Source organism: Vigna umbellata, chromosome 4, assembly GCF_029865625.1.
Source record: "Vigna umbellata cultivar VRB3 chromosome 4, Vumbellata_1.0, whole genome shotgun sequence".
In the NCBI taxonomy this organism is placed as follows: domain Eukaryota; kingdom Viridiplantae; phylum Streptophyta; class Magnoliopsida; order Fabales; family Fabaceae; genus Vigna; species Vigna umbellata.
In genome coordinates, this window is record NC_142168.1 from 24560929 (window position 1) to 24633017 (window position 72089).

Genomic DNA, 72089 nt, shown 5'->3' on the forward strand with positions numbered 1-72089 from the left:
CTTTAGAAACCACTTTTCTAAAGTCTTCTCTCTAGCGTTCTTCTTTTCAACTCATCTCATTGAAAAATTGAGATTATAAGAGTAATCCTAGCGACGAGTTCTTTAATTCAAACTGATCAGTTTCTCCATCTGAATAAGTTAAGTTTCAACCCTTTTTCTCTGGTCCTTTCTTTCTTCTGTTGCATGTGGGTCTCACTCATTTTTCATGAAATGTTTGAGTCTTCTATAAGACTCTTTGTTGATCAGTGGTGCTAACGGTATATCCTGATCGTGTTTTTGTTGTCTGTAGGTACAAATAGAGCTCCTTGAGCTTTGTTAGAGGAATATGGTTCTTTAGAGCTAGTTGGAGTTTCTAACAGGTAAATGAAACTAGTATTCATTTCTTAAATTTTAATTTACAAGTATGATATGTGATTGTTTGGATGATAGTATGATTTAATTGTAATTGTGACATGCGTTTTAGTACTCATTAAGTGTGGATTATGTTAATTTGGTAGTATGATGTTTAAATATATGGTATGATGTGAATATGATGTTGTAGTTGTTATGAATGGGATGGTGTGATGTTGTATAGATGATTGGATTTAGTTGAAATGGTTAAGGGGTGGTGAGTATCAAAATTATATGGTTTTGTAGTTGAAATAGAGGTTTTAATAGGTAAAATTGTAAGATAATGGTTGGAGTGAGGAATCTGGTATTTCAGGTCTGTTTTAGTGTCAATTAAAACTTGTTGGAGATTAGTGATAGCTAAATTCTGAGTTATAAATAGGTATTAATTAGTATGGAGGTTTTACGAGGTTTTAAGCTCAAATTTTAAGGGTTTTGAATGGTGAGATTCTAATATAGAAGGTTTGTGTTAAAAGGGATGATTTAAGGTTTGTTGTTGAGTCATTTATGACTTGTTCAAGCCTTTAGTTTGTAGAATTTGGTGTTAAAAGGAATAAAATTGAGTTTGGGTAAGTTTAGATTAGTTAAGTTGGGTTTGAGGTAGCTACTTTGAGTTGGAAGTGTGTTTTTAGATGTTTCTTAGTTCCTACAATGTTCTAGGAATTAGTTAAACATGTATAGAAGGTAACAAATGTCATATTAGAAGCATTTCAAAATCTAATGTTGCGTTGAGTGTCCCTGAGCGCTCTTTTTGTGCAAGCTTTGGGCTTGAGCGCCTTGTTTGCGTAAGGTTTAGCATTGAGCGCCCCTTGGGCACCCCTTTTCAGTGGCTTCTGGCGCCTGAACGCCCCTTTTCAGGTTTTTTGTTTTCCAGTTTCTAGGTTATTTTGTGTTTTTGATACTTTGATGAATATGTAATGGCTTCATGTGATTGCTTACTATGTTTATGTGTAATATGTGTATATGATTTTGTGGGATATATGATGATGATGAGTATGTTGTTGATCATGTGCATAGTAGATGGACGTAACTCCATGACTCTCATTGAGAGGTTTCATGGTGGTGCCTGGAGTGTAGGTGTTGGTGTAGGAGCTCAGTATTAGGAGTTATCCTGATGCTTCAATAATCATTCCATCTCAGGTAGAGAAGGGAATTATGTGGTGAGGAGTAGCAAGGAGTCCTAGTCTTAGGGACCTTTCTCCATTTAGCAAAATGACACTTTAACAGACTAACCTTGTGTGTGATAGAGTGAAACTCATTGACAATGACTCTATAGAGCAGTAGAAGTCACCACAAGTGCATGACTTGACATCAATACATGTTTCTGGATAGTCAGTCCATAAATGTATGCTTAGGATTGTTTTGATTCATTTGTGGTGTGTAATATTTACACTTTAATTATATGTATGTTTTTTTTATATATTAGTTTATCCTTGCTTTTGTCTGTATATGTTTTTCTCTTTTGCAATGATCATCTTAACCGGTGTGAACTTAGGAAGTGAACATTTTTCTAGTTGTTTCAGCATGAGGAGAAGGATGAAACAATATCATAGATAAATTCATTTTCAAGAATAAAATCTTCTTCTCTAGAATAAATCAGGATGTTAAAAGATGTAAAACAAGATATTAATTAAAAATATATATTCAATAATATAAGATGTTAAAAATTCGTAATTGAACAATTAAACAATATTAAAAAAACACATTATAACTAAGTCATTTACATAATTACTTAATAAATAAATTACTTAAAATATGTCCATAAACAATAAATAAAACCATGATAACGAAAATGATAAATTTTTTTTATTAAGAATAAGAAACAAAATGTAAAAATTTATTAATTACCCAAAACAAAAAAATAAAACCTGAAATTAAAATTCAATTAAGAACTGCATCAGGATAAAAAGGTTGTATACTGTATTCATAAACTTTTGATCAAATATTTTTAACTTACTATATTAAAAATGTAAGAAGAATAATTTCAAATTACTTAAAGTACGTCACAAATCACGAGTAGTTAACAAAACAAAAGGTCTGTTTCTAGTTTTGATTACTAGTAAACAAAATATAAATTATACAGTATGTATAAAAAAACAAGGGTTAAATATGTTTTTCGTCCCTTAAGTATCACACGATTTCGGGTTTAGTCCCTACTCGAAATTTTCATGGTTTTTAGTCCTCATAGTTTTAAAACTCTTAATATTAGTCCTTAAAATTGGACAGCGTTAACTTTTAGTAGATGTGGCAAACGGTGATGCCACGTCTTATGCCAGCTTGCCTCTTCACTCTCTGTCATGTTGCTTGTGTCGTTCGTCTTCTCCGGCAGAGCAGAGCCTCCATCGGACCAGCCACTCAGTCCAAGGCATTGCCGGCGACACCAATCGCCACCTGGGACCATTGTCGGCCGCGGCGTCGATTTCTCCTTCCTTGCCGTTTCTCCGCGCGCGAGAGAAGCTCTCTCGTTCCTTCGCCAATCGCCGCCTGAGAGAGCCCAGCCTCCGCGAGCCACAAACTTTAATCTTTAATTTGTACTTCCTTTTCTCTGTTTTCTTCCTTTTGTGATTACAATCATCCCCTTCTACCAACCTAAATCACCAGTACTGAACAAGGAAAATTAGTCAACTGCATAGATAATAAGTTTACTAAACAATTATGAAGAACATTGAACTACCTTCTTAACAACATTCTCGATCTCAGTTATAAATGATGGGATCTTCTTAATCACTTATGTGTATGACAGATTTTTGGCAAATGAATCAGCAAGGTCGTTTTGCCCAATATCAATCAAGTAGAGTGCATTGTGGAAGCCTTCGTCACTGATGAAATTTCTCACCTGTGTAAGTTTGCAGTCCAATCAGTTCATTCTTAAATACAAACTCAAATGTATATTGAATATATTTTGCCCCAATAATTAAGTACTACTTCTTTTTAAGAGCGAAAGCCAATTCATTTAAAAAATATGCAGGTAGCCTAACAAAAGTAGTGTTAAAATCTGAACAACGAAAGCATCATAGCATAGGGAAAATCTGAACTCCATTGAATCAGACTTCATTCTTTGAACAAGACTAATTTTGGTACATTAATAGGGGTTAGAACTCAGAAAAGAATCAGAGTACTGAGAAAAAGATAGGGATAGAGAGAGACATATAGGGGTGTAACGGAACTTCCTCCTAGGAGGCTCATCGGTGGCGGCAGCGTCATCGTCGGTGGTTGGGGTCCACCGGCGCAGGAGGAGAAGAGAGGAAGTGTTGGAATTGGCAGGAGCGTGAGCATTGTTGTTGGTGTTGGTGTTACTGGGTGAGGAAGAGGGAGTGACGTGGACCCACTTCTTCTTCCACTTCCTGACGGGGCCGGTGAAGACGGTGGTGGAACCGTAACGAAAGGAGGCACAACTCTCTCAGGCGGCGATTGGCGGAGGAACGAGAGAGCTTCTCTCGTGCGCGGAGAAAAAGGCAAGGAGGGAGAAATCGACGTCGCGGCCGGTAATGGTCCCGGTGGTGATTGGTGTCGCCGGCGATGCCTTGGACTGAGCGGAAGGTCCGACACAGCGGCTGGTCCGATGGAGGCTCTGCTTTGCCGGAGAAGACGAACGGCACAAGCAACGTGGCAGAGACTGAAGAGGCAAGCTGGCATAAGACGTGGCCTCGCCATTTGCCACATCTACTAAAAGTTAACGCCGTCCAATTTTAAGGACTAATATTAAGAGTTTTAAAACTATGAGGACTAAAACCATCAAAGTTTCAAGTAGGGACTAAACCCAAAATCGTGTGATACTTAAGGGACGAAAAATATATTTAACCCAAAAAACAACTCTAAATATATTATTATAATTTGATTATTAGAGTTAATTTTTAAATAATTCGAAAAATACTAGTTAATAAAAATGCCTATTTTAAAAAATATTAATATAATATTTATATAAAAATTAAATTTAATTTCAATTTAAAAAGATAAAAATATTCTATTTTAAAAATTTTGATATTGAATTGAATAAAAATAACAAATATAAAAACTGAATTAGAAAAATAAAAAATAACAAAAAAAACTACAAACTAGTTTGTAACACATAGTATTTATATATAGTTAATGACATTATAAAAGAAAATTTAATAAAATTAACAAAAAAATATGACTTAATTAAAAAGCCAGAATCACAAGGACTAAAACAAAATTAAAGTATTATTTAAGCCTCCCAATAATTATTCATTTTACGTGCATTTTAAGACTTAATATAAAATCACTTGTAAAATCTATCATTGAAAAATTGTGTTGAAAAAGTTGTTGGAGACTTTATTTTAGAAAGCTTAAAATAATAACTTTACCTGTTTGGTCTTAAATCGCCCTGATTATTACTATGAAATATGTTTATGCAGAAATCTAATAATATTTGATGAATTTATCTTATATTCTGTTTATAAACAGTGGCTTAAGACAGAGAAAACGATGGATAGACAAAAGTTAACTATAAAAAAAATATTAAAAATAAATAAAATTTGTGTCGATTTAATGAAACTATTAAATAAAATTACTTTATTTATTTTAATATTTTATTTTTTAAAGTTAATATCAACTTAACATGCTACAAAAACTATTACAAATATATAAGGTTATCGTCGACTTAAATCGATACTAAGTTATATATTTTGAATTCGTGTGTGATTTTCATGTCAATACAAATTGTAAATTATTTTTGATCTAAAGGCTTAGATTTAAATATCATAAATCTTCTCACTCATAATTTTTTTTCTCTCACTTCCTATATATATCTAATTACACTCATTTTTTCCATTCACATTCATAAATCTCCTCACACTCAACTCTTTTATCTACAACCATCTTTTTCACCCACATTCATCTCTTTCGTACACACACATATCTTTCATTTACATTTTCTTCCTTCTATCCTTCATTCATATTCTTCTCCTCACCTTCATCATTTAAACTTCATCTTCTTCATCCCTCTCATTCACATTCATCTTCTTCATCCACTCTTATTTTCTTCATCATTATAAATTTTTTTCATACCTCTTTGCTCATTTTTTGCACTCATATTTGTTATCTCATTTCACTCATTATTTTATATTTTTATCCATATAAGTATGATTATTTTAAAATTTGTTGTCATTAGCATTGGTTTAACCAACACTATTAGCATCTACTTAGTGTCGACTTAGCCAACACTATTAGCATCCACTTAGGGTTGACTTAACCAATGTTATTAGAGCTCGCTTAACCCACGCTATTAGCATCCGCTTAGCCCAAGTTATTAGCATCCATTAATAACAATCGACAATAATATGTTAACTTCCACTCTTTTAGTATTTCTTTTGTTTAGAACGCAAAGTTGACTTTTCAGTGTCGATTTTTTCTCAATTGTATTGGTTTTTGACCGACTCTAATAATTAGTTTTCTTATAGGGAGCCAAAAGACTAAGTGAAAAAATGAGTTATGTTAGATTTATAAATTTGTGCAATTTTTCAATGTTTGTTGAGGGGACCAACATAGAAAGTGCTTTTACGTTAATTAATATTTCATCTACCTAGAATTAAAAAAAGAAACTTGTTACAATTCCATTACAACTCAAAATAAGTTTTTGACGATTAGCTATGTCACTCAAGCAACTAATTAACAACTTAAAGCAAGACTTAAGCAACTATATTTAATGTTGTCACAAGAATCACCACTCAAGCATCTAGTGGTTCACTTAAGTAGTAAATTTCATCACTAAAACTGTATTTAGCTAGTTATTTGAGTAAAAGAGACATGAAGACGATTCTCTCTCCTCTAATAGTTAAGTCATTAAATGATTTAGATTATCACTCAAGTGATAGTGTGTGGACACTCAAATGATAATGAGATGCTAAAATGAGAAAAAGGTTGAACCAAAAATCTTTCATCTTGAATGGATAACTCTCATGCATCACATTGATAATTAAAGCAACATTTCATTGCATGTGAAAGTGTGTTTTGTGTGCGATTGATTGATCTACTATTAAAAGGGTATTGTTTTGGAATGTAGGGTTGAGGTCAACGGTCCAATGTCAAGTGATTCACCTAGGGTCCAAAAGTTGTCCTAAAGTCCAAGCCCTCTCGTAACCGCTCGTCCAAGCTGTTCAGAGGGTACTTGCAGAAGGCACTCCGATACCAAAGTTAGCTCAACGTTTGGTAGTTCGAGTATTAATAATGTAGTAAATATAAATCACCTACTTTCTAAACTTAAACCTATGTTTATAAATTTTGGAGTGAGTTTTTTTATTAACAACAACTTAATGAAGACTTAATTGTGGGTAATCACACTTTACCTTTAAGTTAGTCAGTATTATAGTTAATTGTCTTGACCATTGACCAATTAATTTGATTCTATGACCGTTCAGTCTTGATGGTGACTTGCTCATGGATCTGAATGACAATTAGTCCTTTGGTTTGTGGCTGACCGAACGGTCATACGGTACACAAGGGGGTTTGTAATTGGATGAATAACACTCATCATTTGTGTCATTCAGGGGTGGTTAAGATCTTAGGTTATCCACTTGGGAAGCTTTTATACCGTTTAACTAATCGGTTGAATACATTTTTGAATTATTTGAAAATATGACTATTAAAGGGCGCACACGTGACACTTTGAATCAAGCCTATCAGAATTCAAAGAGTCAACTGTTGTGAGCCGTTGAATCTGACGTTATCTAACAACTAAGGGTGACTGATAGGAGACGCCTTCGTAGCTATAAATAAGGGTGAGTCTTGCCTATCATTTTTACCTTTGCTTTCGTACTTTCTTTTGCAGACTGATCGTTCTTCACATTTTAGGTAATAATGTTTATCCGCTTATTCCCCTTGCACATGATCAAGTTGAACATCGTGGCACTTTTTGTAGACTCAACAAAGCAAGTATGCTTAGCCCACCACCTTAACTAACGTCCCATGCGGAAACAAGTTAGATATTCCTCAACCTTGCGAGACACCTAGTCATAATCTGGAATGACTGGGAGAGATTGAGAAGTCACATCCCCCTTATTGGCAATGTTGATTTGCAACTGAACGTTGGTCTCAACATCATCGACAGGTAAGACCTTATTTGTATCTACATTGACCACCTGTCGACTGAATTTTTGTCTCATCCAGTTGATCCCAAAACAAAATACGCGACAAACAATAACACTGATGACGAAGAAGCGTCATCTGCATACCCTCGACTGCTCCTTCCCTTTCACTCCTCAAACGAAGACAAACAAACTATCATAATGTATATTATGCAAGTTGATTTAGAATGATGAATTGAATTCGGGTGTGAATATAAAAGTAATTATGTGGCTTGATTGAAAAATGAATAGTTAACTTGGATGGTAATAAAAAATTGTTATTATAGTGTTAAGTGTTGGAGCTAGGTGTTTGTAAAATTGAAAAGGGCTATTAAATTAAATTTTATAGGCACTAAGTGCAATGAACTTATATTTTTGTGGATTAATTTGTATTAGTATGAATTAGATGTTAGTCTCCAATTCGTCTATTTCAATACAAGTTTTACGAAAGGTGTCTTGGTCCATTAGATCTTTTGGGGGATTAGAGTTGTGTATGTAATTCATTAGATCTTTGTTTTAGTTTGATTATTATAACTTTGAGAAAATAAAAATATGAATGTAGTTCCTTTATTCTTAACAAGTCAAAAGATAGTTATTTATATATAAAAGAGAATTTTGATAGGAAACTATCTTATAATTTTATATGAGTGGTTTAATTATTTATGAATTTGTGTTCGTGTAATAATTATTACGATTATATTTAAAATGCTAATAAACGAGAACAATAAGCATAATATTCTAAAAAATAACTCAAAGCTGTGAACTTTTAATTTCTTTTTATTTTAAAAAATAATGAAAATATTTATAAATGTGATTTCTTTATATATATATATATATATATATATATATATATATATATATATATATATATATATATATATATATATGTGTGTGTATATATTTATATTGGATTTTAAGAAAAACTTAAACACATTTAAAAGTTTACACAATGTCATACCTGACTAAAACATATCTAACACGAAAAACTAAAATGACAAAAATATAAAGAAACTAAAATCGTAAATCAATCACTAAAAAAATAAATATTATAATTGAACGTAATATATGTAATATATATGTTTAATAAATTGGAGATATTTTCAATAGTAAACTACACTAGGTCATACTACTATTCTATATAAATTTACATTGTTATCTAAATAATTAAACTGAACTCACCTAACCACGGTTATGTGCAGGACAATGATGGTTTTCTGATAAAGGAAATGCCCACCAATTAATTAACGAGAAAATAAATATTTAATTGATTAATATTATGAACTCTAGTCAAATTTAACACTATATAGACATTAATGGGTCTGTAAATAAGTATAGACACAAATATTTTAACATTTGTGTATCAATTCGACAGTGAAACTTTATCATTTTCTTTTAGGTCTTGTTCACTTGAGTGGATTTTTTTGTTGTTTATTTGAGTCAATTTGAAGGTAAGTGAGAACGAATTTGGAAGTAAAGACTGTGACAATTAGTGTAGGATTAAATTGACGTAACAGATTAAAAAAATTTACTTCCAAATCCAATCTCATTTACCTTCAAATTCATTCAAATAATCAATAAAAAAAATTATTTTCAAATCCTCTCAAATCCCCTCAATTACTCTCCCTCAAATCCACTCAAGTGAACAAGGCCTTAAGTAAGATTAATGTTATTATAAGATGTGACAATGACGAGCACTAAAGTCAAATTATAATGATAATGAACACTATGAGTAGGAAAATACTTTTGTCATAAAATAAAGCTCATAATGTCAACTGTAGTTTGTGATGTCGCATTTGAAGATTTATTACAAATTTTAATTATCATTAAAAATTGACACATATTTCAAAATTTTAATGTCTCATTCTCTTATTCTAAAATCCTTGCCTTGGGAACACTAGGCTTTAACACAATCTTCATTAGAAGTTTCTTCAGTCTTGCAATAGAAGCTTTTGGGAGTTGGATGAAGAGAACACATGTGGAGTAGAATTAGGTTTAATACCAAGTTCATTCCTTAATAGTGTGAATTAATGAATGGAGGATCCGATATAAATAAATTATAGGGTAGATATTGTGTTTTCTATTTTAAATTTTAATATTTGTTATAAAACATCTTGGATGTTTTTTCTTCTTTGTTTTGTATACAATTTAAAATTACTCTTTAAGGAAATTAAATAAGAAGTTACAAATTAATCTATATACAATCTAGCTTTAATTAATGAAAGGAAGTATTTATTTTATCTTTCAAAGTGTTATTGGAAAATTTGGTCAACCAGTTCCTTAAAAATATAATGTGAAATGTTAATATATTTTGTTAATAAGTTGAAAAGTTTATCTGATAGCTTTTAGGAGTTACTTATTTTAATTGTTTTTTAATTTATATTGTAATTTTGCGTTTAATTTAATATAACTATATGGTTATATGACTATATAACTTATATAAATAATAGAACTTAAGAATTAAGAAACTAGATATAATCCATACACATAAACATATCAAAAAAGAAAAATATTAAAAAATTAAAATACGTTTTCAATTTTGTTTCATTTTTGTTGTATTCAATATCCTTTATTTTCATATAAAGTTTACCATAACATTTTATACATAAAAAAAATAGTTAAGTATTTTAAGAAAAAATCTACCACTTCTTTGACATTGAACATGTTTTTTAACATCAAAGTAATGTTTTTTATCATTATTTTAGTACTTTTAGTAGACAAAACATATTGAGGGATAGATAAAGCGTCATAGGTCACATGAAAATTCCTCCAGGTATTTATAATATTATATCATTTATTTACTTTTTGTATTTTTCATTTAATTTTTTTAGATAGTATTACTATGGTGTAGTGTAATAAACAAATTGGTGTGTATGAGTGTGATTATTATGTCATGTGATGAATGAAAACTCTTGTGAAAGCCGGTTATGAAAGTGATTAGGATGAATGTGATATATCTCATTACTAAGCATATAAAATAATTTATTTTCATATGTAATAATTTTAACTTCAATATAATTTTGCAAAATTTTGTTGAGAAACATCCAATGGATTAAAAAACTACATTAAGAAAATGTGAACAAAGTACTTTCTTCCTAGATATAAGAATTTAGAGTAGTTAACAATTAGATATAGTTTAATGTTATATATATATGGTTATCAAACTCACGAGTTAACTAATTAATTCGGTCGAGTTTACGAGTTCAAATAGTGTTTTCGAGTTAACTCGTAAGCAAACTCGTTTTTGGTATAGGATCAGTGAAATCGGTGGTAGACTCGCTAAACTCGCAAGTTTGGTTCTGATTTTACGAGTTTGGGAAGAAATTTTGAAAACATAAAACGACTTCGTTTTTAGGGCTTACCAGATTAGATTTTTTGAGCTTTCGTTCAAGAGATTCACTTACTGTTCATCTTCGTTCTTATTGTTCATCTTTGTTCTCACTATTCATCTTCATTCTCACTGTTCATCTTCATTATCATGCTCTCGCCTTCGATCTCGTCATTCGTCGCACCCTCGTTCATCGGGTTCGCCTCCATTGCGCCGTCGATCTCGACATTCGAACTCGACCTCCGTCGCGCCGTCGATCTCGACGTTCAATCTCGCCCTTTGTCGTGCCTTCGTTCTCGTTGTTCGATCTCACTTCTGTTCCTGCCATTCGCGCCGTCTGTCGATCTCGCCGTCGATCTTGTCTTAGAACTTGCGGGTTCTGTAAGTGTAAACCCTCTGCCACCGAAATTTGGGTTTATTACCTTTTATGTTTAGTTTGCTTGTCACTAGTTTTAAGAGCAAAGTATTTTAAAGGTGTTTCAGTGTGGTTGTTTGGGACCGAGATACGAACCTGGTTGGTGATGCTTTATTACTCTTGTATGTTTGGGATCGTTGTCTTTCCTTCAATGAGAGTGGGCGGTACCTGCGAAGATACTCCGATGCTAAAGTCAGATATGAGTAGTGGAACTTTAGTTCTCTCAAACAATGATTTTCTCACAAAGTGAACTATTTTCTCTTAGAGCAAAACGTACATTTTTTCCTTAGGTTCTCCTGTATTTAACTTAAAAAGTAAAATAAACTGATTACCTTAAAATCCGGTTAGTTGGTAAATTCAGTTACCTATCCGTAATCCACATTAGTCTTGATATTCGGTTAGTTGGCTCCGTAATCTGCGTTACGGTTAGATACTTTTGACTATTTCTTCTTTAACTGGATTGTTGATCCAATTACTTAAGTGTTGAGCGTCCGTCAACCCCATTTAACGTAATTGAGCGTGCGCTGATCTTGGCTTGATTTGGTTGATCGAGTGTCATAATGTTGCTTGACTTTTGACGAATGTCACTTGACTTTTGACGAACGCTTTGACTTGCTTATGGAGGTTTGACGAGCGCTTTCAACTATAGGATAGTTGACGAGCGTTTGGCATAGTTGGAAGATGTTGGGTCGTCTTTATAGTGGATAGAGCGATCGGTCGATTGGTTGTGGCGGACAACTACTCGGTTTAGATATCATACTATACAAAAGGTTTTATAACACTGTAACATATATTTTAATGATTTTATGTTTTATAGCATTGCACCATTTTACAACACTGCACCATTCCTTTTATTTTTCAAAAATAAAGTGTTGCACCAGTTTTAAGAGCAAAGTATTTTAATGGGTTTATAACAATGCAACATATATTTTAATGATTTTATGTTGTACAACACTGCACCATTCTTTTTATTTTTCAAAAATAAAGTGTTGCACACTGTACTATTGAAAAAATTGTGTTGCCACAATATTTTAAGCTTTTGGATATTTTATTTTTGTTATGTTTGTAGTGAAAAAGCTTATCTCATTATGTCGGGAAACACATCAAATTCAGGAGAAGTTAATCCAAGTGCATCTTCATCAGTTAAAAGTAGAAGTAAAAATGCTTTGGGAAATCAATCCGATATTGGATGGAAACATGGATTTGATGCTAATGGCGATGGAAGAAAAGTGAAATGCAACTATTGCTCAAAGATTGTAAGTGGAGACATATTTAGATTTAAGCATCATCTTGCTGGAACTAGAACCTTGTGCTTCTGTTTCGGATGAAATAAAAAATTTGATGATAAAAATAGTTGCAAAAGCTAAGAATGCTTCATTAAAGAAAAGAAAGATAAATATCGATGAAGACGAGTAAGAAAGTGAGAGTCTTGAAGGAGGACACAAGGTATTCGGTTTAAAAGGAAAAGAAAAAGTTGCTAGTACTAATAAGGGGAGAGTCCAAGCAACTATAAATCAAATGATGAAAAAAGGATACAAAGAAGAAATTGATGCTCAAGTGGTTGATTTCTTTTACACCAGCGTCATTCCTTTTAATGTAATTAGAAATCCAGCATTTGCAAAGATGTGTGAAATGATTGGTAAGTATGGAGTTGGATACAAACCACCATCTTATCATGATATCAGAGATAAGCTCTTGAATCAAGTTGTGAAGAAAACATATGCAAATCTTGAGGAATATAAGGAGGAGTGGAAGAGAACTGGATGTACAATTATGTGTGATTGTTGGACGGATAGAAAAAAACATTATATTTGCAACTTCTTGGTGAATAGTCCTAAATAGATGATTTTTCTTTATTCACTTGACACTTTAGACATTTCAAAAACTTTATAAATATGTACCATTGAATGTGGATTGAAATTCAAAAAAACTTATTAACTCTTTGACAAGCGTATCAAATTGTGAAGTAATAGCCGGTAAGACCGAATATTGTTTCTTAAGAGACTTGTGCAATACTAAATAATCATACAAATAATAACTAGTTTAAACTAAAAAATATTTCCCTAAATTTGAGTTTGCGCAAGAAAGTAAATTTGTGCATGAATAAGTAAAGGTGAACTTTGGTTGTAAAAAACACTTAGACGATGGAAAGTACACAAAATTATATGAAATGGTATTGTTGGGGTTAAATTTCACTAGCTTCACTCTTATGCATACAAACACAACTCTTATCCATTAATATGCTAATATCAACCCAAATTCCAATGCCTTGGTGAAAAGATCCTAGGTTTTCTTATTATACGTCAATCCCTTGAACCCATAATAAACAAACCCACTTTATGAACTAGGGTTTAAGACAATTGACGAATCAAGCTCCATTCCTAGATACTAGCTTCATCATGTATATGTTTTAGTTATAGGTTTCAAAGGATACATTTCAATTCTTAATGAAACAAGTATCAAGCTATGGATGACCAAAACAAAGCAAGCAAATAAACAAAAAAAAGAAAAACTAACATTAAAAACTAATTTTAATTAATTTTTTATCAACTAACTTAACACTTTTTTCACATCAATACAACATAAATCATTATTTAATACAACAAAATATAATAATAAAAATACAAAGATATTTTTATTTTCTACGGATATTACATATGTGAGATGGGGTGACACAACAACTACCGTATCGAATAAGGATCAAATTATGATTTGAAGGATTTGAGAGAGCACGAAAACTTGACAACTCTCTTAGAGTTTGAGGAAACACAAATATTTAGCAGTGAATGATCTTCTACAACCCTAATCTACAACTCTAATAGAGTTTTGATAGTGCATGAAAATGATTTGAGACAATTGAAGATTAAGGAATGAAAATTTATTTTCATATAGAATTTTAAAAATCAGACATTTTTGTAAGAGCCAATCAGCATTAAAGGACACTTTATGATTAAACGATGCAATAAATTTTTTTATATTAACAATTTATTATATATTCATAAATTTAAATGAATAATTTTTCGTATCTTTGATATCAATATTTCCACTGAATCATTTGTTACCTCTCATATTTAAATTCATTTAATGGGATATAATAAAAAAATGATGAATACTTTGAGAAAATGAAAAATAAAGTTAAAAAGGTTATTTGAAAAATGACCAGAAAAGTTTAGAAAGCTTAAGTATGGAATGATAAAGACAAATAATTTCATAGAAAAGTATTCTTAAAATATCTCACAGTAGTAAAATATAACTTTAAACTAAAACATTATATATAATAAAAAATGAGATAATTTTGGGCGCGCGTGAAATAAAGTTGCGACAAAACTAACCCGGTTTTTACTTCCTGCACCCCTACAAGGTTTTCACGAACTCCCAAATTTTAAAATGACATTTTACTAGAAAATACCTTTTAAAACAAAATTTTCAAACAAAATTTCTGAAATAAATTAAAATTAATTTATTATAATTTAAAATTAAAAATTTAAAGAAATTTTACATTTATTTTATAGAGGAACTAAATATGGACGTTGAATTTATCTCTTCATGCTTATTATAAGGTATAACAATATAAATATTTTATAGTGTGTACAAATTAGCGATTTTTTATGTTTAAAATTTAAAGTTTGTATTCAAATATTTAAAATTATGAATTTGTATGATCATTCAATTCATAATATATTATTAAAATAAAAACTAAATCATTCATAATTTAATATTTTGATGATTAAACTATTTCAAATATGGTTTTGTAAATTTTTTTATTAAAATATATACATTAATGTATTAATATGAATTGTTATCTTTAATATAAGATGTTAATATATTAAAACGAAGTGATTGTTTTCAATCATTAGTGTTTGCATTTTTTTTAGATGATAAATATTTTCGATGATTTTTCTTAAATTTACTTTCCTTTCATGTGGTGTATAAACTGAAAAATAACATTAAAACTAGCTAAAGTAAATATTATTGAAAAGTATAATGAAAAAATGTGTCAAAGTTAATGACTTTTTGCATGAACCAACGCAGGATGAAAATATTCGAAGCACTGATTAAAATAAATATGAATTAGTGAATAATTATTAACAGTGGCCTATTAGCTCAGTTGGTTAGAGCGTGGTGCTAATAACGCCAAGGTCGCAGGTTCGAGACCTGCATGGGCCAAAATTTTTGCACTTTTTGGAATTTGTACATCTCAATTTGTTTTTGGCTTACAATTTGTTACTTTGCTTAAAATGGAATACAAAAATAATGCATAAACTCGCATACAAATATATTAACTATAACTTTACTTTATTGTTATGGAATTCATCTTATTTTGTTCTATATATCTAACTGCCTTAATCTATTTTGTAAAAAGGTTTAATTTGGTTTACTTATTTAATGCCAAAAGTATCGGTTCAGTTGAGATCACCATGGTTCTATTCTACCCACATAATAATTGAAAATGTAAAATTAACTTATTTATCCATTTCTCCTTTCAATTTGAAAAATTTCAACTTTTAATACTATTTTATTTATTAACTCTTAATTTTTTACTTTTCATGAGGGTGCTTATTGAGTTTCCACTGTATTACCACCGTAAATGTAACACTCAATAGAAATATATATATACCCGTATACTTGTTTCTGTATTGCACAAAACACGACCACGTCAGTTCTTCGTGCGAAATTACTGAAACACCCTCACTGTCTATTCGTCGTAACAAAACGAACACCCAACACGCAATCCTCACTGTCATCACCATCTCCATTTTCATCACTCCCGAGGCTCTGACTCTCATACAATACACTGATCGCTCTCGCATACTCACACACACGAAGAGCTTCGAGCTTGGAGAGCTTCGCATCGAAACGCCGCCGTATCTTGCACAGGTCAATGCCGTGCTCTTCATCCACTTCCACCATCACCGGCGATAACAGCAGTAACAAGAATAGAGATGGTTCTTCCTCTCTGCGCGAGTTCAAGCTGAACGAATCCACTTTCCTAGCATCGCTCATGCCTAAGAAGGAGATTGGCGTCGATCGTTTCCTCGACGCTCATCCTGAGTACGACGGTCGCGGCGCTCTCATCGCCATCTTCGGTACTCTTGCGCCGTTGACTTTCGCTCCACTATGCGTTCTTCGTCGATTTTTTTTATTGTTTTAAAATTCGGATGTTGAAATGTTTGGAAGTGAAAAATCGGAAATAATCTCGAGTTGAGGACTGTATTTGAGAGTTCGAGTTAAAGTGTTGTGTGATTAGTATGTGTTATATTATATTGAAGTTTTGAGAGTGGAGCTAATAAAAACTAAGATGTGTTTCGGTTTTTTATTTTCGGATTAATTGTGTGTTTGGTTCGCATTTGTCGAGATTTGTCGTGGACTTGATGAAAATAAATTGAAGAAATGCTGAAATTATTGGAATTTGTTTGTTTTGGAATGGAAATGATTTGATTTAGCTATGTTCATTTCTGTGGTTTGGCTTTTGGTTATTGTTCCTCACGCACCTATATCGCTATGTCCTTAGGAGTTGAGGTGAAGGGAAGGTTAAATACACTTTCTATCCTTCGGATATGTTGTTACCACGTACAATAGTCTCACATGACCCCATGTCGCTCCGGAACAATCATATAATGTTAGGATTCTATGTGTGATTTCGGTAGAATTGAGAATGTTGGACAACTTAGAAGAAAACGCATAAATCCATAGGTTATGGGTTGAAGTTGGTGTCTATCCTTTATATGGGTTTTACTTGATTCTCATTGCTACTGAATCTCAATTCCCTTGAAAGACCCCCAGAGAATCCGTTGAAGACTGCAGACTGACGAGAGAACCTGTTTGGTAACTATGTTGGATTGGTAGGGTTAATGAAGTGTTTTTCAGTGCTTTAAGAATGTTTTGTTCGTAAGGAGTGTTGGTGATTAAGATTGTGTTGGGTCAGCATTTATATGTCGGGGATTTGTTGTCTTTGAATCTTTAGTTGGTTTTTTGCTTGGGTTTAGTGATGAAAATAAACGCTGTGTTCGTGTTTGCATATTTTCTATTTTGATAGTTTGGATCCACTTTTCTTGTTTTTTAATGGAAAGTACGTTACTTCGATGTTCCGTCTAGACTGTAGAGTAATGAAAGTAACCTGCACTTTGTTTTTTTGTTGACTCTCTGCCCATCTAATCCTGAAAGCCTTTTAGAATAATGATTATGTCGCTTGTATTGTTATTCATGCTTTTCCTATACTATGACTGCATTTGTTTACTCTATATATACCAGATTTGTTCAATAATTAGATTTGCATGTTTGCAGATTCTGGTGTAGACCCAGCTGCTGATGGATTACAGACTACCTCAGATGGGAAGCCAAAAGTTCTCGATGTCATTGATTGGTAAACATAAAGTACTTTATGTTAGATTTTAGCTGATAATTCTTTTATTTCTGTACTGGTTTCTCAATACATATTGTGGTACTTTTTTGTTTCCTCAGCACAGGAAGTGGTGATATTGATACCTCAAAGGTGGTGAAGGCTGATGCTGACGGTCATATTGGTGGGGCTTCAGGTTAGTGTTTTTGGATGAAGCTAGACAATTATTACAGTGACTAGGTCATCCTGAAAGCAAATTTATACTCTTGATTACATATACATTAACGAAGTGATTTATAGGTGTTGGAAGTCTCACATCGACTAGAGATAAGGTCATTTCATAGTTTATAAGTGGGTGCAAACCTCACTCTACAAGCCGGTTTTGTGGGGTTGAGTTAGGCTTAAAGTCCACTTCTAACATGGTATCAGAGTCATGATTAGAGCCTATTCTAACGAGTTCTAAGTGGGCATTCTATTCTTCTATTTCCACCCGCAATCGGGCCGTTATCGGACCACCCAATTTCTACTATCACGCACGAGATGTCTATACCTCGGCGTGAAGGGGGTGTGTTGGAAGTCTCACATCGACTAGAGATAAGGCCAAAATATAATATACAAGTGAGGTGCAAACCTCACCTTACAAGCCGGTTTTGTGGGGTTGAGTTAGGCTTAAAGTCCACTTCTAACATGGTATCAGAGCCAGGTTAGGTGGGGTTGAGTTATGCTTAAAGTTCACTTCTAACATGGTATCAGAGCAAGGTTAGAGCCTATCCTAGCGATAATTGTTGTTTGTTGGGCATATTGTTCCACCCGCTATCGGACCAAGGGTTGAGTTAGGCTTAAAGTTCACTTCTAACATGGTATCAGAGCAAGGTTAGAGCCTATCCTAGCGATAATTGTTGTTTGTTGGGCATATTGTTCCACCCGCTATCGGACCACCCATTAAAAATGTTTAATTCCACGCTCGAGATGTATATACCTCAGCGTGAGGGGGGTGTGTTGGAAGTCCCACATCAACTAGAGATAAGGTCATTTCATAGTTTATAAGTGGGTGCAAACCTCACCCTACAAGCCGGTTTTGTGGGTTGAGTTAGACTTAAAGTCCACTTCTAACAATAGGATACCCTAGTTAAGAGACAAAATATAATATATAAGTGAGGTGCAAACCTTACCTTACAAGCCCACGCTCGAGATGTATATACCTCGGCGTGAGGGGGGTGTGTTGGAGTGTTGGAAGTCCCACATCGACTAGAGATTAGGTCATTTCATAGTTTATAAGTGGGTGTAAACCTCACTCTACAAGCCGGTTTTGTGGGGTTGAGTTAAGCTTAAAATCCAGTTCTAACAATAGGATACCCTAGTTAAGAGACAAAGTTCAAATACAATGGCCGGATTGTTTTTGACTTTGTTCTATTGACTTGGATTTTAGTTCTGTAAAATATTATTCTGAAACAGTTTTGAAGAAAATAGTAATCATAAAAATTTGTTTAGATAATTTTTTTCCCAGAGTAGTTATAGAATATCATGTTGTTAATTACAACCCTTCTGTTGATGAGGCAGTGTTCCATTTATTTTTATTATTTACAGGATGATAGTTTTTTGTATGCTTACAGAATAGTGATTTGAATACTATATTTGAACTGTTTTTTTTTCTTGGTTTTAAATTTCCTACCTTGTTATATTGTTTTAAAAAATTAAGATAAGTAAACACTTGTCTGTGATGTTTCATTGATTCTTTATTATTTCAGCCAAAAGACTCTTACTGAAAACAGAAACCAAACTTGCCTTAAAGTTTCCTCCTCCAACAAATCTGATGAAGCATTTTGTTTTTCTTGTTTTCTGTCTGTTTTTTTTTGTGAATGCATGGATCTCCTACTCTGGTGCCTGTTTCTTCCCTTTTCTCTTTATTCAATTTTGTTACTCTAGGGAAATGAACCATTGAATTATTAAGCTCGTGTCTATGGTTCAATCTTCCTGAAAAATATTTTACAGGGGCATCATTGGTTATCAATACATCATGGAAGAATCCTTCTGGTGAATGGCATGTGGGCTATAAATTGGTTTATGAGCTATTCACGGACTCTTTGACTTCTCGTTTGAAGGTTGTATTGCAGTTTTATGAAATATTTTAGTTTCTCTTTAGGCTTCATGCCTCTGGTTATAAAATCTAATTTCTGTTTTCTTCTTTTGAATTTTCTATTGGCAGAAAGAAAGAAAGAAAAAATGGGATGAGAAAAACCAGGAGGAAATTGCCAAGGCTGTAAAACAACTTGCTGACTTTGATCAGGTTCATTGGAAATTTTATTGATTCTTACCAGGACTGTAGAACCTTTAATTACGTATAATATACTTATAAGACTTAAACATTTTGTTTAGTAGGCATGGCATATTGTAGGGGCAAGCTGTTTACATCTTCTCTTTTTGTTATTGCACCTTCCTACTTGTGTCACATTGATACATTAATAAGTACTGCATTGGTGTATTCTCTTACCGTTTCTACTGGAAGTACTCATCAGTAGTGCCTCTGTGTGCCATTGTCTATTATGAACAGATGATGCTTTATTTTTTTCCTTCTGGATGCTCATTTAATGATTGAAATCTGTTGACTGGCTGCTGTTTTTTTTTAATTACTAGATGATTTTATAGATGATACTGCTAATTTTATGGATAGCTATCTTGCTACGCTAGATATGATGTGTTTGTTTTATTTTTGCATATCCTTCTGTTTCTATATAACTCAAACCATGATACATTTTCTAGCAACACATCAAGGTAGAAGATGTACATCTTAAAAGGGCCCGGGAAGATATCCAGAATAGACTTGATATTCTGAGAAAGCAATCTGAGGTGAGTGCTGAACACGTAATCTTTCTTGTTACTCTTTGGTAATCTGCCTTTTCCTGTGCTTGAAATAGAAAATAAATTATTGATTTGATTTTAAAGTGTTATAGGACATTCATAAGTGGTGGAATGAGGATGATACAATGATTGTTACTGTATGAAATGATATTGGATAAATCTTTTTCACCCTGCTCACACATAATGAAACTCTTGTTGTTCTCTATCTCGCTTGTCTACTAAAATTAAGAGAAACGTTTATACTTGTATTGTATTTGTGCTCCCATCACGATTTTTGTCAACTGAAATTCCTGGATTTGAAAAGGTGATGCTGTTTCATGTTTTAGAGCTATGATGATAGAGGGCCTGTCATAGATGCTGTTGTCTGGCATGATGGAGAGGTTTGGAGGGTTGCCCTTGACACACAGAGTCTGGAGGATGATCCAAATAGTGGAAAGCTTGTTGATTTTGTGCCTTTAACTAATTATAGGTACATATAGTTCCCAGTGTTAATATTTATTATAAATCTTAACCTTAGTTGTGTTAATATTTATTATAATATAAATCTTAATCTTAATCTTAGTTGATAGCTTTTGTCTGGAGATGTCTCATGAAATTGGAAGACACTTTTTTTGGCAACAAATTTCCTACCATAAAGGGCCTTCAGTTTGATTGTCACTACATGCGGCCCTTGGTTTGGGAACCTTGTTCTATTGATTCCAACCTTGATTTCCTGATATATTTCTACTACAACAAAGTGCTACTACAAATGTTGTATACATGAAAAAATGATGTCATCCTTTAAGTATATAGTAAAATGTGAAATGAGTTGATGAATGGGATTGAAGTTTCCATGTTCTGTTGTGTTTTTGGAAATTTATTTTGAAACAGTTTGACCTTTTGACTTTTATGTGATCATATTAAAACTTTTTTTTTAATTTTTTACATTGAAACAGTTTAGATTCCATTCTGCAAACAGTGCTTCTAAATCTATTTGGTTCTTCTTTTGGGGTTTATAGATGTTTTACTGGTTTATGTCCTACAGAAAAAAATGTCAAATAGACATTTTTCCTAGAAACTAAAAAAGGAGCAACTTAACAAGTGAATTGGAAGAGCTTGGTTTCCACCTTGACTATAATTAAGATGTTCTTGAATTAATTTTCTCTGTCATGAAAGAAAATAAACTTTTGCTGTTTATCTATTGAAGCAATTATTTGCATTTTTGTTTCTATTAAGTAGGGTACACATTGAATTCATATATGGTTCCAATGCTAATTGTGACCGCCCATTCTTTCAGGATAGAGAGGAAGTATGGTGTCTTCAGCAAATTAGATGCTTGTACTTTTGTTGTTAATGTCTATAATGATGGGAATGTTTTGAGTATCGTAACAGACAGTTCTCCACATGCCACCCATGTTGCTGGTATAGCTACTGCCTTCCACCCAAAGGTACAGATATATAATTTTATCCACATAGAGCAATATTCTTATGAAAAATAGCCTTTTGATATACAATATTGCTTTCAGGAGCCCTTGTTGAATGGAGTTGCACCTGGCGCACAAATAATATCTTGTAAAATTGGGGATTCTCGCTTAGGTTCAATGGAAACAGGAACTGGTTTAACTCGCGCACTGATAGCTGCTGTGGAGGTGCTTCAAAAGTTTCCTTCTTTAGCTGATTATCCTGAATATTCTGACAAGAGAAATATGATTTGCCTTTGATTTTTGTGTGTTTGATGAACTGAGTTTGTTTTTTGGATGTTATAACATCTTGCACAAAGAAGAGTTTTAATGATGGGCGTTCTACATTTCCTTTTCAGCATAAGTGTGACCTTATCAACATGAGTTATGGTGAAGGAACATTACTACCAGACTATGGACGCTTTGTTGACCTTGTGAATGAAGTATTTTCTTAGACTTGTGATTTTAGTTGGGCACTTATATCATTTGCATGTCACTTTCGTATTTTCTTAAGTATTTGATATTCTTGTTGATTTACTTGTAGGTTGTGAACAAGCATCGTTTGATATTTGTGAGCAGTGCTGGTAACAGTGGACCAGGATTGAGCACTGTTGGTGCACCTGGTGGTACTTCCTCAAGTATCATAGGTGTTGGCGCGTATGTATCTCCTGCTATGGCTGCTGGTGCTCATTGTGTTGTTGAGCCTCCTTCTGATGGGCTTGAATACACTTGGTATATTTGCTTCCCTGAAATCTTCCTAATTAGATGACTTCTTATATCCTTCATCTTTACTGCTGTTACTTATTATTTACTGATATTATCATTGCATATTTTTGATGGATACAGGTCTAGTAGAGGACCAACAGCTGATGGAGACCTTGGTGTTTGTGTGAGTGCTCCGGGTGGTGCTGTTGCTCCTGTTCCCACTTGGACTCTGCAACGGCGTATGCTCATGAATGGGACATCAATGGCATCACCTTCAGCCTGTGGAGGAATTGCATTGGTCATAAGTGCAATGAAGGTTCTTGCATGTGGTTCTTTTGTAGCTTTTCTTATGTAGTTGTCTTTATTTGCACATGTATCTCTAGTTTTTCTAATGTGAATCGATCTGCACGCAGGCTGAGGGAATTCCTGTGAGTCCATACAGTGTGAGGATAGCACTTGAAAATACTGCAGTCCCCATAGGTGATTCACCTGAGGATAAATTATCCACTGGACAAGGGCTTATGCAAGTTGACAAGTTAAGTAATTTGCCCAGTTTTTACTTCAATGACCATTTTAGTAAAATGGTAGTTATTTGACATTTATTGACTTCAATCATATACTCCTTGACAGGGCTTTTGAATATATACAGAAGTGTCAAAATGTTCCATGTGTTTGGTATCAAATAAAAATCCAGCAATCTGGAAAAACTAGTGAGTCTTTATCATTACATTTTACCTTCTCCTTATTTGACCAGATAAGGGAAATATATTATCTTTCCCTTATATTTGTGACTGTAGAAAGTGTAGTATGTCATTAAGTGAAGTAGCCTAACAAGATATATATAAGCTTCGTTCCAAGACTTGAGGCAGGTGATGTGGCCAATGGGTGGCACATTAAATGATATCAAATCTGAGTTCAATTGTCATTCTTTTAATAAGAGTATGGGGCCTAGCCTACCATGTGTGACTAAGGGTTCTCATGTGAGGGGTGTGTTAAACATAGAATCATTCACATGCTTTCACCTAATAGATTGTTGGTTCATGCCCATGGATAAATAATCTAATTACTTAGACAACTTGATGCACTATTAGGATTATAAAAAATTGAAATGAATTAAGAAGTTTACATGAAACTTGGCTTTGGAGGAAAAGCTAGATGGTAGACAAATATCTGATACTTTCGTATGATTACTGTTGGCAGATCCTTCATCAAGGGGCATCTACCTAAGGGAGGCTAGTGCTTGCATGCAATCTACCGAGGTGAGATCATTGATAAATTTGTAGTGCATCACTGCATTGTTGATTACAATGATTGAGTCAGATCTTTTGAAAGTTGTAAAGTGAAATTAAAGACGGGAAAACCAATTACTGATGATTTGTACTTCGATCCAATATTGGTTAACTGATACAGGAATTGTACCAATGATGAGAAATTGAAGAGTTAACAATGCTACTGTACTAGTTAACGTCCTTGATAAGATGAAAATGAAATAACAAATTAGGGTCAGTGGCTTGTCTGTTGGTAAAAAGTTGATGATGAATTGTACGTTTAATTCCCTTGAGTTTTTTTTTTTTCTTTTTTTGTTTAAATTTATTTTTTAATACAATTCCACAATATGTTGCTATCAATTTCTTATTAAAAAATGTATTAAGTTTTCAAAGTTGTTTTCACAGCTAATAGTCTTTTTTCAGAAACAGAAAGTAGAAACACTAGGGACATGTCTTGTTATTCTCTTTCTGTTTTCTTCAAGTCTGGATACAGACTTATTAACAAATGTTAGGAAGTTCAGAATTGTTTTTGAAAACAATAATAATGACCTATCAGTTTTTACAGTTGTCAATAATTTAATAATTCTAATTCCTAATTTGTACACCCTACATTTCGCAGTCTAATCATATATGCAGCATATAAATAGGAAACATTAATGAGAACAATGTTATAACATGCAGTGTGCATAAATGTTAGCTTAATCTTTTTTCTCAAACAAGGCTATTGCAATGCTTTCAATTTGTATGTGTATTTGGTATATTTTGTTTGGAGAAAAACATGCTAGGAGCTTTACTGTATTCCTTTGGTATATTTGTTGTCTCTAGGTCATCTAGCATGAAATAGGTTTTCTACATTCTTTTTGGGGTTCTGCTTATGTTTTTTTTGGGTTGTTGCCATCTGATCTAGGAAAGATTGACAAGTCGAGTTGCATGTTGTATTGCATGTTTCTTGTTCTTATGTTTTCCTTCTCCCCACCCCCTTTTATTCTGGTTTTGATTTTGTTAGTTCTTAGTATGAGAAATAGAGAAGATTGGGAGAGAATATCCCTTGTGTGTGTTGCATACACATAGGGTAATTTATTTATATTGTAAGATATGGGCCAATGCCCTTAATACATAATAGACTAAGCCCAAATAACAGAAACACACATCTTAACATCTAACACTTAGGATTTCACATCTTGTGCTTGTAGTTTTGTGTCATAATAAATTTTTCTTTTTCAACCTAACTCTTCTTGAACAAACTGGCGGTTGACTTTTAAGTGTTCAATTCTTTTTCCATGACACATGGGGTTTGAGGCAATGGCAATGTTAACTTGATTATCAAACCCAAGTTTCATACAGAGGGTCCATGAATGCAATCTCATCAAGTAGGTGGTTATTAGTCTGGGATAGTGGTGCGTAGGAGTTGACCTCCAAAATAATTTGTGGTATAATTCTGAAAAGTGATACATTATTTAATTGCTTTGTTGAATATCAAATTAACAGCAAAATACCAAACATAGTTATCACCCAATTAATTTGGCTGACTTTCCGTGGAATAAGTTTTTTGACTGATATATTATATCCTCCAACTTTTTCAAATGTCTTCGCTTGTCATTTCTACTTCTTAAGGCATTTCTACTTCTTAAAAATTCTTAATATTCTCCTCAGCTACTTGTAAGTTTTACTGCTGGTCCTCTGATTTCAGTTAGTAATTGTTTAAAACTTTTGGTTGAACATATTCACAGTGGACAGTGCAAGTTAATCCAAAATTTCATGAAGATGCTGACAACTTAAACGATTTGGTTCCATTTGAGGAGTACATTGAATTGCATTCTACAGAAGAAACAGTTGTGAAGTCCCCTGACTATCTTTTGCTCACTCATAATGGTCGCACCTTCAAGTTAGTGTCCTCTACTTTGCCATTATTTTCTTTTGTTTGCATATATTGCCATAATTTTACGTAATTTTGCATTGAATGTATTGATAGAATGGTCTTTGCTCTTGTCTTCTGTTTTTGGTGATAAACAGAAATTAATACACTCCTGATTTTTGTTATTTCAGTATTAATATAATTTCTGAGATATGTATTGATGTTTCTGTTGATCAAAGTTCTGTGTCTTTAGCTTTGTGTTAATATCTAAATTATGTACAGCTTTTCCATAATGAAGTTATGAGCAAAGGTTTTTGAACAAGATGTAAACACCTTTCTTTCTCTTGGTTTATCTCTATGCTAATAATTTGATGTATGGATTTTTTGAGGAATTGGAATGATTTTCTTTACCTTGCTTGTGTTCTGTCAATCCTTCCTGCTCGAGTGGAAACACTTCCTTTGCATTTGTGAAGCAATTGTATTTTTGTTATCATAATTTTGTTCACGGCATGTTGCTTAATCAATATCAAATATAACCATTTCATGGTACAACTTTACTTGTATAATAATTTTCAAGTGGTCACATTGCTGCCTTGCACAACCTTGTGATTTTCATCTAACCTAGATGACCACAAGCTCATCCAAATAATGCGAGCTTCAAAGATCAATAGCTGACACCCAACTAACTTGCGAGTGAAAACATGCGCCTTAAAATTTCCTACGATTTCAACGATAGAAGTGTAGCACATTCTAACTAACTAGTATTGGTTGAGAATTTATTAGAAACTATAAAACTATAAGTGGGGTTTCGTAAAATACAATGTGATAGGCACACAATTTTGTGATTTTCAATAAGTTTCAGTCAATTATAAGTTTGTTGCGAGCATTCCTCTTTCAGCAACATTTCATTGATTTTATACCTTTTCCAAAATAGTGGTACACTTCTAAAAGTACCAGCTTATTGAACTTCTAAAATGTTAGTGCAACCTAAATATTGAAGTTTCCCATGTGAACATTGTTGAAAGAGAGAGACATAGATGGAAGAGATGCTGAAAATTTTGTATTACTAAACAAAAAAAGTTCCACTTTCTATACGCAGATGGCAATAAATATGATATACTTATAAATCATATTCTAATAAGGTATTCCTGTAACAATAAAGATCTAATTAAATAAGATATTAAAAATGTAGTAAATTCTTAAGAGACATGTTAAAAGAATTAGTACAAAACAATTCATGGAAGGTGGTACTTTTTGGTACCATGTTGAGAAGAGAGAAACCAAGACAAAATATGATGAATTCTGTGAGGTCTATATACTCGAGTTTTCTTATTATAACAGAGAAGGGATATGATAACAAGGAACACAATTAATATATAACAATGTGAAATATTTGCAAGATATTTCTTTATCAAACCATATCATATCTACCTATTTAATGTATTAAATCATATCTTCAACATAATCAAATCATATCTTATAGAATCCCCCTCAAGTTGATGTATATGTATCAAATGAGACCTCGAGGACTTAGTAAACTTGTCGGCTAATTAGTTGCTAGAGCTGACAAAATAAATAATGGCAAAATTAGTAGATATTTCCTGGACATGACTTTCTCTAGGTCAAAGTGACAATCAATCTTCAATAAGTTTTGTCCTTTCAAATCATATTTTTAACACTCTCCTTAAGTTGGAACATATGTATTGAGTCAAAACATATTAAAAATAGTTAGAGGGCATGAAGAATATTGGAGAATGAAAATGCATAGTTAACATGTTGATTACCAGAAAGCAAAAAGGGCTCATAGGTTGCAGCAACAACTGGAAAGCAAAAATGACCAAAAGATCACAGCATTTGCCTAAAAGGAAAAATATTCTCTAGACACGGTGATTGCCAAAAAGCAAAGGAAAAAAAAAAGCACTGAGAACACATTTGTTGATAGAGAGAGAAAATATTTAAATGTTAAAACCTTGTTAGGATAGACTCTATTATCTTCTTAGAAACTATATTTAATCCTCTAAATTTAATTCTACAAAATCAGGTAACTTTTGCCTATTAAAAGATATCCACAATTTGTGCGAACTTGACGTAGAAGTTACTAGTTTCTACGTAGTATAATTGGCACAGGACAAGCAATGCATGAGTGTTTTAATGGAAAATAATAATTATTTTTTAATTAAAAAGGTCTAAGGTCTAACCAAACAATAGAAATTCAATTGAAACTATAGAATTAGCCGTCTGTTAAAAGTAGTTTACAACAACTTCAAAAAGACAACATCATAGTTACAACGTCATCCTGAAGGAAAATTCACTATGTTGAACTAGAATAGAATTAGGACAGATATTTGACTTAGTTTTTGCTAAATAATGTTAATTTGTTGTTCCATTTTCTTAATGAAAATTTGTTTTCTCCTGTTTCCAGTGTAGTGGTCGATCCTTCCAATCTTTCTGATGGTCTGCATTATTTTGAGGTCTATGGTATTGACTACAAAGCTCCATGGCGTGGTCCTCTTTTCAGAATTCCAATCACGATAACAAAGCCTAAGGCTGTAACTAACCTGCCTCCACAAATTTCTTTTTCAAAGATGTTATTCCAGCCAGGTGGGCATTTGTTGATCAAATTTATCTTCATCCTTCTTTTCGTTGGTGTCCTACTAAGGTTTCAAATCTGGGATCTACATGCATGTAACGTGTTATAATTATAAAAATAAAATAAGGAGTGGATCCTATATAATAAGAAATATCTAGATTATATATGTATTATTACGAATATTTTTATTTAGTCTCTTATCATGCATTTGTTATTAGAGGATATTAAATTTCCACTATTTACTGTATTGATTCCTTTTTCTCAATGTAAATAAAGCACCCATGTTATGTCAGAAACACACAGATTCAGTTGAATGTTTCTCTCTTCCCTAGAGTTTAACATAATGCATAGCCACCAGTGGGCGAGACTTAGGAATGAGATGCTCCTATTTATTTGGTTAGACTTCTCTTATATAGATCTTATTCATATTTGGGTGAGTGCTAGTGTAGCAGGAGGGTCATACACAATGGCCTAGTCCATATACTAATCCTAGACGAAAAAATGAAGTGCATATACTTAAGGAGTTTAAAACTTTCAGATATTTACTTTTTTGTTTCTCGCTTTACTAGGCCATATAGAAAGAAGATACATCGAAGTGCCGCATGGTGCAACTTGGGCTGAAGCAACAATGAAAACATCAGATTTCGACACAGCAAGAAGATTTTATGTGGATGCTGTTCAGGTATGACTTGTGGCTTGAAACTTTGTCAGATTATGGTAATCTTGTTGACACATATTCTATACCAGCTGTGCCCACTGCAAAGACCTTTGAAATGGGAGAGTGCTGTAACTTTTCCTTCTCCTGCTGCGAAAAGCTTTGCGTTTAGGGTAGTAAGTGGTCAGACATTGGAACTAGTCATTTCTCAGTTTTGGTCAAGTGGCATAGGGAGTCATGAGACTGCGAGTGTGGATTTTGAGGTAATAGAAACCACTCTCTGATATTTGGATAGACTGCTGTTTCTTTTTTGACAAAATGAGAAATCTTCTACATTTTGAATTGTATGGAACATGATGATTTTTCCTATTACTTTTGGTAGTTGATGTTAAATGCATTTTTGTTTGTATTGTGCGATGATGGTTGATAATTTTTCATTTTTCATCTATACAACAAATCAGGAATCTTAACTAACATCTGTTATAAGGTGAAGGCTGTTGAAATATCTCATGAATAAACATGACTTTTTTCCTTCGTCTTGATACAGTATCTCTTTTGTTGCCCTTTCATATATTGAAGTCTATGAAAGCATAATTGGATCTCTTTCCATGAATGATTTGTTTGGGCTTCATGTGTGATTTCTTTTATAAAGTGGGATATGGTGAGTTATTTCGTTCTGCACTGAAGATACAATTCTATTGTCTACACTAAATTCCAGGTTGTGTTTCACGGGATAAAAGTCAATCAGGATGTTATCCTTGATGGTAGTGATGCACCAGTTAGGATTGACACTGAAACACTACTGGTATCTGAGGAACTTGCACCTGTGGCAATTCTGAACAAGGTTATCTTTTTAAAGCTACTTTTCTGTCCTTATATTTATAATATCCTGTTATGCTATGTTGTTGATTTGAAATACAAATTAGATTTACTTGTTTCCGAATGAGTACTAAATTTTCAGATTAGGCTGCCATATCGACCAGTAGATTCTAAGATTAGTGCACTTTCAACAGATCGTGACAAACTTCCTTCTGGACAGCATATACTGGCACTGACTTTGACGTGAGCTATAAATTTTGTCATTTGTCTTTAGATAATGTGGATGGCCTTTTCTAAGTATCCTGATTTTGCAGCTACAAGATCAAATTGGAAGATGGAGCTCAAATAAAACCTCACGTACCATTGTTAAATGACCGGATATATGACACTAAATTTGAGTCCCAATTTTACATGATTTCTGACTCAAACAAGGTATATTATACCTTCTAGAAAGTATAAATTGTTTAGGTTAGATATTCTTTTGCTCATTATTATGAAAAATAAGATGCATTTAGCTTGGGTTCTTATATAGAAATTATGAGTTTTAATTTTTGCAATTTTTTTGGGACTAATTACAATTTACTAATAGTCAGGTTGTAAAGTAGTGGGACTTATAACCTATTGGGTGAGAATGCCAGTGTAAGCCTGTAATGGGCTTTGCCAGATGATATTTGATATTTTTGGTGTATTCCAACATCTTTTCTATTTGGGTAGCACTTTCACATGTTTGGAAATACTTTTCTCCAAGGAAATTATCGCATATTTCTTTTAGCTCCCAGAGAAAGCTGGGAAAAAAAATAAAATGTCCATTTCTCTAAAATCACATATACCATGTCTGTATATGATATATTTTACATCTCGTGCTTTATCTGTTTATGATTTGTAGCGTATATATTCAAGTGGAGATGTCTATCCAAGTTCTTCTAATCTTCCCAAAGGAGAGTATACTTTACAGTTATATTTGAGGTACATGCCTTTTCTTAGCATAAACCTGGGATGAGAGTGCACATACTTCTTAATAGTATTAGTTCACTGCTAGCATTCATCCGCTACTAATGAATTGAAATATATTTCAAAATTTACAAAGTCAAGTAATGCCCTTAAATATATTTCAATTCATTGGTAGCGGATGAATTCTAGTAATGAACTAATACTGTTAAGATAACTTGAAAGGTTGATTTATTTATTATACTTCTAATAAGAAAGCTAGCATAGCACAATTTGAATGTTTCTTGATTCATAAAATATTTATGCATAAAAGATCATTCAACTTAGTCCCTTACTGATAGAATACCAGTTGAGCAGAATTCTTAAATCACACAAAATACATACAATACAGCTGTATTTACTATGCGAAGTATGAGGAGACAAAACAGCCACTTTTATCTATATTCCCCCTTATACATACTTTTAATAGCATTGGACTTCTCCTTACTTTGTCGTAAATTGACAACATATAACGGTTATATTGAACATATTCTAACAATATATAGCTGCTATGATACTTATGATTAAACCTAATCTAATAATAAATTAGCTCCTATTTTCTACCATTAACTGCCAAAATGAGAGTTATCATTACACTTGTATCTAATAAAACATTAGTTCTCACGATTGTTCTCATTGGTTCCCGTCACTTGCATTCATAATAGTTCATAATTATTTGTTTCAGGCATGACAATGTGCAGATTTTGGAAAAGATGAGGCACTTGGTGTTATTCATTGAGCGAAATTTGGAAGAGAAGGTAGTTTATCATATCAATTTTAAGTATTTCACAAATGAACAATTGTTACTGAAGTCTAGAAGAGCTTTTCAACTATGATTGAAGGTTTTTGAAGTAGCTTTGAGAATGTAACTCATGGTAAAATTGGGGTCGAGGCACCATAAATCTTATTGAGGGTAGAGTTTTGAAAATATTACTAAATGGTATTTTATTAAATCGCGTGGCAGCTGTCTTACACAAATCAGATGATGTGTTGGGTTAGACGTGCCCAAATTGAAGAAGCTTTTGCCTGGATTCTCGAAGTTTTATAATTCTCCAAATGTTTGACACTTGTGTTTGAAAATAATTTGTTTGTAGATGCCTTTATCAAAGAGTGCTTCTGCTGTCTAGCCGTAAATAATTCCATATGGACCCTCTAGAATTTAGATTAAGTATTCTTTCTATCTGTTGACTGATTATCTTTTTTGTTTTGATTGTTTTAGGATGTAATTCGGTTAAGCTTTTTCTCTCAACCTGATGGCCCACTGATGGGGAATGGTTCCTTTAAGTCCTCATCACTAGTTCCAGGGTATGTGAGTAGGTTTGTAGCCTTGGTTTAAATTTCTTCGTGTAATTGTGTTGACTTTTGCTTATTGGCAGTATAAAAGAAGGGCTGTATATTGGTCCACCACAAAAAGAAAAACTTCCCAAGGTACATTGTTATCCCCTGTCAACATTTCAGATATTGCTACTGACAGTATATAACGGTGTTTGTAAAATTTCTGCAGAATTCTCCACCCGGATCTGTATTGCTAGGGACAATTTCATATGGGAAGCTATCATTTGCTGGTCAGGGAGAAAATACAAATCCTGAAAAGCACCCTGCTTCATATACAATTTCTTATATAGTTCCCCCAAATAAGGTCACTCTCTGCCTTATAAAATTACTTTCACATCCCATACTCATAACTACTATTTGAGCAAGCATTGAACTGTGCTGTTGTTGCATCAACTATCATATCATATGTAACTAAGGCTAATGTCTAATTACATGTTTTCTTTTGAAAGATTGACGAGGACAAGGGAAAAGGTTCTTCCTTATCTTCCAAGAAGAATGTTACAGAACGCTTAAACGAAGAGGTACTATGAAAAGTCATACATTAGCAGAAGAACTTCCTTTGGTTATTGTTTTCTGTTTTTACTTAAGGTTCAATTCATGCTCATTTTTGCATAACTTTTCTTAAGGAAATTGTGTTCTATTCGATATTTGCACCTTATAAAAATTCAGCATTTGAAATATTAGTAAATGGACGTGAACGAGGAATTCCCAGAGTTTCTTGTAGAACTGAAGTTTACTCGTACGCCTATGACTGACTATTTTATCACTGAAGTTCACCTTTCTTGATTCAAATCAATGCCATTTTATGGAATATTTTCTACTTGTTGATACTGTGTTTGAAAGCTCGTATTTTAGAATATTCCATTATCTTAAATATTAAATTATAAATTGGTTATTCACCCAGTTTATTTAATAATTATAAAAGGGAAAAATCTTGACCGAAATGAGTGAATGATGTATACACTTCTTTCTTTTATGGTCAATTGATGATAGCATTTAAATGCCTTTACCATTTAAGTGGATCATGTATTTATATTGTATATTATACAAGTTATGAAGCAGATGATTGTAAAAATCCTTTGTACTTTAATTATGCCTCAAATACGATAGAATGTTGTATATTCTCTTTTAAAGACTTTAGAATGTTTATCTCATGTTTTGGTGGTTCTTTAATTTTACTTGTCCATCAGGTAAGAGATACTAAAATAAAAGTTCTAGCAAGCTTAAAACAAGAAACTTGTGAAGAGCGCTTGGAGTGGAAAGAGCTATCTGCCTTGCTCAAAGTCAGTACATAAAATTTTGTCCAAATTTGTGTTTTGCCTTCATTTTATTTTTGTAGTCCGACAGTAATTGGATTATATTCTTTTGCAAGATTTTTTTTCTCCTTTGTTTTTCAAATTGTAATTGTCTCTATATTTTCTGATAAATTTAATCAGTTTTCCATTAACTAGTACATGAATATGTTATGTTTCCTTGCAGTCAGAATATCCAAAGTACACACCATTACTTGCAACCATTTTGGAAGGTCTAGTTTCTAGGAGTAATGTCAAAGACAAAATTAATCATGATGAAGAGGTACTTGACTCTGTCAGTTCACAATCCCATCCTTACTACCTTAATTATCTTAGTAATGGTTTGAATCCTAATGGACTTAAATGAAAAAATTATCCTATTGAAGTTTGTGCTGTTGTCAATAAAATTAAAAATATGATTGCAATTTTCAGGTGATTGGTGCTGCCAATGAGGTGATTGACAGTATTGACAGAGAAGAGCTGGCAAAATTTTTTGCACTAAAAAATGATCCTGAAGAGGAAGAAGCAGAGGTTCACAATCTTGTCTTCCATAATTGTTATTTCCATCGCCCATTTTGAAATGGTTACTAAAGAATAGAAGATAGGCAGAAATCCTGTATGTTATTGCATGCATATAATCTATTAATACAATAAGGACAGTAAATTAAGGGAGCAATTACAGGTCTCAACGAACTAATTGTTGCCCATCAGCTAATTACAGTATCTTGAGGACAGTTGTCCTACAGCTACTTAATATGTTCTGAAACCAACAATTATTAACGTGTGCTAAATCCTTCAGTTACACTGGGTTATGTTTGATGGAACTGCAAAATACTCTTATGTATGTTAACTGTTTAATTTAGTATGGATATATAATTAGATATAAAATGTGTACATACTCAGAAGTTCTCAAATAGTATGCTATGGGGACTCTGTTGAAAAGACTCAAATAGTTACATTTCTGTAGATTACTTTAAACGCAAACATTGTATAAATTATTGTGGTGTAATTTCTATACAGTGATGGAATCAAATGTTAACATTGTTCTTTACCAAATTTATTATGGATGTTTATTCTATCTATGTTCATAAATAAATTCTGCACTACCTTCACTCTGCATTGTGGTACTGAAGAATACATTTTAAGAGAGGTTTCAGTGAATGCTGGTGGGAAGTTTATTCTATCTATGTTGATAAATAAATTCTTCACTACTTTCACTCTGCATTGTGGTACTGAAGCTACATTTCAAGAGAGGGTTCTGTGAATGCTCGAGTGCACATAGCACTCAGCATGCTGATATTTGCATGCATGAACAAAAATAATATAGCTTATATTTACAAGCAGAAGAACTGGCTTATTTTCTAATAGCCAATGCTTGATAAAGTCCTATTGTTCCCTAAGTATATATATTATCATTTCCATCAGTGCCTATTTGCAACTTGTTGGCATTTAATGATCTTTCATTCTCGCTGCAGAATATCAGAAAAAAGATGGAGTTAACCCGAGACCAATTGGCAGAGGCACTGTACCAAAAGGGGCTTGCACTGGCAGAGATTGAGTCTTTAAAGGTTTGTGCTTCTTTATTATTTTTTTCTGTTCAGACTCTTCAAAGAAATTATTGTACATTTTCATAAAAAATTTGAATACACGCTAAACTAAGTGAAGAAACATGCAGATATTATAATAGAAGTCTGTTTTATTTGTCACGTTAGGCTAATAGAGAGGTTGTTTTATTTTATCCCAGTAGCTATTTGAAGAAATAATGCTATCTTATACAATAATTGAAATTATACCCAAGAATAGGAAATATTCTGTAATGTGAGGTGACAACTTCAGTATTTTTCTTTTGTGCGTATCAAATATTGAGATATCCAGTTGTATTCCGTGTCACCCCATCATATTAATGAATAGGACATTATGGTAGAATAAAATGATTAAATCCCATTGAATGTCTATGTAAAACTTTTCACTTACTGTGGATACGAGTTAAATTCATTATCTTATGTGAAACTACAATTCTCATGGGCATGATATTTATGGGATTTTATTACCCGCATTTTCACATACAGTCTCCTTGGTAAGGTTACGTTGAGTCATCCGCACTATTTTTGTGATGAAAATGTGGAGACCCTCCTTAAATGTGTCACGGTTCCATTATGATAATGGTAACATTTAATTATTTTTTTACCAATAAAAGTTGGCAGACTTGACTTGGTGTATATTGTCAAAGGACGGAGATAAGTCCCCAACTTCGGCTGCAACAGAGGGGGCAAAAGGAGGCTTGGACAAAAAACAATCTACAGATGATCGCAGAGATTTGTTTGAAGAGAATTTTAAAGAACTGAAGAAATGGGTTGATGTGAAGTCAGCTAAATATGGAATCCTCTTAGTAACACGAGAGAGGCGAGCTCAAAGGCTTGGGACAGCATTGAAGGTATTTATTTTTTGCAAGTCTTGCATTGGTTGCTGCATGTAACTAACTAATAATATCTTATGGCACTGTGTCTACTTGGGTACGACACCCGGCCCTATTCTTTGATCCTAGGTGAGATTTATTAAGTAGTCTGTCACGTATCATCAATATTTTAAGACTGAACTAATTGTCGAATTAGCAAAGGGACATCAATGGTTTAACCATAGTTAAACTAGTGCAATATAAATATTTTTAATTTTATTATATATTACAGTAATAAACTAATATATTAATAAAGGAATACTCATATTTAATCATGAACAGGAATCATACCTTAAAACGAGTTCAAACATGTTTTAAAGCCATATTAGCCACTCTTTTGAAAAAAAATAGCTAAAAACTGGAAAGAATGTCTCCTGGTTTTATGGACGATATCCTTTGAAAAGAAAAAAATTAAAGTTCAAAAGGAAGTCGTCTGGTTTTGTGGTATGAATCGGACACTCAAGAGAGTCAGTTTTTAGATCTTGGGTGAAATTGACTGGTATGATGGGTCCTTTTCATCATTGCGTATTGTAATTAATGATTCATAGTCACACAATTTAATGAGATAGGTGATTATAATTTATAATTAGGCAATCTATAATCATGAAGGAACACTTGCGTGTCTTCAATGCAAGTGTGGTTTTATTTTGTTGATCATAGGTTATAAGTGTAAAGGGTTAGGTAAATCACCAACAGCTTCTGAAGTTCTTGTCCCTCGATTCAGGTACTGTGTGACATAATTCAAGATGATGCAGAGCCTGCCAAAAAGAAATTCTACGATCTGAAACTGTCTTTGCTTGATGAGATTGGATGGACACATTTAGCTACATACGAGAGACAGTGGATGCATGTGCGTTTCCCTCCAAGCTTGCCTCTTTTCTAGGACAGCAGTGTTAGGAGTTTGGAACTTTGTCCTTTCCCTCATTATTTAGCATTTAAGGATAATTTATGTAAAATTACTCCTTTTACTGTGTGACCTATCCTTTTTCTTTTTGTGGCCATGTGGACATTGTTATTTCAAACATGACATGGGAGCTTTGCCATTTAAGTTTATTGCCATGCCTTCAGTGTGACTGCCGCCACATCAAAGATACCACAGATCCCATTTACTTGTAATAACTAAATAAAGAGCTTTTGCATTTCCTGTTGATTTTGTTTCCTGTCCCTTTTTTCTTTTCAATTTGGAATCTAGAGGATCTAAAGTGAGTCTTATAACTATAGAGTAGTTTACTTGGAGAGTATTTATATCTTCACCTTTGTAGTTATTTTTACCTTGTTATAAAATTAAATTATTTAAATTTATTATCTTAAATCCTTTAATTTTATCTTCTTTATAATTGAAGTTTTATTTCTATTATTCCTATTTTTTATAAAAAATTAATTTAGATATATTTTAAATTCATTATTTATGTTTCATGTTACAATAAACTAAAATGTAATTTAATATATATTTATATTTTTAACTTAATAATAGAGAATATAATAATATTTTTAATTGTAACAATCATTTTAATTTAAAAAATGAAAAAAAAAATAATTTGAATTTATTATAAAATTAATATAAAAATTATTCTATACTTTGAGTCTTGACGCTCCATTGGAGGTCTATGCCAGAGGAGTGTTACTCCCTCCACCACCACATTTTCTCCCTTCACCTCCCCAATTCTATTACATATTTTTTAAATTACAAAACTAACCTTTTATAATTACACAAATAACCTTTTTATTTTTTAATTCTAATTTTAACCCTAAAATCTATCTTTCTACCCCTTCTCACCCACCTCCCAACCCCTCAGATTCTCATCTAAACTCCATCAGATTTGTTTCTCATCTTCCATTTTTCCTCACAAGGTTAGTGATGATATTTTTAATTTTTTTTAAATGCAATGCATATATATCTGTGTTGTGCTGTGCTATGCGTTTTTTTGCTGTGTGCGTGTGTTGGGAGAAAGGAAGAAGATAACCAGGCCAAAAACGGATGTCGGGTATCCGTTTGGATCTGAAACGGATGTCGATATCCGTCGACGGATGTTGACATCCGTTTTCCCTTAAACGGATGTTGACATCCGTTGACAGATGCTCACATCCTTTTAAAGATTATACGATTTATATTTTAGGGTTTTGTTACGCACCTTTACGTCTCTGAACCTCTCACGCCTCTGAACCAACACCTTGAAGCACCACCACACTGTGAGAAAAAATGGAAGATGAGAAACAAATCTGATGGAGCTTAGGTGAGAATCTGAAGGGTTGGGAGGTGGGTGAGAAGGGGTAGAAAGATAGATTTTAGGGTTAAAGTAAATAATTAGGATTAAAAAATAAAAAGGTTATTTGTGTAATTATAAAATGTTAGTTTTGTAATTCAAAAAATATGTAATAGAATTGGGGAGGTGGAGGGAGAAAATGTGACGGTGGAGGGAGTAACACCCATGCCAGAGTCCATGGCTAATCAGAAACTGGTCCATGGCTTAATGGTTGTAACTCAGTTTGCATATTAAAATGGACAATTTCTTTTTGTACCTCCACAAATATTTTCCTACATATCCATAAATTCTAATATTTTAGATAGTATAATTTAAAATATAAATTTTGTATTTTAGAATGTATAACTAAAAATGTATTTTTTATTTTGTATTTTAAAATGTATAATTTAAAATACAATTTTTCGTATTTTGAAAATCTAAAATCTGTTTTTTATTTTATATTTTGAAATGCACAATTTTAAATATAACAAATAATATTTGAAATTATATATTTTGAAATATAAAAATTTACGAAAATGCATATTGAAATGATGAAGGTAAAAGAAGAGATGGCCTAACTTTGAGGATAGTATTAACTACGGAAGAGACACAGTATTGGGTTTTTCTTATATCTTATCATTTTCTTCCTACATCCTATCATAATATTTTTAATTCTGTCTTGCTATTTAGTTTAATATGAAACTTGCATGGGTAGAAGACGTGAAGTGTGGAGCAGGTTTGTTGTGGTGGAGGAGCTCCATTGATGGCTGAGTGAACTCCATTGTTGGTTGGGTTTTACCGTTGTTGAGGTGCTATTAGGACTAGTGATTTCAAGAGGGTGGCAAAAGGTGGAAGATAATATTGAGGAATGGGTGAAAAAAAGTAAGCTTCGCGATATTGCATTTCCTCACACGTATTCTTTGTGATAGTACACATGAAGAAAATTATTATTATGCAAACAATACACATCAACCAAACTTAATATTATACCATCCAAACAAATCCACAACCGTAAAAAATGATCCAGTATTCATTAAACACAAATTCAGAGTAGAAGAAACAACATTGACAATGTTAACCAAACCAAGAATTACCTCAAAAATTAATACATATGACAACAATTACATCAACTGTCTCCCTACACTTTACCGAAGCAATGACTGGGGTATGATATTAGTGTACAAAATGTTTGCAATTATTAATGTGGAGACATATAACTTCCTCCATAAATGTACATTCTAACCACCACCACATATACACACCAAGAAAAATACCAATATCAACTTTTATAAGTTCAACTTCCTAATTTCTTTTTTAACACCTACTCATTAAATGTATATATGTTGCACTCCATACATTCTATATTACAATACGTTATTTTAATATTTTCCAACCATAAATATGTAAATATATTATACTATATATGTTATAGTATGAAAATATATTGTAAATATATTACAATAATATATTTTAATATATTCTGCTATATATTATTGTTAGGTAAAATAAAAAAAATAAAAAACGGGTCACTTACTAGTTTGTAGTAAATATTTATCATAATTAACTTTCGTCAAACTACTTAAATATACAAAGAAAATACATGAACCATACTTCTAATGTCACTAAGCAACTGCTCGTTCCGTACAACATTAGTTTCAGTAATATTAAAACTAAAACACTGTACTGAAATTATCCACTACATATACTACAAGATGCATATCTTCAGGTGAACAATTTGATAAAGTTAGATGCCTTAACAACCTAAACGAAATTTTATTCAACAAACTTTTACATTCATATACTAGAAGAAACTCAAACCACCGGTTCTGATACCAACTTGATATTAAAACTATAAAATAATTCTAGAAGGTGTAATGGATTTCTTTCATAATCTTCTATTTATAAGAATAAATATAGTAATCCTAAACACAATATAATTATGATAAATAGAGTAATATTAGACATAATATAATCATAATAAATAGGATAAATCTAGACACAATATAATCATAATAAATAAGATAAACATAGACACAATATAATCATGATAAATACGATAAATATTTTAACATTTACATGTATCTAGTGTCCCAAAATGAGTCAGGTATAAATCCAGTAGAGAATCCTCAGTAGAAGTTTTCTACCTGGCTTAGTAGATATTTCTTGATGAACATTTGTTGTAACATCCCATAATCTTACACTTGACAAAGAACTTCATAATATATATATATATATATATATATATATATATATATATATATATATATATATATAAAAAGAACTTCATACAAGATATACATATATATATATATATATATATATATATAAAGAACTTCATACAAGATATACCACCACTCATAATGAATATAAAGAACTTCATACAAGATACCTATGTGTGTGTGTGTGTGTATATATATATATATATATATATATATATATATATATATATATATATATATATATATATATATATATATATATATGTTTTAAACTCAGATTTCAACTAAAAACTCATAAATACAACTCGAACTCTTCTAATTTATTCTTCTATCTCTTCCTTCATTGGCACTGAATCAAACGATATTCCTTCATCTGCTCCGGTATAACGAATTATACGATCATCGCACAAACACAAATACAAACACGTAGGGTTGAGCTAACATTACACAAATCATTTGTAAAACATACATAATTACATTGATATACTTAACAAACATCATATAATAATTATGTCATACACCCACATACTATCATACAACAATCGCACCATAGACACTCATCCCATCATACCACAATCCCTAATAGACACTTATCCCACAATATTCAATAGACACTCATCCCACAACACCCAATAGACACTCATCCGGATGATACGTTGATGAGCAGTCACGGGAGGTTATGCACTTGTGATGACTTCTACTTATTCTTACAAATACACTTCCAAAATATTTTATACCATCCACAAGGTTAGTCCTCAACACTATGTCCAAAACCGGCACATAGACCAGGACCTCCTGTCCCTCTCACCACATAATTCATCCTTCTCTACTTGATATTGGATGATTATTAAAGTATCAGGATAACCTCCAACAACAGGACCCTCAACATCAACATATACACTAATACCATATCATTACAGAATCTCTCCATGAGACTCATATCATGCTCATATTCCTCAACTCATATTATACCATTACAAAATCTTCCCATAATATTCATATCATGTTCAGATGCATAATTTTCATATCAACATCATAAAATACATTCATCATAGAAATCATACAAGATAACAATAATAAAATAATACTATAAATGGTCACTGGAGAAGAATCAAATGTTTGACAATCATTAAAATGATCTTAATATATAAAAATTCTTGGGGAAACAAGAAGTTGAATCTGGCAGAGCCAGTTAGACAACTTCTCATCCTTCCAAGAAGATGCAATAAAAATTAAATAGAACAGTAAAAGTTCTGGGGAAACAAGAAGTTGAATCTGGCAGAGCCGGTTAGACAACTTCTCGTCCTTCCAAAAAGATGCAATGAAAATAGATAAAACAATAAAAGTTCTGGGGAAACAAGAAGTTGAATCTGGCAGAGCCGGTTAGACAACTTCTCATCCTTCCAAAAATACAATATAAATAAATAAGAAAAACAATAAAAGGTATGGGGAATACAAGAAGTTGAATCTCGCAGAGCCGGTTAGACAACTTCTCATCCTTCTAAAAATGCAAAAGAAACAACTAAATGTTCTGAGTAATAATAACGTACAATTAGTATAGCAGAATCAGTATCACGTTTTACAACTATCAAACTTGGATCTCGGCACAGATACATATTCTTATTCGAAATTCAAGATCATAGATACATGTTCTTATTCGAAATTCAAGATCATACAGAAACAAAATACTCCATATTCAAGATTTAAGATCAGATAAAAGAGAAATATTGCATATTCAAGACTCAAGATAATACAAAACGAAATACTCAAGGTTAGCTCCCCTTACCTCTATTCCAGACTTAATCTTCTGCTTAGAAATTGTTTCCCGAAAACTTCCAGAATTTCCCCTTTGCAACTAGAATTTCCTCCAACTCTCTTCTCTCAAAAGTTTTCTCAATTTTGGGTGCAAGTTTCAGCCTTCCTCATGCTTGCTATTTATAGGCTAAGATTTGGCACTATTTAGGTTTTTTTGTAAATAATATTTTATTATAAATAATATTTAAATCCCATTACAGAAAGTTGTTCCCTTTAACTCCACTTCTGAAAGTAGTTTTGTCTTTTTATTTATTTATTTATTTTTTTATTTTTTTAATATTTTATTAAAAATACTATTTTATAAAAAATAATATTTTGACTTCACCACCAAAAGTGTCTTGATCACCATTCCACTTCTGAAAGGTTCTTTGTCATTTTGCAATCATATTATTTTTTTTTATTTTATTTTATATATAAATATATATATATATATATATATATATATTTTTTTTTTTTAATTTATTATTATTATTATTTTTAATGGACTTTACATTTGTGATATTTGAATTCATGCTCCTCGATATGTACTTTTAATGGTGTTCGATAAATAGAAATGAAAGATTATGTTTTCAACTGTTAGGTTGAATAAACTTAAAATTTATTTATTTTATTCAATTTATATTTGATAGCGACCTTTTGTATTGTTGCCTATGTTAAATATATGAGAAAAAGTAGATACAAACTCTTGATTCACGTTGAGAAGAACGTTTAAAATATATATTGCATTCATTCTTCTAAATACATCTTTTATTTAATATTTACAACTAATACCCATAACTAGTGATATACAACCATCAAATATCAAAACAATATTTCTTATTTCATATAAATTAAATTTAAATGTCTAATTATGAGAAGAGATAATATTTGATGTTATTGGAAAGTCTCACTAGATATAAATTTAGTATATATAACTTTGTGTCAGTTTTATTTTGAAAGTCAATTTTATGGTTAAGTTAAACTTAAAATACATTTCTTAATATAATATTAAAGTCAGGTTTAAAGCTTATCCTAACAAAGTTTAATATTTTTTAGATTTATTATTTTATCCGGTATAGAACCTTATTTTACAAGTTGGTTTTGTAAGATTTAATTAAATTTAAAAATCACTTCTTAACATATATCAACATCTTAGTTAATTTCTTATAAAATAAAACTCAATAAATTTATCATATTAATTAGAGTAATATGCTTTCAAACTTACGAAAATGAGTAAGTTTCAAAAAATTATTGCCAAGTCATGTTGAAAGTAGAATTCTTTTTTTGAGTCACGACTTTTAACTTCCTTTAAGATGTAAATCAAAGTTATATGATTTTACTATAGTGAAATTTTAAAGTTACATTAGATGGCGTGTTAGACTGTACAATTTTAATTGTCAAGAAAATTATATAAAAATCGACCTTAGATGTGTACCTATAACTAAAGTAAAGGTTGAATTCGTGCTTAGATCCACGATCTTAATTAAAAAATAATTACGTTAATTAAAGTCGTAACTTATATACAACTTTACCTAAAAATAATTACATTGAGGTGTATATGTAAGACTTTGTTTCATGTACTTCTAATTATGGTATCAGGTGTTAATGCAATGTCGGAGGGTGTAATTAACTAGTGGCTATTAATTTCATATTCGTGTGCAATAATAATTAGATTTTTATTAAAGAAAACAAAATTAATAATACTTTAAAACACAACTTTAATAGCAGAACATTAACAGTGTGAATGCTAACTTTTGTAATCTTACTTTTGTTTTCGAGGCAATGCCTCAAAACATTGGAGTCTCTAAAATACATCACATAAAGTAAACTTGTATGGATAAAATAGTTTATAATTTTATGTGGAACACTTTCTTTATGTGCTTTTTAAGAAGGTGACATTTCTTTTTCTCAACTCTTTGTTCACATTCATTCATCACACTGAAATAACAAAATAGTGGTAATTAAAACACATAGTTGGTTCATCTTATTATATCAAATAATTATCATCTAATGACATTAACATTTATCTAACAAAAGATAGCATTAAGTATTAGGACTATATTGAGTAGAAAAATTAGAAAAATATTGAATAATAATTACAAATACTGGAATAAAAAAATTAATATTGTCAAAACGGGTCAGCCGACCCAATCTGGTCCGATCTACCACGGGTTAGACACTTAGTGAATCAATCCAATCCGACTTATTTATTAGCAAGCCGAGAAAATTTGAATCCGACCCACTCATCACGGGTTGATTGGTTAAAACGGTTGACCCACTACTCACTTAATTACAAGTTTTTTTTATTCCAGAAAAAATAATAATTTTTTCTAATTTAATCTAAATACATTTCAATCCAAAATGATGTTAAAGACAATTCTGTTAGATATGTTATCTTTATCTTATTTTTATTTTTTATCTTTAGATAGTTTGTTATTATTTTTTATTTGTATTTTGACAATTTTGTTAGATACGGCCAATTTAAAGTATATAAGTGGGTGCAAACCTCATCTTACAAGTGGATTTAGTGAGATTGAGTTAGGTTTAAAGTCTACTTCTTAACATAATTCAAAATAAAAAATATATATACAATCCAAAATCATTTTAAACTTCAAATATAATCCAAAAACAAGCTAAACAAATTAAGTGGATTGATGAACCAACTCAGCTTACCAGGTGAGTCAGGTTCTTAGTGGACCGAATTCAAAATTGACCGATATCAAAATTTTAATTTTTTTTCAATCCAACCCATAGTGGATCAGATTGGCTCACAGATTTCAACCCACTTTAACATCACTAAAAAAATATATTAAACCTATAGTTAATATTTTTATGAATAAAAATGTATAAATATATTGAGTGTAAAAGAGAGTTGAAAATAGATAAATTAGACGTATAAAATTGTATTTGTTTATTGTGTTGATGAGGGAGCTTATATATGTTTTCGAAAGTGTGGATGTTTACATTGTGGAATTTGAACAGTGATGAGAGATTAAGCAAGAAAAGTGGCCGGTTAATCTGTTTCTTCAAAGCTGCAGCAACTCATCACAATTTTAATTTTGTTATTTTTGGAAACACTTTTATATACTGTTTAGATTACACCTTTGATTGCTGTATAATTTTAAAATTCTAACATCATCACCTAAACAATAATCAACGCATATTTTATGTTTTAGGAATTCACGCATTAATTGTATATCATATAGTACGTGTGATCAGTGTGAAATTTCATTTCATAATATAAACTGTACAGAAAGTCAAAGCGACGTAATGTTTGTAAAAAAGAGCACTGCAGATTCCATGGTTGAAGATTAATGGCAGTTGAAGAAGATGTAAAAAACTATCATAAAATAATAAATAAAATATTCTTCGAACTCATGAAAAATATAACAAAAGTTGACTTTATGTCACTTCTCTTTTGAATTATTAAAATATTTTTAGTTCAGTAGATATTTGGTTTTAAAAATTTTATAATTATTAAAAACTATATTCTTTGACATTGAAATTTTGTTTATATCATATTGATATAAATTTCATATCCACTAAATTTTGAGAATAAACATATGTTTTGACTTTTAAAAAGAAGAAAGTCAAATTTATGCTATGTGTTATTGTTGTAACATGGACGATAATCAGTTATTTATTGAAGAAGATTATGAGATAAAAATGAGAGATAATAAAGATGTGTATATTTCTTTAATATGGATAAATTAGTGAAAAAATATTAATTTTAGTGAACTTTTATATAAAATATTCTTTTATTAATGATAACAAATATATCAAATAAGAATAATTACATTATTTTAATTCATTCAGTTCAGAAAAAAAAAACATGTAGCATTGTGTGAGTACAAGACTTTGACTTGTGTCTTGTCATAATATCGAACATCATCTTAACCTCGAAATTTTACATCATAATTCCAAATCTTATATATCAGTTCCTAAATAGGTGTGTCATGAATTTTAATTACATTTGCATTTTTCATCACGATGTTTATGAATTTTAATTTAAACAAATAAAAAAGCATTTAAAAGAAAAAGTATTATTAGTATTTAATTTATACATTCTTAGTCAAAATCTTTGATTTTTCACTAAGAAAAATATGATAAAATTATGTTAAAAGAATATACATAAATTCTCTAATGGGACCATGCAAGAGCATGACATACAACTAAGCAAAGTTCTCTCAATGACACAGTTGAATGATCTGCTAAAAAACAAATATAGCTTTTCTTAAAAAGAATAATATATGCTTGATGATATGATGTGGGAAAACTAGTTTAATTGTGCTACCATTCAAAAAGCTATAATTTTGTTTTACATGCAGCTCAACTTCGTTTTCGTTATATTTTGTACCCACTAAACCAAACAAAACTGCTTAAAGGGATACACACAGAAATAAAATAAATAACACGAAAATGAAGATTCAACCATTCCTGTTTCCATATTTTACTCTTTTCTTAAATAAAGTCATGTTTTTCTACACCTATTTTTCTATTATATACATCATTCTATGTTCTCTGCCATACGATTTTCTAAACTTAGTCAATCTATTTTTTTAATAATTTTAATATAATAAAATATTTTTCTTCTAAACTCGAAGTTGTATGGTTTACTTGCTTTACGTTGTTATTAAACTTTATTTTGAATACTAGTTTACAGTAATAATATTTTTATTATATTAATAATTAAATCTAGTTAAATATATAAAATATATCAGATATAATATATTTCTATTTTTTAATATATAATTAGGTCTATTCATTAACATTGTATCTCAGTTAAATTAATGACTACAATAGTTTTTTTAATATATATATATTTTTTAAAATTAGAGGACTTAAACATTATATATATTTTAAAATATTTTGTAAATGTTGTGTTCTTTTTTTTCAAAGTTTCTTTTCAAGTTTCTAAGGACGGCACCTAAACTTTTCACGTGTATTCTGCAAATGTTGAAATCACAGTTTTCACGGACAATGACAATTATCGTTTAGTTTCAATAAAATTGCCTGTAAGAGAAGCTAGCAAGCCTGATGCCGCAAACAAAGAACGAACACGCACACGTGTATGAGATTCCCTAAACTTTTTCGTCTCAATTTTTATTTCTTTTCTTCACTTTTAATTTTATAATCAAGAACATATAGAACAGAACATGATGTTTTCGTAGGAAAACATAGCTTAAAAAACATTATAAAGTGTTAGTTTGTGGAAAATATGTTTTATTCACATAAAATATACTACCGATTGACAAAGATTAAACATGATATTTCATATATGATTTGAATTAAATTTTAAGCTTTTTTAAAAATAAAATATATAATATGTTTTTTTTTTAATGTTTTGGCATGCTTATTTTATTAAACTGTTTTTTATTTAATAAAAAAGGTATATATAAAAGTGAATTTTTTCGAAACTAATACTTTCTCTTTTCATTTATAATAAGAAAAAATAAATACATTTTTTATTATCAAATATAAATAAATTTCAGTTATTTATACTTCATTTAATGATATTCTTTTTTCTAAAATACTCTTATTTAAATTAATATTGCACATTATCATTTCTGTTTGTTGTTTAATGAGATTATACTAGTGTTTAAAAAATAACTAATTTTAAAATAGTTTTTAGGGATGCATATCATGAATGAAGATGATTAGCAAAAAATTTCCATCAACTTTAAACATATTTGACGTTTTAAAGATTGATGAGAAGATTTTAAATTTAAGAAATTGATAATATTACTTAAAATCTAAAATAATGATATTTTATATATTAAATGATAAAATTGAAATATATTTCTATTCTTTTAGGATAAATTAGTTTAAAAACAAATAAAAAGGATAAAAGAATAAAATATTTCTCTAAAGACATGTGGTAGAAAAATAAATATGAATAAAAAAATAAATTAAGTTGAAATGAAACAAATTGATAAAATGATAAATTAACTCTCTATGCACATATGATAATAAAATAAATATAAAAAAAAAGTAAACTGCCAATGTGAAATAACTAAAAAAATCAATTTTTTAGAACACTTTTATCAACAAAATAAACCTAGATAATAAAATAAAATTTTAGTTTCTTTTTTCTTATATTATAGATTATATATACACTAGTGCAGAATTGACCTTTAACATCACCCAGTAGACGTCGGACCACAAAATAACCAACGTAAATTATTGATCGGTGACATGCTCGTAAATAAGTTGGACACAGACGTTTGTTAGGAGGGGCACCAATGTCTATAAAGTGTAATGAATAACCTTAAATACACTTCTATTTGATGTCTTAGGTGAGTTTTTAAAGGAATTGTGGCCAGAAGGGGAGGAAGAGAGTCTACAAAGAAGACTTGATCAGGAAAGGATAACAAAGGCGAAGGTATGGTCACCTAAACTGAAATTTGCATGATTATATGTGATATGTTATTTTCATTCTTGTTTCATGAATTTTATGGTCACCTAAACTGAAATTCTTGTTTCATTCTATGCATTAATGGATGTTCTATGGATTAATGGATGTTGTATGGATATTGATCATATGATTGCATCTTTGAGATGCACATTATGCAAGTCTGTATGTGCTTGAAAACTGTTATGCAGGTCTGTTTATATTGTTGGTATCATAAGAAATACAATTTGTCTAAACCAATTTCCTCCAACTTACCGAAGGCTTTTGCCCTTCGCTAAATACCCACGTTTGGTAATTACCGAAGGCTTTAGCCCTTCGGTAATAACCGAAGGCTTTTGCCCTTCGGAAATTACCGAAGGCCTTTGCCCCTCGGTATTTACCGAAGGCTTTAGCCCTTCGGAAATTACCGAAGGCTTTTGCCCTTCGGAAATTACCGAGGGCTTCTGGCCTTCGGTAATTTCCGAAGGGCAAAGGCCCTCGGTAAATGTTAGCGACAACGGTTTGGGGCTGTTTCCGAGGGCTTCTGGCCTTCGGTAAATCCCTTCTTTTTTGTAGTGATATAGACGTCCGATCCCGCCACCCCGACGTCTATATACGATTATAGACGTCGGTGCCCCTCCTAACAGACGTGTATATGTTTGACAGGTAGATTAAAAGTTTTTTCCGCCATATAGACGTCTGATCCCGCCATCTGACGTCTAAATGGCCTGACAGGGTAGGTGAAAAGTTGTTTTGGACGTCATATTAGTTAGGGCTCCGACGTCTAGGCGAGAATAGACATCGGTGCCCTTTGTGTTTGACGTCTTGTTTGCTGTTAAATTAGAAATCGAACCTGCGGTTACGCGTAATCGTCTTCCTTCTCGCCTTTTCTCTCCGCGACATTGTATTTCCAGGTGTTTTTTTGTCTCTTTTGAACTGTTTAAACTTACCTTTACTCCGATTAAATTAGTCTTTGATGGATTATCTTCCATTTGAACCGATTAAAATGAGTTTTCGTTGTGTTTTGATGTAGTTTTCTCGTGTCTTTGGGTAGCGTAGTAGCACATTCTCCCTTTGCTAGTTTCCTCGTAAGAAAAGCTTGTGTCTTTTGGATGTCTTATAGCGTTTCAACCCAAAACCGAACCTGGGTTCTTGCCTAGTTCTTATGTCATCGTATTCGTTTTCATTACCGGTTCGAATGGAACTAGGCAAGGACCCAGATTCGGTTTTCGGTTGAAATATCATAAGAGGTCCAAAAGACGCAACCTCTTCTATGACGAAACTAGCAAAGGAAGAATGTGTTACTACGCTACACAAAGACACGAGTTGCAGTAGATGTCGATTAATGCCATGTCCGACGTCTATAGTGTCCTTAGACGTCGGTAAATGCATATCCGACGTCTATAAAGACGTCGAACATGTGGAGTTTGACGTCCCATTCACCCATAAAGACGTCGGATCTGGATCCGACGACAAAAGTCCAAAATAACAGATGTCTAAAGCCCTTTCTGCATTAGTGATAATAGAATAATTTTTTCTTTTCTTATATTATAATATTAGAAAAATATATCTCTTTTCTATTTTTAAAAATAAAAAAACTAAAATATTTCGAAGTAGTTTTGATATTCCACTTTCAATTTCTATTATTCATGTTTATTTCTCCTCCCCTGCTTCTTCTGTTCACTGAAAAATCAGTTCTTGAACAACATTCGAGAAAATTAATATTAATACGTTACCCTATAGAAAATAAAAGAAGGAATGCAACTTTTAGGGGAAAAAACATTATCCTTTAAACAATTTAAAATCTTTAGGTAAAATAAATTATATAGAAAATATTCATTTTATAATATAGCTCTTTATCCCTATTTAATTTTAAAAAAATAACTATTATAAACGCATGTATGTGAATGAACACAAACATACATATATATATATATATATATATATATATATATATATATATATATATATATATATATATATATATATATATATTTGTCACTTTTATGAGTTGTTAATGCTCGAAAGAGAAGAAATAAATATTTAAAGTTGAGAATAGGTAGGAAAAATAAAAATATTAGATTCAAATAAAATAAAAACTAAAAGTAATTGATTAAAAAAATTTGAGAATAGATAAAAAGAGACGTAGAAAAATTAATAAAACTATATAATAAAAGTCTTATTGTTTGTAATGATTACCCAAGTATTTCACAGTGTGCTTACATACATTATTCTATTGTTAATTTGTTATTTATAATTGTTACTATGGGTATGGGTTTATTGTTGACCGAACGGTAAAGGTGTAGGAGAATCTCTATGTTACTTTGGATTTATACACTACCGATCGGTTAGGATGATATACAACTCTAAGGAACCGAACAGTCAACGTGTAGGATATAATCTCTCAGTCGTTGGGTCCCGACAACCGTTGAGTAGAATTAATGCACAAATAAATCTGATAACGGCTGCCGTTAAAAAGTTAAGGTTTGCATTAATGACCATTAAGAGGTAAATTAATTGGTCAAATTCCTTTAAACTCTACAAATAAGGGTTTAGGTTCGAAGTAAAATCACATTTTACTCACTACTAAATTATCAAAAGTCTACAAAGAAAAATCCTGACTTGAGCGTCGGAGTGTCTTCTGCATGTCACCCTGATAATGACATATTTTACCATGAATTCAGTAATGAATTAAGAGAAAATGTCAACCCTTCCTTAACTTTTTACCTTGTAAATCCAAGTTTTCTTTTAGTTTGTTAAGTGGTTGCACCTTAAGCTCTAATGAGATATTTTGACCACTAATCCTTGCTTTTATGTGCTTAAAGTAGTTGGAAGAAGTCTATGCATCAAATGAAGGCACTGGAAACCAAGGAAAGCAAGAAAAACAACAAAAATGAAGAACCAGAATTCTGCTAAAGCTAGCCCAGGTGCCCCTGGTCTATGGGGGCTTGCGCACTAGTGCATCATGACTATCGTGCGCCTGAGCCCCCCACCTTCTGGGGGGCTTGAGCGCCAACTTTGCTGACATGGCAGATTTGCCCTATTTAACTCAAAGGCGCGATGAGCTTGACATCTTTTGACACCCAGACGCGTTTTGTCTCATTTGGGGCACTTGGAGGTGAGCTAGGAGTTGTGGAAACAGTGCATCTTCTTCCTTCTTCCATTTCCACCATTGTTGTAAGCTCAAGCTCTTCATACATGGAGAGTTAGTCTCATTGTTGTTGGGGAATTGACGTAGCCACTGAAATCTTATGTAAACTACTTGGTTTTGAATGAATATATGCCTCTTCCATCGACTGTGAGTGTTTAATTATTTTTCTTAATGCTTGTTGTGAAGTAGCTACTCATGACACGATTTTAGGGTTTGCTTGATATTGGGAAATGTTGGGTAAATCTGGACTTGGATTAAACACCTGAAGGAAATAGTATCTAGGGATAGAACTAGGACCTTTGGTTGTCTTAAATCTCAATTCTTAATGCGGAAATAATTGTTCGGTCTTCCAAGGGATTCGAGCCTAATAAAGGAGTCTAGGCTCTCTCTACCAAGGGATTGAGTTTGAGTAATTTAGTAGATTGACATTGGCATATTAATGAAGAGGAAGTGATTTTCTTTACATAAGAGTGCAGTAGGTGAAATCATACCCCCAACAATACAGTTCCATATCATTTCAAATCTTCCCATTTCCAAGTGTTTGAGTATCAAAGATCACTTTTATCATTTATGTTGCATGTTTACTTTAGTTGCACTAATACTCAAATTATGAAGCATTCTTTAGTCTGAGTTAGTTGGAAATTATACGATTGTTTGGTGACACGAGTCTCTTGGGAAACGATATCCGGTCTTATCGGTTTTATTACTTGAAACGATTTGGTATACTTGCCAAAGTCCCAACACACCCCCCATTCGGTGTTCGGTTAACTGGAGCTAGGAGAAGCAGAATGCTGTAACAGCAGGACACTCGACTGCGACAGCAAAGCGCTCGGGAGCAACAGGAGGACGTTCGGTGGAGATCCCACTAGTAAAAAAAAGTGTTTTTAACGCGCTATATACGCCTCGGTTTTATTGAAACCGAAGCGTATAAAAGCGCGGTGGCATTTTTGTAGTTTTAGGGAAGTTATATGCCACAATTCAAAAGGAATCGAAGCGTGATAGGTATACTGCCTCGGTTAAGTCAGTAACCGAGGCATAAAGCACTAGTAAAAAAGAGGTTATATGACTCGGTTCAAGGGAACCGAAGCATAAGGTGTATATTGCCTCAGTTAAGTAAACAACTGAGGCATATAACCCAGTCCTTTTTGCAAAGTCAGACTATGCACCTGACGCAATGGCTTACTTCTCACGCGAAGTGCTTTTTCTTCCTCCTCGAGCCAAGAGGGCTTTCTTCTTCCTCCTCCACGAGTTTCTTCTTCCTCCACAACATAAATAGGTTTTATTTCTCCTTCTTCGTCATGATTCTTTTCTCACGGAGAGACCCAACTTTAGGCAGCACCAGGGGTTTCGCACAAGCCAAAGAGGGTTTTCTCTTTCACGTCGCCGAAGAGGGTTTTCTCTTTCATAGCGGAGACGCAAGGGCGCAAGGGCTCCTCCTCCTCGAGTACTCGGATGGTTCTCGGGTGGTTCCTCCTCAACCCCAAAACGCCACCTTTCGCTTCTCACAAGACCCTCTTCGTGTTCCTGTGGGTGGCGGCGCTGGCCTCGCTTTTCGTCTGGCAAAGGAACACGATCAGCGGGCTTTCTGGTGCTAGGTGGATTTTCTCTTTCACGACGGAGGCGCAAGGGCGTAAGGGCTCCTCCTTGGGTACTCGGATGGTTCTCGGGTGGTTCCTCCTCAACCTCAAAACGCCACCTTTCGCTTCTCAAAACACCCTCTTTGCGTTCCTGTGGGTGGCGGCGTTGGCTGCTTTTCGTCTGGCAAAGGAACACGATCAACGGCTTTCTGGTGCTGGGTGGTGTTCTGGTGTAGCAACCGCCGAAGTTGCGTTCCATTGTGCTTTGTCCTTTCTTCTTTGAAGAAGAATTTTCAGTTTTTAAGAACAATCACGATCCTTATTCTCCTTCTTTTTGAGTTCAGATTCTTACATACCTGCAAGGCTTAAATGGTTGCACCTGCAAGGCTTAAATGGTTGATGTTATTTTTAGTTAATTGTGTGTTGTTCTGACTTATGTTCGGATCTTTGTATTTTGTAGTGAAAGAGCTTAAAGGGGGAAAGGAGAAAAAGTTTTTTTTTTTAAGATAATGATACCCCTGCACACAATGGTGCTACTATTGTAAATGATAATGCATTACATTTGCATGATTGATCTTCTTGGAAGGGCTGAGTTTATACAGGAGGCTTTTTGCTTGGAGCTTGCACTACCAGAGCTAAACGTTAAAAAAAAACCCTCTATTGCCTCGGTTGGATTTGAATCGAGACAAAAGCACACACCTCTTTACTGTCTCGGTTAGATTTGAACCGAAGCAAAAGCACACACCTTTTCGCCTCGGTTCAGAACCTAGGTAAAAAGCCTACCCTTTTTGTCTCGTTTGTATATGCTTCGGTTGCAGAACCGTTGCGTATAAGCAAAAATAACCGTTGTCTTTTTCCTTTACTGCACTAGTGTCCTCGTCCCATTTCAGCAGAAACAATAATGATATTATTGGTAGGACATATGTTTCCTAGTTTTTAATGATTCATTTTTATTTAGTTTTTTTACTAATTACCTATATAATTATTTTAAAACGTATTTTTGTATATAATAATCGAATATAATAATTTTTAAGATATGTAAACCCAACATTATTGGAATCGATAAAACTTGATTAAATAAATTATGTTTTGTTTAAGGACGGTAAACTTGATTTTTTGAATGAATATATTGATTTATTTATGTTTTGTGTATGTTGTGCTGTGTTTCATGTAGGAAGGAAAGTATTAACTCATTGGATCCACGTATTGGTCACATGTGACACTGTTCAATGTGGTCTTTACACGCAAAAGTAAGAAATAGTTGACCTACATTTTTATTAATATTAGTAGTAGTATTACTGCTATTTTTATTACTTATTATTTTATTATTATCTAATAATTAATTTATGCAATAAATTTTTTATACACGGTAAAAGAGGTCACACTTCCGAGAAATTAATATAATTTACTTAATTTATAAACTGATTGTAGATACCATTTAACTATGAAGTATTATATCTAATACATTTATTAATTTTAATAATATTATTTTAATTCACGCAAAATATAATTATACGAGGTCGTTATTTCACTAAAAAATATAAATTTATTATTCATTGGCCAAAATGTGATGTTATTAGCATCAATTTAGTTAATTTTAATATTGTACAAAAGATTAATTTTAGAAAAATTGAAAAAATTAAAATTATTTTATTTTTTTCATTAAATATATTTATATTAATAATGACTTAATATATACTAACTAAAATAAATATTAAAAATAAATAAAATTAACATCAGCTGAATATTAATCTTATTTAAATTTTTGTCAATTAAGAGGATGTTAAATATAAAAAAAAATTAAAGTTAGTATTGGCTAAACTTCATTTAGTTTTAGTATTTTACTTATTTAAGTTAGTTTGGGCTAAACTAACGTTATATATAAAAAAATAAAAACAAATAAAGTTAACAACAATATCAATTTAATTGATGCTATCTTATTTATTTTTAATATTTTATTTATTTTAATTTAGCATGAACTTTGTGAATATTATTTAAAAAAAAACTAAAATAGATAAGGTTAGTGTGACTTAAGGAAAAGTAATCTCATTTATTTTTAATATTCATATTTATTAAGTTATCAACAACTAGTTGACACTAATATATTTTGAATTTGTTTGTATTCTTCATATTGAATATAAAATGTACATTATTTTTAATTTAATAACCCAAATTTAAAGATAACAAATTTCTTTATTTATAAATTTTTTTTCTCTCACTTTGTATGTAAATCTCATTACACTAATCTTATCTTCTTCATTGATATTTACCAATCTCATCACACTCATCTTTTATCAACATTCATCTCCTTTAACCACATTCATCTTTTTTATCTACACATGTTCTTTTTATTATTTTTCCTCATCTCCCTAATCATATTCTTCACCTCTTCTACTTCATTTACATTTTTATCCTCGTCTCATTCTTTCATATTCATTTCTTCCACCCACATTCATCTATTATAATTTTTTTTTCATTTTTTTCGTTTATATTTATTGAATATGAAAGCATTGTATGAGAATTACTTTTATTTAATTTAATGTTATTAGAGTCGATCAAGTAGATGCTTAATGTCGGTTAAGCTTAAATTAGTTAGAGCGAGCCTAAAGGTTGATGTTAAGGAATTAACATCCATGATTTAGAGTTGCATGCATACATGATGCAAATCCGACGCTAACAATTATTTAGCGTGAACTTTTATTTGTTGGTATCAACTTTTGAGTGACTAAATATATATTTTCTTAGTATTTATTAAAATGAAAATATTAATACAAACTATATTTTGATATTAACTGAATGTGATATTAATAAATAATGAATATTTTTACTTACTTAAGTAGTAAATATCTTTTTAGAATTTAATTGATAATATAATATATTAAATTATTAGTATAAATCCATAATAACTCAACATAAATTGTAATGCCAAACATAAATTTCAATGGGCTATTTCTACAAAAGATAAAAAAATATGAAAATAAAAAAGTTAGATAATTCATTAGAAAAATATTAATTTTTCTAACATAATTTTTTCCTATTTCTCTCAAAGATAAACAAATTGAAAGTTGTCAATTTTTAAATCTAATAAAAGCAACGAAAAGTTGACAATAAAAGGAAAAACTTTACCCTATCATATTTGTGAATGGATAAGTCTAAGTTTATTATTCCCAATAACTTTTTTGCAAAGGATTTTTGGATTCACTACAAGAAAAATTGTTATTATTGACGGTACATGTCACGTCCCAATAATTAATTACGCTGATGAGTCACCACTGTGCTTCCATTAATGCACTGTGACACGCACACCCTTCCATTAAAACGCACTCACACTCACACTGCATGCATGCTGACAAGTGTCACTTTGGAACGTTTCTAAGAGTTAGTGGAATCCAAGTGGCAGTACGCGGATGGACGTTCGTCCTACGTGGGAGGAGAAATTAATTTCTCTGGAAAACTCTTCCCATTCCTCTGCACACTTCATCTTCTTCCTCCAACTCTCTGATCTCAAACTTTCTACCTTCTCTCTAGAACCCCTCCATCTTCTCTCTTCTGCAACTCACCCTTCTTTGCTCCGTTCACATTTCAGCACCGTGAGAAGCGTCCCTGCACCGTGAGCTTTCCAGCAAACCGATTGGTTTTGGATTCTGAAACGGGTAAGTTTCACGTCCTCAACCACCCTTCATTTTCAACATGCAAGCTTCCTTTTGAATCTGCACGAGTCTTCTCTGAACCGTTATTTGGGTTTTTGATATTTTAGTTTAAGGAAATCTTGGGTTGAAACGTAAAGGGTAGAAAAGAGGGTACTGGAGTCTTGTTTTCTTTCTCTGAAGAACGATCGCACGTTGCTTAATCCGGGTAAGGGAAGCTTATTAGATTTAATTCATGTGATCTCTGTACTGCATGTGCGTGTGTGAAGTTTGAAAATATGATAATGATTCTGAGATGATATATGAAAAGTGAGGCATGTATGTACTGAGAATTTTATGCTTGTATATATGAATGATCTGTAAAGTTGAATGTTGTATGATCTTGGTATTGAATGATTGGATATGATGTTTAATTCAAAGCTTGAGAAGTATAAGATATGATATGATATGATTAAATGAATGTAAGTATACTGGAAAATATGGTTACTGTATGTGGAATGTAAATATGAAAAGCCTATGAAAATGAACGTTCGTTATCGATACGGTCATTGACCGTTCGGTATTAGCAGTAAATTCTTGACGTAGTCGGACCCTTTCATTTGGAAAGGACTCCCTTTGAGGACGAACGCCCTCTTATATAGCATTACGTGTGAGCATTTGGCCAGACGTACCCTTCATGAGTGTTACGTGAGATTTAGAAGCTTGATAACATCCCTCTTGAACACTTAGTCAAATTGTAATATATAAATTTCAAGTATCTTACCTTATATAAAGCCCAAACTTCTTAAATTTTGAATCAGTGAAAAGTCTTGACCTAAAAGCGTACGTTCCTAAGTGGCGCTCGGTTTTATACCGAACGTTCGTTCCTTCTTTAAATTATCAGCGAACGGTAATAGCGTTCGTCCCAAATTTGAAATAGCGTTCGTCCATAAATCTAAACAGCGTTGTCCAATAGTTCTATTGACGCTCGTCCAAGTCCTCAGTGACGTTCGTCCAAAATTCACTAAAAGCTTATTTTCGCGCTCGGTCATTGACTGACGTTTTGTCTCCTGAATTAAATCTTGTCCAGTTTATTTATCCAAACAACTTGGGACTTTACCTATCCATTGGATTCGTTCAAGTGTTACTGAACTTAGATTTTTTTAAGTATTATTTGGATCGTACTAGAATCAGTTCATTTAACTTATTCAAAGGAGTCTTTCTTGGTTTAGCTCTTGACGTTCGTCCTCGTTATGAAGGGGAGTGAACGTTCGTCTTTTTACGAAAGTGGAACAAAGAATGAAAATGTATTTAAGAGGATGAATTAAGATGTGCGAACACTATGAGAAATGAAATTGTGATTGTGGAATTTGAACGAGCGTTCCAGGGAGGAACGACTCTTGGCTGAAAGATTGAGAATTGTAAAGTATGAATGTGGCAAGCTTAGCTGGCGGGTCATCCTGATATTCCGTGAGTGCTCGTTCTCACGTAGAGAGGAGCATGTCATGCGTGGGAATGGCAGGAGGTCTTAGTCCATAACTGTAACTTGGACAGAACGGACTAACCTCAGGTGGCAGCTGACGAGTATTCCAGCTTTTCCACCTGGGTGCACGGACGTCGTAGCTACACAGAATTCATACATGTCCGGACGGTCGGTCTAGTATCAGGATTTTGGTTGAATTAATGTATGATTTGGATGATTGTGTCGTGAATAAATTTATATATTGATATGTATAAACTGTATGTTTGACTCGAATTAAATTCAATAAGCTTACCCTTGCATTTCCTTTGTGTTGTCTTGTCTATGTATATCCGTCTTGTCAAATGCAATGATCATCCGTGTGGATGTGAGCAGAGGGAGATGCGTCCTTGGAGCAAACTCTTGAAGAGGAACTCATTGCTGAAGAAAATTTAGTAGAAGTTGAGGTGAAGGCCGAACAGTGAGGCGTTCGGTTATTTAGTTAGTGTAATTAGAGTAGCGAGCGGCTGTGAGCGAGCGCTCTTTTTGTTGATTGTAAATAGTTGGACGTTCGGTAATGTTTTTGTAAAACCGTTCGTCCTTGTTCTTTTGTGAACGCTCGTTAATTAATATATGAAAGGCCGTTCGGCCGTTTATTTAAATCTGTTTCCTTTACTTTTAAAACTGTTTGAGTTATTGATACGTGTAATTATTCTGAGTATATGGTTGATGACTGTATAATTTTGGGATGTTACATTATTGGTATCAGAGCAGTTTTGTTCTTCTAAGGACGCTGTAGGTTATGAGTGCATTGCGTTTTTGCTGTGTGCTTATTATGTGTTTGATGAGTTATTATTTTAAACTCTTGAACAATTCTAACGCTCGTTTTCTGATGAACCAGAGAACGAATGGCCCCTAGACTTCCTCCTCCACCACAGCCTAACGAGTCTGACGCTCCCAACAACAATAGGATGTTGGAGGCTGTAATCGAACGGTTACATCAGCAAAATACTACCCTTATGGAGCAGAACGCTGCTGCTCTACAGAGTTTGGAGGCCGCACGCGTCAACTCTGAAGCCACGCAAAGGCAGCTAATGGAGATTATTGCTGCCACAAGAGGTACGCCTGGGGCTTCCTCTTCCAGTGTTGCCCAACCAAATGCCGAATGGAGTTTAGAAAGTTTTCTCCAACATCGCCCAGCCAAGTTCTCTGGAACGTGCCTTCCTGATGAGGCAGATCAATGGCTGCGTGACATGGAGAGAATTTACGATGCAAAGAGGTGTCCAGATGATAGCCGCTTAGCATTCACGGAGTACCTTTTGTCAGGAGAGGCGAGCCATTGGTGGGCGAGTATGAAGGCCATACTGACGGACGCTCAACGTCCTATTACTTGGGAGGTTTTCAGGAACAAGTTCTATGAGGAGTACTTTCCAGATAGCGTTCGTTTTGCTAAAGAGGTGGAATTTCTTCAGCTGGTACAAGGAGGAATGTCGGTTTCAGAGTATACAAACAAGTTCAAGCATCTAGTAAGGTTCTATACAATGGCTACTAGTGAAGAGTGGCAATGTAGGAAGTTTGAAAACGGATTAAGAAGTGATCTGAAGGTATTAATCTCAAGTCTATGCATTCGGTCGTTTCCAGCCTTGGTGGAGAGGGCCAAAGTGTTAGAATAAAATATGGCTGAGGCAGAACAACATAAGAAACAACAAGCGTCTCGGGGTCCAATTCTGACGAGAACAAATGTAAACAGGAACAGGACCCCGTACGCTCGTCCAGGGCAGTCGAGTGGATCGCAAGCAGTGGTAGTTGCTGGGCAGACGGGCCAATCAGGGGCAGTGAGATGTTTTCAATGTGGAGGACCCCATTACAAGTCATCTTGTCCTCAATTGGTAGGGACAAAATATTGCACTCGTTGTAGAAGACATGGTCACCTGGAGAACGAGTGTAATATGGGTGGACGTGCGGTGATGAGGCCACCCAACACTGGAAGAAATCAGACGAGAGGTGGTGGACGAGCCCAAGCTGTTGGGCGTGTGTACGCGATTACTGGGGCAGAAGCAGCGAGCTCAGGTACGCTCGTCACTGGCAAGTGCTTGTTGTATGGAATAAATTGTTGTGTGTTGTTTGACTCGGGGGCGACGCACTCCTTCATCTCGAAGGCGTGTGTTGATAAATTGGGGTTGGTAGCGAGCGAGATGCAGTTTGATTTGGTGGTATCAACACCAGCAGCTGGGGAAGTTAGGACGTCTACAATGTGTGTTAGATGCCCTATTGAGGTAGAAGGACGTAGGTATAAGGTGAATCTCATCTGTTTGCCTCTGAAGGACTTAGAAGTAATTCTGGGAATGGATTGGCTGAATACCAATCGCATTCTCATAGATTGTGGAGCTAAGGAATTGATTTTTCCGGAAGAAAATGAAGAGGAGTTGAGTGTGACGCTCGGCCAGTTGAAAGAAGATATCATGGAGGGCGCGAGTTGCTTTTTGATTATGACGCATGAAGACTTAGGGGTTGCGGATAAGAGCTGTGAACGTTCGTCCAATAAGTATACTGAAGGACGAGCGGTTGTGGAAGAATTCCCGGACGTCTTTCCGGATGAGGTGCCTGGACTACCACCCGTTCGTGAAGTTGAGTTTACCATTGATCTGGTAACAACCGCAGCTCCCATATCCGTTCAACCATACAGAATGGCACCTGCTGAATTGGTTGAGCTTAAAAAGCAAATTGAAGAATTGATGGACAAGAGGTTCATCCGTCCCAGCGTGTCCCCTTGGGGAGCGCCAGTGTTATTGGTGAAGAAGAAGGATGGCAGCTCTCGGCTTTGTATTGATTATCGTCAATTGAATAAGCTGACCATCAAGAACAAATACCCTTTACCTCGCATTGACGACTTGCTGGATCAATTGCATGGAGCGAGCGTCTTCTCAAAGTTAGACTTGAGATCGGGCTATCATCAGATTCATGTTAAGGAAGGGGACATCCAGAAGACGGCCTTCCGTTCTCGTTACGGACATTATGAGTATGTGGTCATGCCGTTCGGTGTGACGAACGCTCCAGCAGTCTTCATGGACTACATGAACAGGATCTTTAGGCCGTACTTGGACAAGTTTGTGGTGGTGTTCATTGACGATATTCTCATCTACTCCAAGAGTTGTGAAGAGCATGAAGAGCATTTAAGGGTGGTACTTGGAGTGTTGAGAGAAAAAGAGCTGTACGCTAAGTTGTCAAAATGTGAATTCTGGATGAAAGAAGTGCAATTCTTGGGTCATGTTGTATCCGCGGGTGGAATTTCAGTTGATCCGGCTAAGGTACGAGCGGTTTTGGAATGGGAGAGTCCACGCTCGGTCACGGAAGTAAGAAGTTTTGTGGGGCTCGCGGGCTACTATAGACGTTTCATTGAAGGATTTTCTAAGATAGTAGCACCGTTGACTCGTCTTACAAGGAAGGATCAACCGTTCGCATGGACTGATTTGTGTGAAGAGCGCTTCCAAGAGTTGAAGAATAAGTTGACGAACGCTCCAGTTTTGGTGATTCCGGACACTGCCAAACCCTTTGAAGTCTACTGTGATGCGTCTCACCAGGGTTTGGGGTGCGTCCTTATGCAAGAGAAGAAGGCAGTGGCGTACGCCTCTCGGCAGTTGAAGATACATGAGAGGAATTATCCGACGCACGACCTGGAGCTGGCAGCGGTCGTCTTCGCTTTGAAGATTTGGAGGCACTACTTGTATGGATCCGTTTTCCAAGTATTCAGCGATCACAAGAGCCTCAAGTACCTCTTCGATCAAAAGGAGTTAAACATGAGACAAAGGAGGTGGCTTGAGTTCTTGAAGGATTATGACTTCGAGTTGCTTTACCATCCTGGAAAAGCGAACGTTGTGGCGGACGCCCTAAGCAGGAAGACAGTGCATGTCTCGCTAATGATGGTGAAGGAGCTGCACTTAGTGGAGAGTTTTCGAGACCTAAGGTTGCAGTTCGAGTTGGAGCCGAACAGTATTAAATGCTGCAACTTGAGGATATCAAGTGATGTGTTCGACCGAATCTGGATGAAACAACGAGAGGATGAAGAATTGATGAAGATTTTAAGCGCGCTCGGTACGGATCAAGCCAAGCATTTCAACGCTGGAACGGACGACATGTTACGTTACATGGGACGGACGTGCATTCCAAATGATGGAGAGCTGAAGCGAATCATCTTGGAGGAAGGACATCACAGTCGTCTTAGCATGCATCCTGGCATGACTAAGATGTATCACGATTTAAAGCAGTCGTTCTGGTGGCCAGGAATGAAGAGTGATGTCGCACGTTTTGTGGCTTCATGTCTAACTTGTCAACGTGCCAAAGCTGAATATCAAAGACCGGGTGGCCTACTGCAACCTTTGGAGATTCCAGAATGGAAGTGGGACAGCATCTCAATGGACTTCGTGACACACTTGCCTCGCACATTCAAGAATCACGATTCCATTTGGGTGATAGTGGATCGTTTAACGAAGAGTGCTCACTTCCTACCCATCAACCTGAAGATGTCATTGACTAATTTGGCCAAGCTCTACATCAAAGAGATCGTTCGTCTGCATGGAGTGCCGTCCAGCATTATCTCTGACCGAGACACAAGGTTCACCTCTCGGTTTTGGCAGTCGTTGCAAAGTGAACTGGGCAGCAGACTCCAAATGAGTTCAGCGTACCATCCTCAGACGGACGGTCAATCCGAGAGAACAATCCAGACGCTTGAAGACTTATTGAGAACGTGCGTACTTGATCACATGGGCGTTTGGGATGAAGTCTTGCCTTTAGTGGAGTTCACCTACAACAACAGCTTCCAGTCAAGCATTGGAATGGCTCCCTTCGAAGCTCTGTACGGACGCAAATGCCGCACACCACTTTGCTGGTTTCAAGAAGGAGAGAACGTATTAACAGGACCGGAGCTCGTTCAACAAACGACTGAAAAGGTGAAGTTAATTCAAGAGAGGTTGAAGACATCCAGAAGCAGGCAGAAGTCATACGCAGATAAGAGGAGGCGACCCTTGGAGTTCAAAGCTGACGATCATGTCTTTCTGAGATTAAATCCAACTACTGGAGTAGGCAGAGCGTTGCGATCAAAGAAGTTGTCTCCCAAGTTCGTAGGGTCGTACCAGATCACAAGGAAGATTGGACCAGTTGCATACGAGATTGCTTTACCTCCACAATTGTCCAACCTTCATCCGGTATTTCACGTGTCTCAACTTAGAAAATACGTATCAGATCCTTCGCACATATTGGAGCTTGAGGACGTTCGTCTTCGCCAAGACCGAACGCTGGAGATGAAGCCAGTTCGTATTGAAGACGAACGCACTAAATTACACAAAGGGAAGGACGTTCGTCTGGTGAAAGTGGTGTGGGACGACAAGACTGGCGATTCTACTTGGGAAGTTGAGGATGCCATGAAGGACTTATACCCTCATCTATTCCCTGGTAAGTTTTCGATTTTCGAGGACGAAAATTTTTGTAGATAGGGGGATTGTCACGTCCCAATAATTAATTACGCTGATGAGTCACCACTGTGCTTCCATTAATGCACTGTGACACGCACACCCTTCCATTAAAACGCACTCACACTCACACTGCATGCATGCTGACAAGTGTCACTTTGGAACGTTTCCAAGAGTTAGTGGAATCCAAGTGGCAGTACGCGGATGGACGTTCGTCCTACGTGGGAGGAGAAATTAATTTCTCTGGAAAACTCTTCCCATTCCTCTGCACACTTCATCTTCTTCCTCCAACTCTCTGATCTCAAACTCTCTACCTTCTCTCTAGAACCCCTCCATCTTCTCTCTTCTGCAACTCACCCTTCTTTGCTCCGTTCACATTTCAGCACCGTGAGAAGCGTCCCTGCACCGTGAGCTTTCCAGCAAACCGATTGGTTTTGGATTCTGAAACGGGTAAGTTTCACGTCCTCAACCACCCTTCATTTTCAACATGCAAGCTTCCTTTTGAATCTGCACGAGTCTTCTCTGAACCGTTATTTGGGTTTTTGATATTTTAGTTTAAGGAAATCTTGGGTTGAAACGTAAAGGGTAGAAAAGAGGGTACTGGAGTCTTGTTTTCTTTCTCTGAAGAACGATCGCACGTTGCTTAATCCGGGTAAGGGAAGCTTATTAGATTTAATTCATGTGATCTCTGTACTGCATGTGCGTGTGTGAAGTTTGAAAATATGATAATGATTCTGAGATGATATATGAAAAGTGAGGCATGTATGTACTGAGAATTTTATGCTTGTATATATGAATGATCTGTAAAGTTGAATGTTGTATGATCTTGGTATTGAATGATTGGATATGATGTTTAATTCAAAGCTTGAGAAGTATAAGATATGATATGATATGATTAAATGAATGTAAATATACTGGAAAATATGGTTACTGTATGTGGAATGTAAATATGAAAAGCCTATGAAAATGAACGTTCGTTATCGATACGGTCATTGACCGTTCGGTATTAGCAGTAAATTCTTGACGTAGTCGGACCCTTTCATTTGGAAAGGACTCCCTTTGAGGACGAACGCCCTCTTATATAGCATTACGTGTGAGCATTTGGCCAGACGTACCCTTCATGAGTGTTACGTGAGATTTAGAAGCTTGATAACATCCCTCTTGAACACTTAGTCAAATTGTAATATATAAATTTCAAGTATCTTACCTTATATAAAGCCCAAACTTCTTAAATTTTGAATCAGTGAAAAGTCTTGACCTAAAAGCGTACGTTCCTAAGTGGCGCTCGGTTTTATACCGAACGTTCGTTCCTTCTTTAAATTATCAGCGAACGGTAATAGCGTTCGTCCCAAATTTGAAATAGCGTTCGTCCATAAATCTAAACAGCGTTGTCCAATAGTTCTATTGACGCTCGTCCAAGTCCTCAGTGACGTTCGTCCAAAATTCACTAAAAGCTTATTTTCGCGCTCGGTCATTGACTGACGTTTTGTCTCCTGAATTAAATCTTGTCCAGTTTATTTATCCAAACAACTTGGGACTTTACCTATCCATTGGATTCGTTCAAGTGTTACTGAACTTAGATTTTTTTAAGTATTATTTGGATCGTACTAGAATCAGTTCATTTAACTGATTCAAAGGAGTCTTTCTTGGTTTAGCTCTTGACGTTCGTCCTTGTTATGAAGGGGAGTGAACGTTCGTCTTTTTACGAAAGTGGAACAAAGAATGAAAATGTATTTAAGAGGATGAATTAAGATGTGCGAACACTATGAGAAATGAAATTGTGATTGTGGAATTTGAACGAGCGTTCTAGGGAGGAACGACTCTTGGCTGAAAGATTGAGAATTGTAAAGTATGAATGTGGCAAGCTTAGCTGGCGGGTCATCCTGATATTCCGTGAGTGCTCGTTCTCACGTAGAGAGGAGCATGTCATGCGTGGGAATGGCAGGAGGTCTTAGTCCATAACTGTAACTTGGACAGAACGGACTAACCTCAGGTGGCAGCTGACGAGTATTCCAGCTCTTCCACCTGGGTGCACGGACGTCGTAGCTACACAGAATTCATACAAGTCCGGACGGTCGGTCTAGTATCAGGATTTTGGTTGAATTAATGTATGATTTGGATGATTGTGTCGTGAATAAATTTATATGTTGATATGTATAAACTGTATGTTTGACTCGAATTAAATTCAATAAGCTTACCCTTGCATTTCCTTTGTGTTGTCTTGTCTATGTATATCCGTCTTGTCAAATGCAATGATCATCCGTGTGGATGTGAGCAGAGGGAGATGCGTCCTTGGAGCAAACTCTTGAAGAGGAACTCATTGCTGAAGAAAATTTAGTAGAAGTTGAGGTGAAGGCCGAACAGTGAGGCGTTCGGTTATTTAGTTAGTGTAATTAGAGTAGCGAGCGGCTGTGAGCGAGCGCTCTTTTTGTTGATTGTAAATAGTTGGACGTTCGGTAATGTTTTTGTAAAACCGTTCGTCCTTGTTCTTTTGTGAACGCTCGTTAATTAATATATGAAAGGTCGTTCGGCCGTTTATTTAAATCTGTTTCCTTTACTTTTAAAACTGTTTGAGTTATTGATACGTGTAATTATTCTGAGTATATGGTTGATGACTGTATAATTTTGGGATGTTACAGTACATTACCGAAGGCCTCTAGGCCTTCAGTAAGCTACACTTTCCGAAGGATTTACCGAGGGCTTCTGGAGGAGTAAAATATCGAAGAATTTAGACCGTCGGTAGTAATGGAAGTGTTAATTACCGAAGGTCTATGCCCCTCGGTAAGTGGTTCAGCTATATGAAATAACAATTTGGGTTTTCCCTCCCGTAATTGCATTTCGCGAAAACACTTCTTCCCCAAAACAGTAGAGCTCTCATTGCTAATCTCACTCTGCACTACCCCTACCCTAACCCCAATCGTGACCGGCGTTGTTCCCTAATCCTCCATTGCCTACCGCCGTTCCCCAATCTCTAGTGTACGGTTTCTTTTCATACCCTCATTCTCCAATCCTCCATTGTCGTTGCTCTTCAGTCGCGGTCCTCCATGGTAGTCGCATTGCGAGCTCGTGAGCAATCTGGTGGTTCAGGTGAGCTATTGTGGCGAGAGTATTGAAGGTGGTTGCCTGACGACGGGGCTATCGCCATTATTGCGAGACCAGGCGGCTGTCGGTGTGTGACGAGGGCATCCATTATTGTTGCGTGACTCCGCGCCTGCTGCTACGTGAGGAGGTGTTCCATTATCTCTAGGGAGGCTATTGGAGGGGGCTGCCGTGGAGGTAAGTTGTAAATTGTGATTGTTGCAATGTTGTTAAATGTTAATTTTATCATCTTTCTGGTTTTATTAGTTGGTTATTCTGTGTTTTCATACCATCTTTGTAATCCAATGTGTGTTTGATTGTGTTGAGTTGAAGTTGATGATATAGTTATAGACAAGTTAAATACTATGGTAGATTTCCAGTAGCTTTGCTTTGGAACCCTCCATCATATCCCTTTGATTTGGTTATTGGAAAATGTATGTTTAAGGAAAACTTTATTGCTAGTTTTTCCAATCTAGGGATGTACAATTTAGGAATCACCAAAATTGCAACCATGATTTCCAACTCTCTGGCTCATAATTTGAGTACTGCAAACCCAAATGATTTTTTCTGTTGTTGATGCTGGGAACTTGAATAGCTTCAGATGGAGTGCAAGCATAACACTTGTGCTCACAACTTGGTGGAATTGACCCTATCTTCCTCACTCCTATGTTGTATGTTTTTTCCATAGAATCCAACATAACTTTCTTTTATAAAATTAGACCCTTTAACAAAGGAAAATAAACACATTAGTACTAGGAAGTTTGAAATCTTAATGATCTTTTTATATGCAAAAGAATATTCTTTTGTTGCAATTGAAAAGCTTATAAACATATATGTCATTGCCACACAAATTTGAGAGAAGTAGTTAATCATTTCTCATACCTGAAACTAGCATCCACTTATAAAACTCTAAAATGGGAGAAGGGTGACAAACGTTTTGTGACTCTATAGTATTTTATGGTGTCACCTTAAGTAGCACAAGTTTCACCTTCTTTTGACACCTCACTAGGTGCTCTAAAAGTAGCCTGTTTTCCACTTCCTTTCACCCTTAAGTCAAGCCAAGCTCAATAAAATCAGTGTCCTGTCTGCTGTTTAATGCATTCAGATTAGGCAAAGTGGAATTTTCAGCACTTGAAATATAGTGCAGAATTGTCTTTAGGCCAAAGCTATTTTGACTTCATGTGCATCCACTCAAATCCATTTGTCTTTAGGCCAAAGCTATTTTCAGTCACAACAAAAATCTGCACTGCACCAGATTTTAATTTCAGGTAACAGACTTTGTGGCACAATTTGGAGACCAAACAAGTGGATTTCAAATGATTTTAAGCCTTGAATCAATAGAGGGACACAAAAGGAACCTAGGAGAGGCACTAGATCAGATTAAGCACACAAGAAAAATAAAAAACGAAGAGCCAAAAGTAGTGTAGTAAGGTGTTTGATAAAAATGCAACTGTTTGATGAAAGTCTCCAAAGAAGTGCAGATTTTGTGATTTTCGATTTTTGGGGTTCAAAACTGGATTGCTTGGTTTTCAAATGATTTTTATGATTGGATTATACTTTTTTGATCATATAATTCCATTTTCAAACATGTAATCAGCTCTTGCCAACCCAGAATTGAAATTTAAAGAATGTACAAAATCAAACAACACTGAAAATGAAAACTGCACCAGAAAAATGGCCTTAAAAGTGTGCTTTCAAACCCAAAAATGAGTGGCAGTGTTTCTAAAGCTCAAGTGATGATTCAAGCAACTTTATGTCAGCAATTTAAAGGTGTTTAAACATTGAAACAACAAGGAATCACACTACACTCAAAAATCACTAATTCACTTCCAAATTTAAGCAAAATTGATGGTTTAGGAAGTGATTTTGCATGTAGGCTCAAATTTGACTAAATGAACAGTGCACACGGGTTTGAAATGGTAAAATAAACTTGTTCAAACATTCACAATGGACAGAAACAACCAAATGCTTCAAATCACACCTGCTATAGCCAATTATGCAGCATTTTTAAACCAAAATTAGCACTACAATTGAAAACACATACTAGAATCAAACTGTACAGCATAAACAAAGCTAAAGGAAGTCCTAATTCACTAGATCTAGGTACAAAATCTTAGCTAGGAGATGTTAAATGGCCTAAGACACAACAAAATTCTGATGCAGTTTTGGTGACATTTTCATACATATTTGGCTATAGTAAGTATGATTTGTTGAATCTTGTTGTGTTTGTGCATATATAACGTTTGAGCAAGTTTATTTTGCCATTTTAAAGTTGTGTGCAGTGTTGAAATGATCATTTTTATGCCTATATGTAGAATCATGTCTTAAACCATCAAAATTGGCTCTAAAATGGAAGTGAACCAGTGAATTCACATTGCAATCTGTTTTCAAAATGTTTCAGTGTTTAAATATCTTTAAAATGATGATAAAAATTTTTTTGATGCATCAATTGAGCTGTTGAATCACTTCCAATCAATATTGGGTTTAAAACCACCAAATTAGAAGCATTTTCTTGGTGTAGTGTTCAAATCAAGTTCTGTTTGAAAATTTCTAGGTTGGCATGTGCAGGTTTATGTTTCCAAATGCAATGCCCAGTGGTGCATGATAGGACAAGGTTCAGAACGTCCTTCGATAATTACCAAAGGCTTTTGGCCCTCGGTAAATGTTAGCGACAAGGGATTTACCGAGGGCTCTTTGGCCGTCGATAAGCCGTCTATAATTACCTTTTACCGACGGTTTTCGGCTGTTTCTGAGGGCTTTTGGCCTTCGGTAATGCCCTTCATTTTTGTAGTGATTGTAAAGATTTTTCTAATGGGTTCTATGTATGGAGTAATGTTCTCACGGATTTTAGGATAAAAAGGGAGCTAAATTTTAAATTACAACATTCTTGTTGGAGAGAAGGAGCCAACAAAATCCATGTTACAGAGATTAACATTCAAAAACAACAAATAAGATGTATGATATACAATTCTTATAATGATTGTAATATGTTGTGTTTATTAGAAACATTATTTTTTTTGTACTATGAATGTTTAAACCATTGTTTAGTTGTTTATTGATAATACAAAGAGTGAAAAACTTATTTGTTAAGGGTGAAAAGGAATGTTTCTTATTTGAATCTATTTTTCTTAAGCAAAAGTGAGAGAGTTGATATGATTAAGCATGTGACAACAGGTCGGGTCGGGTACGTATAGTGTTTACTCGCTACCCGACCTGCAACAAAAAAGATGTATCTATTATTTACTCTATTATCAACTCGATATTCATTTACAAAATATCTATGGGTATTTTAAAACCAGTGGGTACTTGTACATATCTATAAATATTTAATATATATATATATATATATATATATATTCTACAAATTTTTAAAATAAAATCTAAATAACATAATAAAATATAATATAAATTAAAATTTAATTTTAATTAAATTTAATTTGATAAAATATAAATTAATTGTATTTTTAATTAAATTTAACTTGATAAAATATAAATTATTTGTTTTTAATTTTTTGCAGGTAATGAAACCCTCGTGTACATATAGTATGATACCCGCACCTCACCCGTTTAAACAATTATTAAAATATATGTTATCCGCGGGTAATAAATACTCACATGTATCAACTATTTGTCATGAATTTTATCTATAGACACCCACTGACACGAGTATTTTTGTCATTTCTATATGACTTAAAGTGGTGCAAGCAAAATTGTGATGGTGATGATGTGAACCAAGGCAGTGCACTTTTTGCTCAAGTGAAATTTTTGGCATTTCAAATTTTTGCTTAAGCGAAATTAGTGATAGAATTTCACTTTAGCGGCGAAATTTCACTTTAGTAATGAAATTTTTGCTTAGCGACAAAATTTTCATTTTAGTCACGAAATTTTTGTTTTAGTGAAAGTAAAGTAGAAAACTACTCTACTCTTGGATTTATCTTTCCTTCAAATGAAAATCAATCTAATTTTTTTTGTGCTTTTAGACATTATTAAATAGTTATGTGTTTGTACTTTAAGGTAAGTGATGTGAGACAGAGTATAATTAGGGGTTAATTCCCATAATTTACTACTTATTATAAGGTTGAGTAGAGTCGAGGATTGATATCTATAATCTACTAAGGCGTGTTAATGAGTTCCTTGATATATGGAGAGTTACAATATGCATTTAGTGTGGTGAGCTATGCTAGAGAGGATTCAATTAGATCACAGGTTTCACTGATAGTCTCAATCGCGTATGTTATAAGGTAGATCATATGGAAGGACATTTTAGGTAGATCATATTGGGGTAAGCCCAATAGTCTTACCTTGTGGATAGGGTAGTCAAGTTAGTCAGAGGTATTGATATAGTAACCTAGTACAATATGATCTACATGCATTAGTCTTTAATGTTTTGGTTACATGTTATTCAATATATATATATATATATATATATATATATATATATATATATATATATATATATATATATATATCATGTGATAAATGTTTATCGAAACGATATGATTATGCATACTTACATAATGATATTACTTGTGAATTTTTGAATCATTAGCTTATTCTTTGTTGATTGTTTTACCTCCTATAATCATATTATGTTATATATGTGAATAGATGCTTTGAGAGATGAGAGAGATATTTGTGAATCTTTGACATAAACTAGAATATAAAATAGACTTAATTGGTCTATTGATCCTTGTATTCCTTCGCGTGGATCTTTGACATAAACTAGAATATAAAATAGACTTAATTGTTCTTTTGATCCTCGTATTCCTTCGTGTTGTTCAATTTAGTCCCCTAATATGTTTTTTTTTTTCAATTTAGTCCTTTATTTCTTAAAAATGATTAAATTTAGTCCTTTCGTTAGATTGACCTTAACGTTGGGTTTATAAATGTCACGTATAAGTTTGTAGTAATATTATTTTTTAAGTTAAAAAAATGTCATGTGTCAAATTAGTGTTGTGTTACATTGACAGTTGTAGTGTCACGTGTTAATGTCATATGCCACTGCCAATATCACATGATAATGTCTTATATTCAATTTAGTCTTTCTATTTGCAATCTTGACTCTATTGAATTCCATTTTATTTTTAATGGAGCAATTTTGTCTCTTTGCATAGTGAAACCAAACTAGTAATTAAACTTAATTACAACTTATATCAAATCATCTTACCTAAATATTCAAATTAATTTTATTTTTGAGATTTTTAATTTCAATAAAAAAATCCTTATTTTAAACTTATAATGTTTTTAAAATATTAAATATACTAATTTTAAGTGACAC

General features: G+C 33.5%; 1 protein-coding gene and 1 non-coding gene across 3 annotated transcripts; both read left to right on the forward strand.

The window, feature by feature from the left end:
- Positions 1-15302: 15302 nt before the first annotated feature.
- Positions 15303-15376, forward strand: TRNAI-AAU (transfer RNA isoleucine (anticodon AAU)). The gene has a single exon. It is a non-coding gene; the product is annotated as a tRNA-Ile (tRNA).
- A 557-nt stretch (positions 15377-15933) lies between these two features.
- TPP2 (tripeptidyl peptidase ii) lies at positions 15934-36956 on the forward strand. 2 transcript variants are annotated; one of them, XM_088111773.1, is made up of 34 exons: positions 15934-16296; positions 17495-17573; positions 17672-17745; positions 19542-19651; positions 19756-19836; positions 20310-20396; positions 20735-20877; positions 21685-21835; positions 21914-22036; positions 22207-22290; positions 22392-22579; positions 22694-22868; positions 22966-23087; positions 23183-23262; positions 23753-23811; positions 25551-25705; positions 28098-28276; positions 28835-28947; positions 29013-29183; positions 29639-29764; positions 29882-29982; positions 30054-30171; positions 30626-30705; positions 31412-31484; positions 31946-32031; positions 32103-32154; positions 32231-32365; positions 32511-32582; positions 33252-33344; positions 33541-33636; positions 33786-33884; positions 34829-34921; positions 35551-35787; positions 36533-36956. In XM_088111773.1, the coding sequence occupies exons 1-34, from the start codon at positions 16092-16094 to the stop codon at positions 36689-36691; spliced, it is 3999 nt and encodes a 1332-aa protein (XP_087967899.1). In that variant the 5' UTR covers positions 15934-16091; the 3' UTR covers positions 36692-36956. The 2 variants fall into 2 exon arrangements, with proteins under 2 accessions (XP_087967899.1, XP_087967900.1); XM_088111774.1 differs by having other exon boundaries at positions 35584-35787.
- The last annotated feature ends 35133 nt before the right edge of the window (positions 36957-72089 follow it).

Coding starts and splice junctions, on each gene's coding strand:
- TPP2 (XM_088111773.1), top strand. CDS start 16,092: ATGCCGTGCTCTTCATCCACTTCCACCATCACCGGCGATAACAGCAGT. Junction 32,155..32,230: donor AAAAAGAAAAACTTCCCAAG/GTACATTGTTAT, acceptor AAATTTCTGCAG/AATTCTCCACCCGGATCTGT. Junction 35,788..36,532: donor GGCTTGGGACAGCATTGAAG/GTATTTATTTTT, acceptor CCCTCGATTCAG/GTACTGTGTGACATAATTCA.